Source organism: Thamnophis elegans, chromosome 12 (genome assembly GCF_009769535.1).
Source record: "Thamnophis elegans isolate rThaEle1 chromosome 12, rThaEle1.pri, whole genome shotgun sequence".
NCBI lineage: Eukaryota > Metazoa > Chordata > Lepidosauria > Squamata > Colubridae > Thamnophis > Thamnophis elegans.
This window is the reverse complement of record NC_045552.1, coordinates 19,088,735-19,160,617: the sequence shown is the minus strand read 5'-3', so window position 1 is coordinate 19,160,617 and position 71,883 is coordinate 19,088,735. Positions and strand designations below refer to the sequence as shown.

The window sequence follows — 71,883 nt, the reverse complement described above, 5'->3', positions numbered from 1 at the left end:
CTAGTGAAGCCGCACTTGGAATATTGCCTCCAGTTCTAGTCACCACAATACAAAAAAGATGCTGAGAACCTAGAAAGTGTGCAGAGAAGAGCAACAAAGGTGACCCAAAGTCTGGATGCTCAATCGTATGGCAAACAGTTGAGGTATGTCTAATCTACTGAAGAGAAGGATAACTATCTTGCAGTACTTGAGGGGCTGCAACAGAGAGGAGGGGGGATTGACGTTTTCTCCAAAGCCCCAGAAGGCAGAACAAGACGTAACAGATGGTCCCATCACTGAAGGTTTTCAAAAGTAGACTGGACAACCATTTGACCAGGATGGTTCTCCCGCCTTGATCAGGGGGTTGGACTAGAAGAGGGGTCTCCAACCTTGGCAACTTTAAGACTGGTGGACCTCAACTCCCAGAATTCTGGGAGTTGAAGTCCACCAGCCTTAAAGTTGCCAAGGTTGGAGACCCCTGGACTAGAAGACTTCCAAGGTCCCTTCCAGCTCTAGCAAACTATGTTTTATGAATAGGTGAGAGCACTTAAGCCATTTGCCAATTTCTCTTTGTTAGACTTCTCTTCCAAGCAAGGTGTTTTAAGCAAAGGATTTATTTCTGACAATGAGCGAGGCAGGGAGGTTCATGATCAAAGACAACATCCTTCCCTCCTGTTTGTCAGCTCTACTGGCCCATGGGGCTGAAATGTTAACTCCCTGAAAAGTTTTGGGAAGGTTGGGGGGTCCATTAGCAAAAGGGAACATACCAATTGCAACGTATTTTAACCAAGGTGTCAAAATGCATTGTACACTAGCCTGGCTCTCTATCTTTGGCAGCTGAACCGAATAATTTCTGGGTCAACTATGGTGCAAGAAAAAAAAAAAGCTGTGTATGCAGTTTTGTAGCAGAAACACAAAGCTGTGAAGGGGACACTTTCTCACTGGAGGAATTTCGACAGCTTGAAGTGCTCTAATGCCATGCTAGTCAATGGTGGGATTCAATTTTTTTTACTACCGGTTCTGTCGGTGTGGCTTGATGGGCGTGATGCGGCTTGATGGGTGTGGCTTGGTGGGCATGGCAGGGAAAGGATACTGCAAAATCTCCATTCCCTCCCCACTCTAGGGGAAGGATACTGCAAAATCTTCATTTCCTCCTGATCAGCTGGGACTCAGGAGGCAGGGAATAGATAGGGGTAGGGGCAGACAGAGGTGGTATTTACTGGTTCTCCGAACTACTCAGAATTTCCGCTACCGGTTCTCTAGAACTGGTCAGAACCTGCTGAATGCCACCTCTGATGCTATTCTTACAATGTTTTCTCCAACAAAGCAGAGAGGTGGCATCGCCATCTTCCTCTGCAGTGATACTGTTTTTAAAAAGGGATGAATTAAACAGTAGTGGGGGGGAGAGTAGGTTGCTGGCCAGCTATCGCTTTTGGCATTCCTATTGTTGCTCGGTGCAAAGACTTTCCAGAACTCTTTAGTTGATTCTCTGCTTGATGAGGATTATGCAGATTTTCGGAAATGATTCTGAATGACTGGGGAATCAATAGAAGAGAATATTTGTAGCTCAAGGTTGAACTATTGAATCCTTGGTGCAGGGGTGAAATGCTACCAGTTCGGACCAGTTCACCTGAACCAGTGGTAAAAATGCTACTGGTTTGCCCGAACCAGCAGTAAAAAAAATGCTGCGGGTTCAGATGAACCGATTTTTCCTATGATCACCTCTGACACATCCTGCTTTCTAGCGAATCTAAACCGCATGGTACAGTGGATTCCCCCCCCCCAATCGCTGTTCGCTTATCTTTGCAGGCGCTCAGTAACAGGCTCCACCCACACGCCCGAACCTCATCGCGTCCGTTTTTGATGCTCTGCGCATGCGCGGGAGGTCCTGCGCATATATAGAGGTGCCGTGTGCGAGCACTTACATTGCTACCGAACCGGTAATAAAGCCAAGTGGATTTCACCCCTGTCTTGGTGCTCTCTGAGCTTTGGCGGTTTTCTTGCAGACTTTTCATTACCCAGCTAGGGAATATCATCAGTGCCCTGAAGATATTACTTAGTTGGGTAAAGCAATATCTGTAAATAAACAGCCAAGCTCAGAAAGCACCCAAAATTCCATGGTTTGAGGAATGAAAACGGGCTGCGTGGAAGTGCCAGGAGTTACTGATTTGGTCGAGGTTTTCCCAACATGGAAAGAAAAAAATAGATGAGAAAGGAGGATAGAGAATACATTACTATAATATCTGCTGAAAGATTAGTGTGGCTAATGTTTGTATTTTTGCTGTGTGGAAGGATTTGGTTACTATTCTCTTGGCAAAAATATATGGGAATGATTCCAAATGGAGACATAATTCCTTGATTTCCTTTCCTGATGGGGCTGACACAGTTGCTCTAAAACATTCCCCTCATCTGAATGGCTGATTAACAGATGTCAATAATGCCACAATTAGGTGTCAAGCCAAGGAAGACTTGGGAACCGATAAAGAGAATATCAGTCTACATTGAAAGTAACTGCAGTCAAACAAACCACCCTTCCCATCTGGAAAGTACCATGTTGGGGGGGTGAAGATCTAATAGCTTTCATATCATAATCTACAATCAGCTTTTTCCAATATGGTATCTTCCAGGGTTTTAACTACAGCTCCTGAATTCCAAGAAGCTTGGAGAAAGCCTAGAAAATGGAACTTGAAAGAAAACATTGTTTTATCGCTGGTGTCAGGGTTCCAAATAGCATTCCATATAAAATCAGAGTCTGAAGCAAGAGATTCCTCAAAGATCCAATTTATCAAAAGAGCCATGTTGGCACATCTGGGAAAACCCGAATCTGAAAGCTTCCAGGTTTTCCCACCCAGTTGAAAGTTCAAGATCCTGTCCCAATACCCACAAGTTCATCACATGGTCCAATCTTTCACTGCCACGAAGACAGATTCCACCCATCCAGTTCTGGCCAGGTGCAGAGACAAAGATGACCTTGATTTTCTAAGAAGAATGTTATTATGGCTACGTTTCACCCAACTTCATATAATCCCTCCTCACCTTTCCCCACAGTAGAAAGTGTGGCAGGCCTGAAATCCAAAAAGAAAAGATGGCTTGCAGGCCTCTGCTGGTCTCTAGCAAACGAATGTTTAGCTCCAGAAATCCAGATATATAACTAATGAGACTGGTAACCAGCAATCTACAAATCACACACAGATGAATAGATCTTCCTTCTTATGCTAGATAAATCCCAGAGTCTGATAACCAAGTACGTGATTCAGCTGGGAAAACAGTATTTCTTTCCATCTATTGCCAAAGCAGGACCTTAACTAAACCTCCCTTCACGTGAAAAGGCCTTTCCTGGCTGTGGCACAAATCCTCTCTCTCCAAGCCAGGGAATTGGTCTTCCATTAAACTCTCTCTTTCCAAATACACTTTTAGGGAAGTGCTGGCCAAAGGAACAATTGCTATTTGTAAGCATCCTATTGCAGGCCTTAAGGTAAAATTCTATCAATCCACTGATCCCTTCTGCAAGGAAACCTACAGCCTGTTAACCACAAAGCAGCTTTTCTTTCTTCTTTTTGAAATATATATTTTATATACAGTATATTTGATTTTTGAAAACTGCAGAATATATTTCAAGATCCCTGCTTTGTATGTCAGGGGCAATAAATCTGGAAGCAAGGCAGTTCAAATGCCTATGGGTTTATTGCATGCGAACACTCTACAACAGGGGTGTCAAACTCGCGTCATCACGGCGTCGTCACGTGATTTATCGTGACTCCCCTCTCCCCTCGCTAAACCGGGCATGGGCGTGACCAGCACGTGACGCAACCACCCTGCGGGCCACAAGTTTGACACAGCTGCTCTACAAGAATCTAAACTACTAACAGTCAAAACAAATTGGCGGTAAATAAGAGTCAACAGAATTCAAGGTGGGCTGGACTTAATCTCTTGTGAGTGCAAAGAGACTCTAAGTTGATGACCTGCTTGACCTCTCCTACGGTACATAATGTGCCTTTCAATTGCTTGCTGAGTGGATTTATTTTTGAGGATCTGTTGGTGCCTTTGCAATCTTTGAAGTATGCTACCAAGTGGCAACAGAAGAGATGTAACCCATCGTAAAAGAGCCACTTGCCATAAATATATAAATGAATGAGTGAAGCTGGTGAGGTTACTCCTGGCCACCTACTTTTTGTTTTGTTGTTCCCTGTACATGTGGGAACATTTCCAGGAAGCTCTGTGCTGCATCCACCCAAGTGTTTATTTTCTTAGAATGCTTATGGGATCTATGTGGGTCCCATAGGTACACTTAGAAAGAAAAACCAATGCTAGCGGCTGATATTTAGCTTTGTGGCACATCAGCTTCCCCTTTATTATTATGTTTCAATAAATACTATTTGGGGGGGGGGGGGAATGCAACATAGAATCTGGTGGATCAGGAAACAAGAGAGGCCAAAAAAGATATTTGCAGGCACATTCCTGCCTCTAAACATCACATTGTCAACTTCATAATTTATTTTGGCAAGATATAAGCCAATATCTATTATCTCGGAATTGAACTGCTCTGTTCCAGGACCTTACAGGCTAGACAGATGGGAAATTACCAGTTCAAATTGCACACAATAATTTGAGCAAAGTGAATGACAATCTATATTTCCCCCTTTTAAAAATAATGGTTTTCTATGCATCATTTTTAAAGGGGTTGCAGTACATAAGGCTTTTAATGTAACGGCACTATCTCCACAATAGCATGCAATTTAACCTTTAACAGTTTATCAGAAATGTAACAGTTTCAATTCCCTAAGATCGGCATCTAACTGGATAGTCAATAATTTAATCACTGGCTTCTCTGCTTTTTGAAGCCTTTCAATATTTTTGTGGGTGTCTTCAAATGGTCACCAATTTACCACTTCTGCTTACTCATGTGATTTTCTTAATAGTGGACTCTTATTTGGGGTTTTGCTTACTTTTCCAGATGTCAAAATTGTCCTTGGCTGCTGGACATTTTACAACTTTCATCATAAATCATATGATTCTTAAATAGTAAAATAAAACTGGATAATCAAACCAAGTTTAAAAGGTTTTCTTTCATTAGTAACTTGCCCCTCCCCCCCAAGGAGCTTGGGGAGAATGAGAATTATCTCAATTTATACTTAAAGGTAAAGGTTCACTTTGCAGATATGTGCTAGCTGTTCCTGACTCTAGGGGGCAGTGCTCATCTCAGTTTCAAAGCCAAAGATCCAGCGCTATCCAAAGATGTCTCCATGGTCATGTGACCGGCATGACTAAACTCCAAAGGCGCACGGAACACTGTTACCTTCCCACCAAAGGTGGTTCCTATTTTTCTACTTGCATTTTTTACATGCTTTCGAATTGCTAGGTTGGCAGAAGCTGGGACAAGTAACGGGAGCTCACTTCATTACGCGGCTTTAGAGATTCAAACTGCCAAACTGCCGACCTTTCTGATTGACAAGCTCAGCGTCTTAACCCCGTTAAATTAGATTGGAATGAAAAGAGTCAAGGTTCATCTCTTCAATTAGCCATGAAAATGGACTAGATCATTTTTGTATTGTTACTATTCGTAACTATTCAGTTACTACTGATATGGGCAGTGAATGGATCCAATCTTAACCAGATGAAAACAAGAAGGCAATTTCCTACCTTAACAGCCATCCTTACCTGAAACATTATCCCACTTGCCTGTGAATCCATCCTGCCCTGAAATAATACTGATCCATACACTATGGTACAGTGTTTGTCAACTTCAATAACTTGAAGATTTACTCGCTTCAACCTCTCAAGAGTTCTGGGAGTTGAAGTTCAGACATCTTGAAGTGACCAAGGCTGACAAATAATGCTACAAGATTTGCCTTTGCTAACATGATGTCTCTGGAATACTAGATGCTACCCTGGCTTATTCAACAAGTAAAGCATCAAGTGATTGGTTTGAATGTGTTTATTTCAATTTAGGTGCCACCTAGCTCCACCCAACCCTGGGATTTGGTTTTGCATGAACCCATTCCTTGTGGTTTGTCAATTATATTTAGAAGCTGGGCTTTGCAGGGAGACCATTTACTTATTTGATAAATCATGGTTTATCAATGTTGCATGGAATTGACCAGCAGTTCAGTTGGTGGGCTCCTATATTGTCCAAAGACAGAAACCATGTTACAGCCCTCATTGAATGGTTTGCACATTTGAAAAGAAGCCCAAACAAATCACATTATCATGGCTTAGCATGACACTCAAAGCTAGTCACTTTGACTATATAGATGGTGGTGACCGGAGATAACAGCTCTTATAGTTTTGCCCTCTGGAGATGACCAGAATGGGAGAAGGTCAACATAGGAGATTAAGAACTTGATTTTGGAAATTATTGCCAATAATATCAGCACTGGGAGTACTGGGCAAAACTCTGTATTTATTCCCAAACACATACTTTATATAATTATTAAATCCCTAAGTAAGCACACTAAGGAAATGGGGTAGCAAATACATAAAACCACTTAAATAAAGCACTTGATGGAACACATCCACATAATTACACCGATAAAAACAGTATTGAACATAATCTAATTCTAGTAGTCCTCAACTTCCAACCACGATTGAGTGCAAAAGTTACGTTACTAAGTGAGTCAGTTAAGTGAGTTTTGCCCAATTTTACAACCTTTCTTGTTACAGTTGTTATGTGAATCACTGCAGTTGTTAAGTTAGTAACACGGTTGTTAAGTGAATCTGGCTTCCCTGTTGACTTTGCTTGTCAAAAAGTCACAAAAAGGGGATCTCATGACCCCCAGGACACTGCAACGGTCATAAATATGGATCAGTTGCCAAGCATCCCAATTTTGATCATGTGACCATGGGGATGTTGCAATAGTTGCAAGTGTGAAAAAGTCATAAGTCACTTTTTTCAGTGCTGTTGTAGTTTTGAACGGTCACTAAATGAACTGTTGTAAGTTGAGGACTACCTGTAGGGATTATCATCCTGCCTAAGCCATTTTTAATATGGCAGCCCTTCCAGCCTTCCATGCAGATTGTTATTCTAAGGAATTCTTGAGATAAAGTAGGCAAAAGGCTTTTAATATTACTAGGTTCAAAACACAACAGCAGTAATTAAAGCAACCTATTTTTGTTCATGTCTTACGATCATGAAACAGAAGTGAAAAATGGAAATGCCAAAAGAAGAATAAAACAGTGGGAAGGTTTATTCAATGCTACTGGTTAGCAGATGGAGGCATAAAGGAGATCCTGACCCCAATTTAATTCACTTTCCCTATGACTTACCTGCAAGAGGAAATCAAGCATGTCCATAATCCAACTTATATAAATCTCTAATGCCCTCCAGTGGTTGGCTGAAGGATTCGAATCAGGGTTTCAACTTTTATCAATAAGAGGGAGCATTGTTTCAAAAGACAATTTTGATTCTTGCAGTCTACAGGCTTGCACAATCCATGCAGAATCTGATTTCAGTCGTTAAGTCCAAAATGAATCCAACTCAACTATTTCCAATTGAACATAAAAATCATTTGGAGGGATTGTTCAAATTAGTTGCCCAAATCCACTTATTATCTGGATTTCTGAATCAGTTGGAAAAAAGAACCTTTAGCACGCATATACAAAAACAACTGAAATTGTCTGTATCAATTCAGGGAGACCTAATTGCCTGAATCAACTTTCCAGTTTCATTCAAAAGCAATTTAGAGTTTTAATCAAATGGTCCAAACTGAATATTCACACAGATGTAGTGATCGGCTTACCAACTGCTGTGAGAAGCCATAACTGTGATGTGTTAACAGCTATCATTTCAGTTTTTCTAGTAATATTACAGCAGTGAAACAGGATGTGAAGCCATCCAACCTCCATTATGCTGAACTAACAATGATGAGGACAGGTTTTATTTTATACTGAAAACCCGGCATCACCTGGGTATTTATTTATAGGGGGGAAATGTCCAGACCAAACATAATTTCTAATGTTGGATTTTCCCCCTTACCAGAGGAAGCCCCCTTGTGAAGTACTGTGAAGCTGTTACCATGGCAACTCCGCTGTGCTGTACAGTAAAAGCCATTTCACAGCAGTACAGTAGAAGCCATTTTAAGGCACAACAGGCTGTATCGTAGCAGAACACACACCCCTAGGGGTATTAGGGGTATCTTACCCTACAGTATTTTTTTCCAGCGAGTAAGTCATCTATATACCAAGTTTGGTTGAAATTGCTCAAGGCATTCCAGTGTTATACTGGAACACACACACACAGCCATATATATATATGTAGATTGTGCCAAAAATGGTTGGGTGATGCCAGAAGATAATTCCCCCTAGTGGTTATAGCATCTTCATAGCTTCACTCATCTGTAGTTGAAATGATAAAAAACCTGTGCTTCTTACTGCTATTTTAGCAAAATGGTAGTTGGAAAAATCTAAGAAGCAAGTACAATTTGGGGACAGAGCAAGTCGGGGTGCTATGAAGGGCCCTGGGATCAAAGTCTGCCTACAAAAGCCAGAGAACGATGCACAAAGCTTAGCAAACAGGTCGTAAAAAGGCGCAAAACTCACTTAAGTAATGTCTCACTTAGCAACAGAACTTCTGGGCTCAATTGTGATCGTAAGTTTTGTACACAATTCAAGCATTACCTTTTTTCCAGAATGATGTCACAACCAACATTTTGACTTTTTTCACCCCTTCCCATGTGGTTGCCCCTGCTAGAAAGTTTGAGTTTCCTTTCTCTCCCTCCACTACTCCTTTTCAACAGGAAATGGGTCATATTATACTGCAATAGCTCCTTTCTGTTTTATCTACTAGTCCTAAAAGAAGAAATCCTGGCTTCAATTAAATTTTTAAAATCCTCTGTACCAAAGAATGTGTCTGAGACCAAACTTTTTTTTAAGCTTTCGTCCACCAAGCATGACAAAATTACCTTCATGTTCAGGTTGCCAACATACGTTTGAAGTGCCTTCTAGATAAGTTATTTGAAGTGCATTCTAGATAATTTATTTGGCATCCTATACCAAGGTGCAGCGTTTTATAAAAATTTTCTTTGAGATCATAACACAATGTAAATTTCAACCTTTCAACCACACCTTTTCCCATCTGTATATTATAACCAAAATTCTCTGTCTACCTTATCGTACATTTTTTAACCTTCCTGTTTCAAATTTCAGTAAGTTTATACAAGTACGTTTTAGTAATTATATGTTCATCATCACTGCACAATTCTATTTGAAATTCTATCTTACTTGGCCCCATATCAAAAATTGTTTTATCCATTTTGAATTTTTCTGATAATTGTAAATGTCAGGCGTAAACAACCAGGCCCACAACTGTAAAGTCCAAACTAGCTACTTTATTGTTTTCTGCCCATAATATTGGACAATAAAGTAGCTAGTTTGAATTCTATAAGGGTGTGACTGGGTCTGCCTAACAAACCCATTGAATACTATATCCTTCTGCTACTGTTTTGTTTCTAGGATATGCTTCTTGAGCTGAGACCTTTAAGACACAACCTCACTTTATATCTGTACCGTATTTTCAGTATGACACATCTAATACAATGATTTTTGAAATCCACATTAACCTTTAACTTTATCATACTATAAATATCTGTGGCATCCAGTGGTAAAATTCAAAATTTCTTACAACTGGCTCTGCAGGCGTGGCTTAGTGGGCATGGCAGTGGAAGGATACTGCAAAATCTCCATTCCCTCCCCACTCCAGGGGAAGGATACTGCAAAGTCTCCATTCCCACCCTACTTCAGGGGAAGGATACTGCAAAATCTCCATTCCCACCCTATTCCAGGGGATGGATACTGCAAAATCTGCATTCCCACCCTACTCCAGGGGAAGGATACTGCAAAATCTGCATTCCCACCCTACTCCGGGGGAAGGATACTGCAAAATCTCCATTCCCTCTCCACTCCAAGGGAAGGATACTGCAAAATCTCCATTCCCACCCTACTTCAGGGGAAGGATACTGCAAAATCTCCATTCCCACCCTATTCCAGGGGAAAGATACTGCAAAATCTGCATTCCCACCCTACTCCGGGGGAAGGATACTGCAAAATCCCCATTCCCTCCCCACTTCAGGGAAAGGATACTGCAAAATCTCCATTTCCTTCCCACTCCTGGGGGAAGGTTATTGCAAAATCTCCATTCCTACCCCACTCTGGGGCCAGCCAGAGGTGGTATTTGCCAGTTCTCTGAACTACTCAAAATTTCCGCTACCGGTTCTCCAGAACTTGTCAGAATCTGCTGAATTTCCCCCCTGGTGGCATCCAAATCTTAAGACATGACCTTCTAATTCTAAAAGTCTCTTACTTTTCGGCCACATTCATTCTTTCATCCAGAACAAACAACAAACAGCAAAATACAATATCAAATCTGATAAACCCAACCTTCTACTTTCATTTGCATTTTGTAACACTTTAACTCGTGTTTTCCCCCCATTGAAGTATACATTTAGATATATCTTTTTGTCATAGTTTAAATGGCACATCAGTTGTCAAAACAGATATTGTCTGAATCAAAAACATCATTCATGGCAAAACATTCATTTTTAACAAGGGATTTGCCCCAACAGTGTGAAATTTATTTTTTCCCATCTTAACCTATCTTTAATTGCATTGTGTGTCCTAGTTATTTTGAAATAACATACCATTCATATTTGTCACAGTAATACCCAAGTATTTTACTTTTTTCTCAATCTTAAAACCATTTTTCTTCATTAGTTCTACTCGATTTTCTAATTTCAATATTTTTGTTAACATCTTTGCCTTCTGATTATTACTCTTAAAACCTGCTAAAAATGTACCGTATATACTCGAGTATAGGCCGACCCGAATATAAGCCGAGGCACCTAATTTTACCACAAAAAAAACTGGAAAAGTTATTGACTCGAGTATAAGCCTAGGGTGGGAAATGCAGCAGCTACCGGTAAATTTCAAAAATAAAAATAGATACCAATAATGTTTTTGAATATTTATTTCAAAGAAAAACAGTAAACTAGCGGTGTATTCAATGAAATACTTCACTCACCTCATGATGCTGATGTCCCGCTGTGATGATGATGTCCCGTGCAGCCGCGGGAGCGATGTCCCGCCTCCTATGACACACGGCACAGTGATTCCTATCATTGGATCACTGTACCAGAGGAGGTGGGACATCGCTATGTGGCTGCTTGCCATAACAAGGAGGAGGTGGGACATCATTGCAGAGCGGCAGGAGGGGGAGGAAGGGGAATCATAAGACAGCCCTGCATTACATTAGAACGTGAGGAGGGGGGATGGTGCGGTGCGCGCTGCGCGGCAAACTGACACAGAGGGAGGGGAAACTCACAGGGGCGCCGGGCCATTCACGAGCCTCACCCAGCGGCATGGCCCCGCCCCTTTTTCTCCTCCATTTCGGGCAAATTTTTCACTGACTCGAGTATAAGCCGAGTCGGCTTTTTTCAGCCCAAAAAGTGGGCTGAAAAACTAGGCTTATACTTGAGTATATACAGTACCAGTCCTTTATTTTTCCCATTAATTTCTACTCCCTCTAGTGGATCTTTTAAAATTACTGGTAACACCAAATCACCTGCAAATGTCCAGAGCTTTTACGTTTCTTTTTAAATCTTAACTCCCATAATTCTCTCGGCCTGTCTTACGTCTCTATTCAGTACTTCAAGAGCTGAATTATTTCAATATATAATTATTGAGTTGAGGCTATAATGTGCAGAGTGATACAAATATTAAACATTATTGACCATGGAGGAATGTTAGGTGAAATTTGACAGAACTGCTAAGATGGACAAATTAATTTGTTTTATTAGAGAAAAGATACTATTTACATTTACTGGTAATTGGAAACCACTTACGGATTTTTTGCATAAAAATAAAAGAACTGAACATATGATTTATGGCTTTGATGATTATACAGGAGAGATTATAGAAAGAAGAGCATTTAGAAAGTATCTTTAGAGAGAGAGATTGAAATATAATTATAATAACTGCTTTGAAGAGGATTGGAAACCACTTTTTGTGTCTTTTTTTTCTTAACTTTGTTTTCTTGCAATTTTTTGCTTTCTCTTTGCTTTCTTTGCTTTCCTTTTTTCTTCTTTCCTTTACATTAGTTTTTTTTTCTTTTTCAAAAATTTCAATAAAAATCATATTAAAAATTAACTGCAATAGTTCCTGTGTGATCATCAAATGGGCTTCTGATGAACTTTTAGTTGGAGGCAAAAAGAAGCATTCAGATGAGGTACGATTCATCATTCATCTACAACTCCTTAAACCAAATGCATTTATCCTAAAATCACAAAGAGATGGACAAAGCTAAGATATTACAGACGTGCTGTATTTGTGGGCATCTAAATTTTAAAATGGTCTTAGCCTAGCAAGTTCTGGTTCTAGAATGGCAATGAGAGCTCTAAAAATAGTGAATATAAGGTTGTGCTTATTGGTCAAAATTAAAACTTGAGAGGTGTTTTAAGAAGTCTTGCCTAGTAAACAGATATGGAATGATGCATAAAGCAGATCCCATAACTACATAAATAAATAGACAGGAAATTCCTGCCATTTTGTTATTATAAAAAAGGAAGGAAGAAAGAAAGAAAGAAAGAAAGAAAGAAAGAAAGAAAGAAAGAAAGAAAGAAAGGAAGGAAGGAAGGAAGGAAGGAAGGAAGGAAGGAAGAAGGTATTTTGGCTTCATTTCAAGCAAACTAAGAATTGCACTTTCCATTGAATGATTCCAAAAGAAGGATTTAGCCACAAGGAGTCAGTAAATCGGGTTACACAGGATACTTTTGAGGTAGCAGCTTTAACATGGCTGAACATCCATCTCCAGCTTACTTGGCAACAGTGGATCAGTCTGTGGGACTCTGGCATTTTTGGCAATCCTTCATGTCCTCCGAATAGTTTTCTATCTGGATTGTTGTTGTGTGGAAATCAAAAGCTTTTTGCAGTCGGCAGCTGGCTTCCTTCAAGACCGTCTGGGCATCAGCATCTTTATCTGGGACAGAAATGGCAAAGCTAAGGGACAAGTTTTGGAGATGGTGCAGGGGTGAAATTGAGCAGGTTCTAGAGAACCGGTAGCGGAAATTTTGAGTAGTTCAGAGAACTGGCAAATACCACCTCTGGCTGGACCAAGAGTGGGGTGGGAATGGAGATTTTGCAATATCCTTCCCCTGCCACACCCACCAAGCTATGCCCGCCCACAGAACTGGTAATAAAAAAAAATTGAATTTCACCACTGAGATGGTGGGAAAATTGAAGGCTCCACCCCTTTTAAAAGCCAGTTTTTAAGAATGGATAACGATGGTTCTAATTTAATCTGGGCAGGCTTCAAAACTTATTTGGAAAAACTGATTTAGATCTTAGCACTTCTCTGTTCTTAGACAGGGGTATCAAACTCATGGCTCAGGGGGCCGGATCCGCCCCGTAGGGTGCTTAGATCTGGCTCACAGGGTGGCCCTGGAAACAGTGAAAGACCGGCCCATAATGCCTCTGCCAACAAAAACAGAGCTTGGAAGGGCTGCACGCGTCCTTCACAAACTCAGTTTTTGCTGGCAGAGGGTTGCAGGAGGCCATCACAACCTAAACCTAAAGCTTGTTTTCGTTGGCAGAGCACTTGGGCCACCACAAGCACCAACACAAATGACGTCGAACTGGCCACACCCACCCTGGCCACCTCCATCCCGGCACTCCAATGTCAAACACAATGCAGCCCTCAATGAAATCGAATTTGACACCCCTGTTCTAGAGAAGAGTTACGGTGGCGCAGTGGTTAGAATGCAGTACTGCAGGCTACTTCTGCTGATTGCCAGCTGACTGCAATTTGGCAGTTTGAATCTCACCAGGCTCAAGGTTGACTCAGCCTTCCATCCTTGGAAAATGTCAAATATTTTTTTTTAAAAAAAGACAGTTGTTTTTAAGTAAAGCTTAATTTTGCTAACTTTAGAGAAACATTTATGGAGTCTTCTCGGCAAACTCTCACCATCATAAAGGTAGCCCTCAACTTACAAACATCCACTTAGCATCTGTTCAAAGTTATAACGGCACCAAAAAGGAGACTTACAGATAGTTCTAATAATTACAAACATTGCAGCATCCCCATAGTAACATGATCAAAATTTGGAAACTTCCAGTGGTGGGATTCAAATAATTTAACAACTGGTTCTCTGCCCTAATGAGCAGCTAGGTGGGCATGGCCATGGTGGGGGTAGCCAGGGAGTGTGACAGGCAGCACTCAGGTTCCTGCACACCCCTGGGAACAAAAACATGCTGCAGGGGCGGTACCCCCCATTTGGGGCCTAGTAGGCCTCCCTGAAGCCTCCTGGGAGCAAAAATGGGCTGCAGGGGGATGTGCTGCAACCCTGTGCCCCATTTTGGGCTTAGTAGGCCTCCCTGCACTTACCTGGGAGCCCAGGGGGCACTTCTGGAAGGGGCAGGGCAGGAAGGGGCAGGGCCAGCCAGTAATTTAACAACTGGTTCGCCCAAACAGGCCCAAACTGGCTGAATCCCACCACTGGAAGCTTGTATTTATGACAGTTGCAGCATCCTGGGGTCATGTGGCTGCCATTTGAAATCTTTCCAGGGGGCTTCCAAAAGCAAAGTCAATGAGGGAAGCTGAATCTGCTTAATGACCATGTGATTCACTTAACAATTGCAGTAATTTGCTTTAAAAACCATGACAAGAAAGGTCACAAAAGTGGGCATGACTCAATAACTCAACAACTTGAAGAAATGTGGACTTCAGCATGCTGGCTGGGGGAATTTTGGGAGTTGAAGACCGCACATTTTCAAGTTGCTACAGCTGAGAAACACTGAACTATAGTTATTTTGGGTGCCTGGGTGTATTTTCCTTGTTCCAGAATGGTCCAAATTCTAAACTTCTAAACTTGCCCCATTATTGTGTAACTTACTGATTGCGATATGGACCGACAGCACCGGCTGTGATACTGTTAGAGCCCAGATATGGAGGCTATGAATGGCTTTCACTCCATTTATAGAAAGCAGGATGGTCTTCACATCATTGAAATCTACGCTTTTTGGAGTACCTATAAGACAATAAGAAAGAAATGGGAGAAATGAGTCAAAACAACAGGATGTGAAGGATCTTGCAAGTTCTACATCTCTCTCACACTCTGAACTTCCTATCTTGGATGAAGCTTTCAGCATCTGTTTCAGTTATGGATTTATCTGAGCTTCTTTTCTTGGAGACTCCCAAAGTTGAATCTTGCCATCTGAGCAGAAGCTGGGCAAGACCTTCAGCTGAGTTTGTAATTTATATAAGGTATTCTTTTTACACTGGAAGGTTTTAAGAAGAGGTTGGATATCCATTTGTCTGAAGTGGTGGTGGGTTTCCTGCCTAAGCAAGGGGTTGGATTAGAAGATCTCCAAGGTCCTTCCGACTCTGTTATTCTATTCTATTCTATTCTATTCTATTCTACTCTTAGTCTTATTCTTAGTCTATTCCACTCTTTTTTCTATTCTATTCTTCTTATTCTTATTCTATGCCATGCCATTCCATTCTTTATTCCATTCCATTCTTTATTCCATTCCATTCCATTCTTTATTCTATTTCTATTCTATATTCTCTTCTCTTTTCTTCTATTCTTCAAACTGACTTTTCACTACCCCAGCAATAGAGAGGCTAAGGTAAAGTATAACTTTACGTGCCATTTCATATGTCGGTTATACAGGTAATCCTTGACTAACAACAGTTCGTTTAGTGACTGTTCAAAGTTACCACGGCAGTGCAAACTGACTTATGAGACAGTTTTTCACACTTACAAACATTGCAGCACGGTCACGTGATCAGAATTCAGCTGCCTGGCAACTGATTCATATATATGACGGTTGCAGTGCCCTGGGGCCATGTGCAACCTTGTGGCAAGCAAAGTCAATAGGGAAGCCAGGTTCGTTTAACAACCGGGTTCCTAACTTAACAACTGCAGTGATTCACTTAACTACGGCAAGAAAAGTCGTAACATGAGGCAAAATTCATGTAACAAATGTGAACCATATTAAATAGCGTAGCTTTGTCTAGCATGAATTACTGGGATGTGCTTAAAAAGCCGTATCAAATTAAATTAACATCACTGCAATTTAAATGGATGGCATGTCTTTTCAACCTATAATCATTTCCCTTTCTAGAAGTTAGCTCTTTTGTTGGATTAGCAAGCTATTCCCAATGGGTGGGTAGGGGAAGATTCAGTCTGGAAGGTCCTTGGTGCTCTCAGAGCTTGATGGTTTTCTTGCAAATGTTTCATTACCCAAACTAGATAACATGCATCAGTGCTGATGCTGTAACCCAGTTTGGAAATAAATGCACTAGCGTTGGGCTTCAAAAACTTTAGCAAGGGGTTCTCTGCCTGGTTGCTGGATGGGCGTGGCCTATTTGGCCTCCTGAACCATGGGGGGGGGGTTTGCCCTCCCTGGGCTACGGAGGCTTTCCTGGAGCCTCCAGGAGGGTGAAAACAACCTCCCCATGCTCTGGAGGCCAGAAACAGACCTTCCCGAACTTCCATTAGGCCCGTTTTTCACCCTCCCCGAACCTCCGCATGGGCCCTGCACTTACCTGCATCCAAAATGGACCGCATGGGGACTCTTCGGAAGGACAGGGTAGGTGAGGCCAGCCAGGAGTGGGATTTGGGAGTTCTCCGAACTGCACAGAATCTTAGCTAGCAGTTCTCCCAAACCCCAGTAGCCCAACCCTGGTCTGCAAGAAAACAACCAAGCTCAGAGAGCACAAGGACCCTCAGTTCAACCCTGAGCTACAAATATTCTCCTTTTAAGATCCAGTCTGATTTCCTCCTGGAATAATCTTTCTAAGAACGGTTTTTAAATGGCTTTCTGGAGCTCAGTGGGGGATGGCAGGAGGGATGAGAAGGCTTCTGTCCCTCCAGTTGGAAGTCAAAGGTTGGGAGCAAAGGACAATGCAGATGTGTGGGTAACATCCAGCTGTGGGGAGGGACCTGGGGTCATCACAATCTATGATGCATTTCTGACGTTTGTCAACTACTGCCTTGAAAGCACTAAAGGAGCTTGTCATGGCAAACACAAATGGTTTCTCCTCTGGGTGTTTCAAAGGTGCTTTTCCCAAAAGGACTTTGTTCTATTTCCTTGAAAACGTTTTGCTTCTCATCCAAGAAGCTTCGTCGGTTCTAACTGAATGGTGGGGAATGGAAGGCTCTCTGTTCTTTGCAGTTAGAACTGGAGAAAGATCTTGAATGAGAAGCAAAATGTTTCCAAGGAAAATAAACAAGAAATTCCAGTTGCCTTTTGGAAAAGCACTTTGGGGACCACCTGGATGGTGGAGAATCTCCATAGACATTTTCTCCTCTGGGTGGTGTTTAAGTCATGCTTTTATTATTCCTACTCTATCATCCAAGTCAACATGGGGCTGTTGTCTTCAAGAACTCAACGCAATGCTCTCAATCCCATCTCCCAGCCCTAGGAAATGACCTTCCATCAGCACACGGATGACATCTCGGAGAATGTTCAGTGTTGTTCCAAGAACCAGGATGGAAAACACAAAGGTACAGATAGGATCCACGTATTTATATTTTGGCTAGAAAGAGAAGAAAATAATCAGTGAGTCCTCTCTTCAATCAAGGCCTGAATCTCCTTCTAGGCTCTGCTTGGCCTTTACTTCACCAGTGAGTCACAGCTGACATGGTTAAGTGAATTTGGCTTCCCCATTGATTTACCTTGTCAGAAGGTCACAAAAGGTGAACAGATGACTCTGGGACATTCAGTTGCCAAATGTCCGAACTTTGATCAGTTAACCATGGGGATGCTGCAACGATTGTTAAGTGTGGGGAAAAACTGTCGTAAGTCTTTTTTTTTTCAGTGCCGTTGTAACTTTGAACGGTCACTAAACAAATGGTTATAAGTTGAGGACTACCTGTAATGTCCTACAGAGTACTGGTCTCGTTCCCTACTCCCTCAAATTAAAGGTGTGGGAAGGAGCTTCAACACTCTTCAATAATCCAACAAGATGAATGAGTTTGATTTAACTACCATGTTTTCCCGAAAATAAGACAGGGTCTTATTTTCTTTTGACATTTGAAATAAGCGCTTGGCCTTATTTTCAAGGAGGTCTTATTATTTTTGAGGTGCAGGAGGTGGCGAGTGTTGTCACCTCATGCCTGCTGCTGTGTTGCAATATTTTCAGGGAGGGCTTATTTTTGGGTGGGGGCATATTTTAGTGCACGCACTCAAAAGCCCAATTGGGCTTATTATCCGGGAGGTCTTATTTTCAGGGAAATAGGGTAGCTAGATACGTATTTCCACTTCTTGCTTTAAGCTTGTGATCCACTAATTAAGATTACAATGAAAAATAGAACCTGGTGGTTCCATAAAGTTGTTGGGAGACTATTCTATGATGGATGTGGTGGCTCAGTGGATAAGATGCTGAGCTTGTCGATCAGAAAGGTCAGAAGTTTGGTGGTTCACATCCCTAGCACCACTTAATGGAGTGAGCTCCTGTTACTTCTCCCAGCTTCTGCCAAACCTAGCCGTTCGAAAACACATAAAAGATTCAAGTAGAAAAATAGGGACCAATTTGGTGGGAAGGTAACAGTGTTCCGTGCACCTTTAGCGTTTAATCATGCCAGCTACATGACCACGGAGACGTCTTCGGACAGTGCTGGCTCTTTGGCTTTGAAATGGAGATGAGCACCGCCCCCTAGTCAGGAACAATTAGAACATATGTGCCTTGCTTACCTTGTTCTATGATTGAGAGAGAAAAAAATATCTCTGTTGGACCTCTTACCTTGAAGTAAATTATGATGGCGGCGACCAAGACTCCAATGCTTTGCACAAGATCTCCAACGACATGGATAAAAGCAGCTCGCACGCTAGTATTATGTGTCCCCTCCTTATGACTGTGATGGCTATGACCATGTCCTGATTGGTGTAAGATAATGCCCATCCTACAGAAACATATTAATAAAGAGCCAGTTGTAAGCAGAACATTAATTAAGAGGCTGGAACTGAACCAAGAAAATAAGATTTCCTTTTTTAAGATTGACCAGACAAGGAGACCAATGGCATGTAGGTCATTGCTACTTTTGGTACAGGTAGTCCTCGAGTTACGACCAGACTTGAGCCAAAAATTTCTGTTGCTAAGCAAGACATTTGTTATGTGAATTTGGCTCCATTTTACGACCTTTCTTGCCATCGTTGTTAAGCGAATCCCTGCCGTTGTTAAATTAATAACACGGTTGTTAAGTGAAAAATGGCTTCCTCGTTCATTTTGTCAGAAGGCCAGAAAAGGGGATCACATGATCCTAGCACACTGCAACCGTCATAAATATGCGTCAATTGCCAAGCGTCTGAATTTTGATCATGTGACCATGTGGATGTTGCAACGGTTATAGGTGTGAAAAACAATCGTAAGTCTTTTTTCCCCCAGTGCTGTTGTAAGTTTGAATGGTCACTAAACAAACAGTTATAAGTGGAGGACTACCTGTATAAAGCTACAATTACAGAATTTTACAAGCCCAATTGCGGTTACCCCCTGCTTCCCTTTATCTTCAAATATTAGGCATGCTTGAGATGTTTGCTCACATTACATTCTTGGCTAGGCTCAGGGCCCTTTTATCAGATTGTTGCCTTGGTAGCTGTTTCCTCCTCCTATCTTCAAAGCCCTTCCCTCTGCCCTCATTCAATCTTGGAACTTATTGCATCACTCTCTCTCTGTCCAACATACCTCACTGAGATAAAATGAAGGGACATGCCCCAGATATTTTATCTTGACCTTTCAGAGCAAGCAATGCAATGAATGAATGGATATTTTTTTAAAATAAGACATGATAAAGGTCCCATCTCTCTGGATGGCATCTCGACAGCCTACCAAAACGATGAATTTTAGATGGCACAGAGCAGGTAATTGGGACCATAAAAAAAGCACGAACCAGCACATCCACTTAAGGGTGAAATATTAAGGGTGAAATATATCACTGAGCTTGTCGATTAGAAAGGTCGGCAGTTCGGCGGTTCAAGTCCCTAATGCCGCGTAATGGAGTGAGTTCCTGTTACTTGTCCCAGCTTCTGCCAACCTAGCAGTTCGAAAGCAAGTAAACAATGCAGTAGAAAAATAGGGACCATCTTTGGTGAGCAGGTAACAGTGTTCCGTGTGCCTTCAGCTTTTAGACATATCGGCCACGTGACCACGGAGACGTCTTCGGACAGCGCTGGCTCTTCAGCTTTGGGAGATGAGCACCTCCCCCTAGAGTCGGGAACGACTAGCATGCATGTGCGAGGGGAATCTTTACCTTTACCTAAAGGTCCCACAGATTCCAGATTCCTCTTGCCAGTAATATAGAGCCGAGGTGGCGCAGTGGTTAAATGCAGCACTGCAGGCTACTTCAGCTGACTGCAGTTCTGCAATTCGGCTGTTCAAATCTCACCGGCTCAGGGCTGACTCAGCCTTCCATCCTTCCGAGGTGGGTAAAATGAGGACCCGGATTGTTGTTGGAGGCAATATGCAGACTCTGTAAACCGCTTAGAGAGGGCTGAAAACCCTATGAAGTGGTATATAAGTCTAACTGCTATTGCTATTGCTATTGCTATTGCTAGTAAGGCATTCCTCATCTCTTTCAATCCAAGACTTAAGGGGGACATTTCATCCTGAATCTGTTTCTGTCCACACTATATTCACTCTCCACAGACAGCAGCCATTACAATAAGAATCGCAGGTCTGGAGAAGATGACACTGGCTGCTCACACACAGCCCACTTTGCCACAAAGGCACAAAGCCAAATGAAAAGTAGAGAAACCTTCCTTAAGGATAAGTTGCTCCAGATCAGGGCTTATTAACCATGGCAACTTAAGATGTCTCGACTTCAACTGGGGAATTCTGGGAGTTGAAGTCCACGCATCAAAAAGTGCCAAAGTGACCCCAGGAGTTTGAAAGCTGTCCATGATTGGGTTGGGATACAAGTCGTCCTCGACTTACGACCACAATTGAGCCCAAAATGTCCGCTGCTAAGCAACACAGTTGTTGAGTTTTGCCCCATTTTACAGCCTTTCATGCCACGGTTCTTAAGTGAATCACTGCCATTAACATGGTTGTTAACTGAATCTGACTTCCCCATTCGCTTTGCTGGTCAGAAGGTCACCAAAACAGATCACATGACCCAGGGGCAGTGAAACCGTCATAAATATGAACCACTTATCAAGCATCCAAATTTTGATCAGGTGACCATGGGGACGTTGCAATGGTGATAAGTGTGAAAAATGATGGTAAGTCACTTTTTTTCAGTGTTGTTGTAACTTTGAAAAGTCACTAAAAAAATGGTTTTAAGTCAAGGATTGATTGATTGATTGATTTGGCTTGTATGTCGCCCTATTCCCTGAAGACTCAGGCAGCTAACAATAAAAAGGGGAGGGGATACAGCCCTCTCTAAGGAGACTATTTGTATTTGTTATTCTTGGCATAAACAGAAGGGAAGTACAATCTCACTAGGAATCAAATAGACACCTACGCACCAGATAATGTTGCTCTCCAAGATGCTAATTGAGGGCTATCTGACATGAAGAAACAAAACCAGAAGGAGAATATAAGAGCGTATGCTTTGATCAAGCCTGTCCCTTTATTTAGAAGAAGAACCACCAGATTGTTTGGCTTTTGGACTTTAAAAGAGTAGGAGGAGTTGCTATTTTTAGGTTTGGCATTCTGTTTTTGTGCCAGGCAGCAAGCAAGCAAGCAAGAAACGACCAGACAACCGTTTGTTTGAAATGGTATAGCCACACTGAGCCATAGTGGTGCAGTGGTTAAACTGCAGTACTGCAGGTTACTTCTGCTGACTGCCGGCTACCTGCAATTTGGCAGTTCAAATCTCACTGGTCTCAATGTTGACTCAGCCTTCCATCCTTCCGAGCTGGGTAAAATGAGGAGCCAGATTGTTGGGGGGGGGGCAACAGGCTGACTCTGTAAACCGCTTAGAGAGTGCTGTAGAGCACTGTGAAGCGGTATGTAAGCCTAAGTGCTATTGTTAGTATAGGGCAGGGATATCAAACTCAATTTCATTGAAGGCCGCATCAGGGTTCTGTTTGAGCTTGGTGGGGAGAGGCAGGGGATGTGGTCAGATTGGCTGTGGCTTGGATGTCACTCATGTCAGGAACGCCTGTGGTGGCTTGAGTGCTCTCCAGCAAAAATGGAGCTTAAGAGGACTGTGCATGGCCTTCCCAGGGTTTGAAAGGCCTGCAGAGTGCAAAAACTTTTTTTTAAATTTACCTCTTCAAAATCATGGTGCATCTTATACTCCGGTGCATCTTATTGTCTGAAAAATACGGCAACTTGTAACAGTTAAGTGTTACTAACTTAACTGAATGTCTATGGAGATTCTCAGTCATCCAGGTCATGGTTGTCCCAAAGGTGTTTTTTTGAGAAGCAACTGGACTTTCTGGTTTTTCTGCGAAGGCATTTCATTTCTCATCCAAGAAGCTTCTTCCACTCTAACTGGATGACCCTGATGATACAGATAAACTTCCAGGTGGCCTTAACAACTTGCTAAAACAGGGGTCGGCAACCTTAAACACTCAAAGAGTCCCAAAGGTCCTAACAGGAAGCCCCCCATTCAATTCTGGAGCTGATCAGAAGTCCGGTTCCGCCACCATAGAGTCTCCTCCTAGCGCGACATCCTTTTTCCTCTACCTGTCCTCACTGAAAGCCCTACCAATTGTGGAACTGACGGGTGACAGGGAGCTGCAGCAGAGGGATGAAAGAGCCACATGTGGCTCCAGAGCTGCGGGTTGCCGAACCTTGTGCTAAAATAATGCAAATGACCAGCTGTCTGCAAAGATTATAAATCCTTCCATTCCCCAACATTTAGTCAGAGCTGAAGAAGCTTCTTGGATGAGAAGCGAAACGGCTTCAAAGAAAAACCAGAAAGTCCAATTGCCTCTTGAAAAAGCCCTTTGGAATAACTTACCATAATTGTCGGAGTATAAGACACACCTTTTTCCCTCAAAAAAGAGGGTGAAATTCTGGGTACGTCTTATACACTGAATACAGCATTTTTGGCCTCCCGAAACCCCATTTGCAAAAATGGCTGTGCATAGCTTTTAGGAGGTTTCCAGATTGCTCCTGTGGGCTGAGGGCAAAAATGAGCAAAAAACAGGCCCTTTTTTGCTCATTTTGCCCCCCCCCCAGCGGCCAGGAGCACTCTATAACCCTCCTAAAGGCTATGCATGCCCTTTTTTGACAAACACCGATCGTTTTTGGGAGGTCTGCAGAGTGCAAATTTTTTCAAACAAATTTGCCTCTTCACAATCTTGGTACGTCTTGTAGTCCGGTGCGTCATACTCCGAAAAATATGGTAACTTGATTCATTTAACAACTATGGCATAGTAAAATGGGGCAAAAACTCATTGAACAAATGTCTCTCTTAGCAACAGAAATGCTGGGCTCAATTGTAGTTGTAAGTCGAGGACTCCATGTATGGCCAGGATCAGGGTCCATCAGCTGCTAAGCTCCGAGTTTTTCTTAAGGGTTTTAGGATGTTGTTCAAAAATTACCCTGAACTTTCATACTTACATGATGTTTACAGCCACAGCACAGCCGGAAGTGATAAGCATGGCATCTCCTTCTATCTCATAGTCACCAGAAATCAGTCTCTGCACTGCTAGATAAACTAGCACACCAGTCACCACCCAGATTGAGAGAACGGACAGCAGGGCTCCCAAAATCTCTGCAGCAAAAGTCAGAAAACTTTGTTTAGACATGAAAGGTTGGACAACTCCCAGGTTTGCACTGGCTGACTCACTCACCCAAGGTATAATGAATAAAGAGCACCTCTGCCAAATACTCACAAACTAAATGTTCTTTCAACAAATCAGTTCATTTTGCCATTCAATGAAAGAGCAATTGATTTATTTCAGCCCAGCTATATTGGAGCAGATGGCTTCCATTGTGATCTTGATTGGGTTAAGCTTTTATGCAGTCAACTGTGGTATAATGACCAAACCACAATTGATTCAGTTTTCACATGAAGCCGAAGCTAAACAAATGATATTAATTATCTCTCTCTATATATATAAATGGCTGTGTGTGTGTGTGTGTGTTCCAGCATAACTCTGAAATGCCTCGAGTAATTTCAACTAAACTTGGTACTCAGATGACTTACCCTCTGGAAAAAAAAATACTGTGGGGGTAAGACACCCTTAACACCTCTCGGGGTGTGTGTTCTGTTAAGATACATCCTGTTGTGCCTTAAATGCCTTCTACTGTACTGCTGTAAAATGGCTTCTATTGTACAGTGCAGTGGAGTTGCCATGGTAACAGCTTCACAGTACTTCACAAGGGGGCCTCTGGAGTACTCTACAGTACTCCTCTGGTAATGGGGAAAATCCAACATTAGAAATTACGTTTGTCCGGATATTTTCCTCCTATAAATAAAACCCCAGGCAATGCCGGGTTATCAGCTAGTAAAAGTTATAGGATAGCTTTGAGTAGCTTTGAGCTACTATGTTTTTACGAAGGAAGGAAGGAAGGAAGGAAGGAAGGAAGGAAGGAAGGATCTGGACAATATATCTATTTTTCTAGTTTCCCCCATAAGCTCTGTAATAGGAACTTGGGAGCCATTCTCTCAACCGGATGTCAACTGAAAGTTGTGCTAAAGGAACAAATTAAAGTATTAGATGACAAATTTTGCACATGTCCTTGCATACAAATTCTGAGATTTGAAGGCATCCTGATTTCAGCCAATGCCTCCAATGTGAACACTGGTCTCTTAAGGAAGGTTAAGAGACCAAGGGACAGGTGGTACTAAGGACCAGTGACCAATTGTGCTGCAGTTAAGTCACTAAAGCATGGCTGCCTGGGAAATTTTAGGAGTCAAAGTACACACGTCATATAGTTGCCAAGATTCCTGCATAGTATGTTTATGTATTTGTGATTAAACTACACATGATCAAACTCAGGGAGCGGACTGGATCCCTGGGGCCAGATCAACTAAAGGAAGTTCCTGAGCTAGAGTAAGACAAGAACTAAACTAAAATCACTAAGGACCAATGACCCATTTTTTGTTGCAGTTCAGCCACTAAGTAACTGCAAATTGTGTGTGTGTGTGTGAGATTAAAATATAGGCAAAAATGTAAGGAACTGCCTGGATCCCTGGGGACAGATCAGTTAGAGAAAGCTCCAGGAAATAGGAAGACAAGGAACTGAAGACAAGGAACTAAAGGCAATGGTAAGAGGAAGTCAAATAACTTCAACGAAGTTACTGTCTGTACCGAAAAGTCAACCGAAAACATCATTGAAGGCTGGCAATATGCCACCCCAGCAAGCTGAGCAGGTGCCATGAGAAAAAGTACCTAGTTCTCTTCCCACAACACATTAACCCCTGGCTATTTCTGCACAGAACCCTCAACCAGCCAACCTTCCTAAGTTCATCAACCCCACTCAATCTTCAAGGTAGCTAAGTGAGCTTCAAGGTTAGCCTGCAGGACAAAGGCAGATGCTGCAACCTGCAGCTAATCCAATTAAGTATGCCTCATGAATGAACAGAGAGGAACAACGCAGGTTGGAAGCCACAATTGGGAAACAGAGAAAACATCTTCACAAACCAGCGCTGCTTTCCATTAAGAAAGAAACCAACTTTGTCCAGTTCTGGGCTCTGGAGGTAGAAGTTGGTGGGAAATTTCCTCAAAGTGGAGAAAGGAGGGCTTGGATTATAAATCAGGTAATGCTCAATTTACAACCATTCATTTAATGACCGTTCCAAGTTACAACAGCAAAAAAGAGATGTATGACTGTTTTTCACACTAACAAAAGGTTGCGATATTCCCACCGTCACTGACCAAAATTCGGAGCCATCGCAACTGGTTTGTATTTATGACCGTTGCACTGTCCCAGGGTCATGTCATCACATTTGTAACTTTCCCAACCAACTTCTGACAAGCAAAGTCAAAGGGGGAAAGCTAGATTCATTTAATGACCGCATAATTCATTTAATAACTGCAGAGATTCATTTAACAACTGTTTCAAGAAAGGTCGCATAATGGGGCAAAGCTCATTTAACTGTCTTAACAGTGGACATTTGAGTCTCATTGTTCATATGGCAGCAACTCTACAAAATTATAAAGGTAAAGGTTCCCCTCGCACATATATGCAAGTCATTCCCGATTTGTCATCTCTGTTTCAAAGCTGAAGAGCCAGCGCTGTCTGAAGACGTCTCTGTGGTCATGTGGCTGGCATGACTAAACACTGAAGGCACGTGGAACGCTGTTACCTTCTCACCAAAGGTGGTCCCTATTTTTCTACTTGCATTTTTATGTGCTTTCGAACTGGTAGGTTGACAGAAGCTGGGACAAGTTTCAAGTTCATTAGAATTTGTATGCCGCCCACTCCCATAGGGACTCTGGGCGGTTCACAACAGACAAGAAACATTTAAAATTTAAAAATAGAAATAAAAAATAAAAAATACAATATTAAAATTCACATCACCCATTCCATCTAAGCGGGGCTGGATATCAATCAACAGCCGCAGGCCTGCCGGAACATCCAGGTCTTGATGGCTCTATGGAAGGCCGGGAGAGTGGTAAGGGTCCGGATCTCTGCAGATAGATCGTTCCACAGGGCTGGCGCAGCAACAGATAAGGCCCTCCCCCGGGGAGTCGCCAGCCGACATTGTCCAGTTGATGGCACCCGGAAGAGGCCCAACCTGTGCGATCTTGTTGGTCGTTGGGAGGTAAGTGGCAGGAGGCGGTCTCTCAGGTAGCCAGGTCCTAAACCATGAAGGGCTTTAAAAGTAACAACTAGCACCTTGAAGCCGTCCGGAGACCAATAGGAAGCCAGTGCAGCTCACGGAGGATAGGTGTAATATGGGTGTATCTAGATACACCCCATATCGCTCGCACGGCTGCGTTCTGGACCAGCTGTAGTCTTTGAACACTCTTCAAGAGCAGCCCCATGTAGAGCAGGAGCTCACTACGGTGCTAGGGATTCGAACCTCCAAACTGCCGACCTTTCTGATTTGTCAAACTCAGCGTCTTAGCAGCTGAGCCACTGCTCAGTGATATATTTCACCCTTAAGTGGATTTGCTGCTTGACAGAGTGTGGCATTCATGATTATTTAATGGTCCCGATTACCTGCTCTGTGCCATCCAAAATTCATCGTTTTAGTAGGTTGTCGAGATGCCATCCAGAGAGAGAAAAGGCTGATCATCATGCTAGCAAAATCAGTCAATAGGTGGGCTGCATCAGTCATAATGGCCAGGCTGTGTGCAAAATATCCTCCTGAAGAGAATAAAAGAGAGTTCTGGGCTGTGCCCTAATTCTTCTTCCTGGTTAAGAGTCTCTGCCTAGCTTTCTCCCTGAGATGCTAGATTCCCGCATGCCTGGAACATTTCAAGACAGCAGCATGCCTGATCAATGCATTTGTTGCAGACTCTAAGTCAGAGGTAGGGAATGATGGCCCCTTCATGACTTGTGTACTTCAACTCCCAGAATTCCTGAGCCAGCCATTCTGGGAGTTTAAGTCCATGAGTCATAAAAGGGCCATCATTCCCCACCCCTGCAGTAAATGAACCAGCCCAGAAATTCAACCCAACAGGAAGGCTAAAACTACTTTTACTGAGATTGGATGTAATAGCAATAGCCATAGCATTTAGTCTTATATACTGCCCCGTAGTGCTTTACAGCACTCTCTTGCCAGTTGACAATGTGGAATCTTTATTTGCATATTGCCCCCAACAATCGGAGTCCTCATTTTACCGACCTTGTAAGGGTAGAAGGCTGAGTCAACCTTGAGCCAGTCAGGATCAAACTTCAGGCGGTGGGCAGAGTTTACCTGCAATACTTCACTTAACCACTGTGCTGCCAGGGCTAATATCAGAATCTCGCAAATGTGATTGTGCTGTTAAATCCTCCCCTTCTGATTCTCCAGTGAATTAAAGAGGTGTCCATCAATTCAGAGCATCGTCTTGTTTCCAAGGATTGACAAACACTTCAGCCCCTTTTCTCTAGGTCAGGCAGGGGTGGGTTCCTGCCAGTTCTAACCTCTTCTATAGAAGAGGTTCCACAAATCTACCGTGCTGTTTAGAACTGGTTCCAGCTCTCTCCCACCGCCCGTTCGCACATCATCAAGATGAAGAGTGAGAGGAGGAATTCTGGGAGTTGAAGTCTACAAGTCTTAAAGCTGTCCAGTTTGAACACCCCTGGGGTTTTTTTCTAAAGGGTTAGGGGTGCGAGGGTCTTGTAACTTGACAGCTTTAAGACGTGTGCTTCAATGCCAGAGTACCTGAGCCAACATGATTGGAGGAGGAATTCTGGGAGTTGAAGTCCACAAGTCTTAAAGCTGTCAAGTTTGAACACCCCTGGGATTTTTTTTCTAAAGGGTTAGGAGTACGAGGGTCTTGTAACTTGACAGCTTTAAGACTTGCGCGCTTCAATGCCAGAGTTCCTGAGCCAACATTCTGGTTGCTAAGCAAGAGTGTCGTTAAGTGAGTTTCACCACATTTTACAAGTTGGCCATGCCCACCCGGTCACATGGCTGGCAAGCCACTCCCACAAAGCAGGCCACACCTACCAAAGAGGTTCTAAAAAAAATTGAAACCCACTACTGAGGTCAGGGGTGTCAAATGTGCGTTGTCATGGCATTGTCAGGTGACATATCAAGACTCCCCCCCCCCTTTGCTAAAGTGAGCATGGCCAGCACATGATGCAACTGGGTTGCAAGCTTGACAGCCCTGCTCTAGGTAATTACAAATCTTCACCAAGATCATCTCCACCAACAATTTGTATCCTTTTGCCTTAAATGCCACTGGATCACTCCAACCATCAGCTCACCTCTAAGGGCGGCTTCCAAGGACCTCACAGAGCCTCCAAAATCTTAGCTGCCTACCTGCAATTTCCCCAGTCATGAAGACCAAGCAGATGGCGGAAGCAAGATAAAGCTTCCGACGAGCTCTCTTTTGCTCAGTGTTGTTGCCATTGCTGGATGCCCAGCTGGAGTGACAGTGAAGGTTCCCTTTGAGGTCCAGCTCGAGAGAAGTGAGGTCAGGTACGAACCCAACCATTGAATCATGGAGGTCCTTTTCTGAGACTCCTAAATAGGACCTGCATTGGAAAGAACACAGTTTTAGGAAGAGAGTCTCTCCACTCCCAAAGCATTAATGTACTATATGCCCGCTGGGCTTATCAACCAGAAGGTCGGCCGTTTGAGACCCAAATGTCGCATGATGTATTGAGCTCCTGTTCTTGCTCCAGCTCCTACCCACCTAGCAACTCAAAAGCAAATGCAAGTAGATAAATAGGTACCAATCAGGAAGGTAACAGAATTCCGTGCACCCGTGGCACGACAAAACCGCGCTATGCAAAATAGCGGAGATTAAATCGTGTCGCTAAAGTCGCGACGTCATCACCGCGCGTCATCACCGCGGGGACAACAGCGCGGCGACAGAAGGGCGTTCTACATACTTCGTTCTTTGCCTCCAAAGGTAGCCCTCCTCCTCCAGCTGACAGCGGCAGCGGGCACGGGGCAAAGCGGGCTGCCCAGCAGCAGCAGCCTGTGAGAAGGGTCCAGCACAGCCACGGGGGGCAGCAGGAAGCCCGCGCGGGGCCCGAGCAGGGCCGCCGACGCTGGCGGCGGAGGAGGACGCAGCAGCAGCGGCGGCTGAGGCTCTCCCGGGGCCGGCGAAGCGGGCTTGCCTGGCAGAGGCAGGCCGCCCTCTTCTTCCTCAACAACATCTCCTTGGATGGGCGGCCGCCGCCACCGGGCAAGCCCGCTTCGCCGGCCCCGGGAGAGCCTCAGTCGCTGCCGCCGCCCGCCCTACCTCTTCCTCCGGGGGAGGCGCCGGTGGCGGAGGCCGCCCGTCCAAGGAGATGTTGTTGAGGAAGAAGAGGGCAGCCTGCCTCCGCCGGGCAAGCCTGCTTCGCCGGCCCGGGAGAGCCTCAGCCGCCGCCGCTGCCGCATCCTCCTCCGCTTCCTGCTGCCCCCCGCGGCTGAGCTGGACCCTTCCCACGGGCTGCTGCTGCTGGGCAGCCCGCTTTGCCCCGTGCCCGCTGCTGCTGTCAGCTGGAGGAGGAGGGCTACCTTTGGAGGCAAAGAACGAAGCATGTAGAACGCCCTTCTGTCACCGCGCTGTTGTCGCGGCGGTAGGGTCGTTTTTTTCTTAGCGCTTCGGACGCCGTGGATTTGCCTCCACACTTATGTCGGTGCGGATAAGGGCATCGCGGTTTTGTGGTGGAACCCCGTGCACCACAGCATAAAATCATGCTGCCCCATGACCACAGAAGCACCTTCAGATGCATCTTTTTTCTTTACTGATTGTTTTGGCTTGGCACTGTAAGGTCATACTGCTGGGTTATAGAGAGTGATAAGAAGGGAAGCACACAGATGCCCCTTTGAAGAATATCTCTAACCAGAAAAAAGGGAAAACAAACGTTTTTGTGAATCTATGTTTAATTTTTTTAACCTTCCAAGCTAGAGCAGCTGTGTTTGTTAGCTGGAAAGAATGGCATAATTCCAAAAGCAAACAGAAACCTTGAGCTTGTAAAATATATTTTCAGAAATATAGAAATTATCAAATACATATGAGAAGATAGACAAGAAGTTGGAAGACTTAGAGGACATAGCAGCAAAATATGATAAAGAAGTTGAAGATGTTTATCAAATGCAAAATGTGGTGATTAAAACTCAAAAAATCAAAGTGAAAATGAATATAAAGAGATTAAATTTGCTGATATTTATGGTGATTGGCTGGTCTCTGAAAATGGAAAGAGTGGAATACTGAAAGAGGAATCAAAGGGAGGGGAAATTTATCCCATAGGGGAACGATGGCGAACCTCTTTTTTGGCTCGTGTGCCATAAGTGGGGAGAGCACGGGGGGGGGGGCGTGTGCAGGCGTGCTGCACCCATAATGCAATGCACTACCCCCAATGCGCATGAGCGCACTACAGGCTCCCCCCCATTTTTTGCATGCTTTTTTCGCCCTCCCCAGGCTCCAGAGGCTTTATAGGAGCCTGGGGATGGCGAAAACAGCCTCCCCCGCCTCCCGGAAGCCCTCCAGAGGCTTCAGGGACCTTCAGGAGGCTTCCCTGAAGCCTCCAGAGCAGTCAAAATGACCATCCGAGCAAACCGGAAGTCCATTCCTGAATTTCCAGTTTGCCTGTAGGGCCGGTTTTTTGCCCTCCGGAGGCTTCAGGGAAGCTCATGAAGCCTCCGGAGGGCCTCCGGGGGGGGGGAGGCTATTTTTGCCCTCCCCAGGCTCCTATAAAGCATTTGGAGCCTGGGTAGGGCAAAAAATGGCTTTAAAAAAGGGTGAACTCAGCTGGCCAGCGCGTGCATGTGCGCTGGCCAGCTGACAGGGCAGCGCCTCGCGTGCCGTGACAAATGGCTCCGCGTGCCACCTGTGGCACGCGTGCCATAGGTTCACCATCTCTGCCATAGGGCAAGACACAGAAGAAGAAGAAAACAAAGAATCTATGGATTTAAAGAGATAAATCTCATTAGCAATAGCATGGATAACATTACTGACAATCAAAGATAAGCTGATTAAGGAAACAGAAGAAGGGTATCAAGATTACATGAGAGATCTTATAAGCAAGGAGTTGCTAAGAGGAGTCCATACAAAGATGATCAAGGAGATGATTAGAGGACTGGCACCAAAAATGGCAAAAGATACGAGACTGTTTTGCTATTGGAAAGATACAGGTGATAGATGGAAGAATATAATTTAAAACTAGTTAAACTTAGTGAAATTTATTGACAATAGATAGTTTAAATAAATAATTGATAATGTTATTAATGTATACAATGTGTAGAGTTATGATAAAAATAATTGGATATGAATATGGAATGGTACCCATGTAAAGAAGATTAGAAATCCCTTTGGATTATACATAAAGTTTAATTAAAAAGGGGGGGGAACCAATTTAGATGCAGCTAAAGTTTCGATTATTGGGGGAAAATGTTATGATACAGGATATAGTCAAAAAAAGGAGGGATAAGAATAACATATATATAGAAATGGGTATAATATAGAAACTGGATGTAAATTTTAAACAGTGATTTGGAAAAGAGGATTAGAAAACTTTCTTATTAAATATTATGGATGTTTAGCTAGAATAGGACATAAGGATTTAGTCTTAATGGAGGATCTTAGAAATAGTAATTGAAAGGCCAGTATGTGGTTATGTATTAAACTTTGTTATATTTTATGATAAACAATTATAGTCAAATGAAAATGGAGATATGATGATGGTGACATGTTTAAATATTTGAGTTAAAATTCTTGAGTTAATATGAAGTATGTTTGTTGACTGTGGAAGAGATGCACAAAAGTCTTTTTGTAACCAACTGATACACTTTCTACAGCATGTAAAGAAAGATTGTGTTTGTTTTAAATTAAATTAAAAAAACAAAAAAACAAAGAAGCATCTTCAGACAATGCTGGCTCTTTCGGCTAAGAAACAGAGATGAGCACCAGCCACTAAACGTGGACACAACTGGACAGTGGAAATCTTTACCTTTACATACTTACACATTTTGCCTATTAGCCTCAGGGATGAAGTCTACTTACCTTTGCTACCAGTTTGCAAATGTGAGTAAGCGTACACACACGTTTGTTCCGCTTCCACGTGCCACCTCTGTGCATGTGGCAGGACCTTCCACACATGTACAGAGCATCACCTTCCACATGATGACATCCGGGCAGGCGGGCGGAGCCTGTTACCAAGTGGGCCTGCAAAGGTATGTAGAACAGCGACGGGAGGGGGGGGGAGGAATCCGCTTTGCCATGCGATTTAGATTAGCTAGAAAGCAGGAAATCTTGCTTTCTAGCTAATATAAATCACACATCACAGCTGATCGACAGAAATACCGATTCACTCGAACCGGTAGTATTTTTTTACTAGTGGTTTGGGCGAAGAGGTCCGAACTGGTAGCCTTTCATCCCTTACTCAAATGTACTTGTATTAAGTGTCCTATAGTGACGCCCCAGCCACGAGATGAGACAGTGAGATCCAACTGAATCCAATCCTTTATTTGATTACCGCCCAATAGTGTAAACAGAATCTTGTCAAACAAAAGCTATCACATCCTAAATTAAATACACCCTGAAAGATTCAAGAATTTGGTTATTCTGAACCCATTTCTCCTTTCAACCTTGCAAATACACCATTGCCTGATCCAGGTCTCTATCTGGCAAAGTTCTGGGCTGGCACAATCTTTCCCCTTTGCTGGTGGTCCCTCGATCACATCTACTGAACATCTCTGGTTGGGGATTTTGGAATGAAAGTGTAGCACACCTGGAGAGCTAAAAGTTCAGAAGCCTACTGCCCTGGTTAATACTGCAAGCAGCAATTTGATGATGGTTTAGGGTTCACACCAATGTCATAATAACTTAAAGCGTTGTATGAACCCAATGGATATGTTCATCAAACATCAAATCATATTATGATTTTCAGGGAGGGGGAGACCCATGATCAATCAATTTATTACAGTCTTAGATCAGAGACCAGAACAAATAAAAACGCTCAGTAAATATATAAGAACGGTTGCAGGAACTGGGTATGTCTAGTTTAATGAAAAGAAGGACTAGGGGAGAGATGATAGCAGTGCGCCAATATCTCAGGGGTTGCCACAAAGAAGAGGGAGTCAAGCTATTCTCCAAAGCACCTGAAGGCAGGACAAGAAGCAATGGATGAAAGCTGATCAAGGAGAGAAGCAACTTAGAACCGAGGAGGAATTTCCTGACAGTTAGAACAATTAACCAGTGGGACAACTTGCCTCCAGAAGTTGTGAATGTCCCAACACTGGAAGTCTTTAAGAAGATTTCGGATAGCCATTTGTCTGAAACGGTATAGGGTTTCCTGCCTAGGCAGGGGGTTGGATTAGAAGACTTCCAAGGTCCCTTCCAACTCTGCTATTGTATTGTATTGCATTGTATTGTATACAAAAATTCTAGTATAAAATAATAAATGACAACTAAAATCTATAATAAAATCCAGCCTGTCAATTATATGTGATCTGACTATACTACTGAGAGGGAAGCGATGGCTCAGTAGCTAAGATGTTGAGCTTGTTGATCAGAAAGGTCGGCAGTTCGGCGGTTAGAATCCCTAGTGCCACGTAACTGTGGGAGCTCCCGTTATTTGTCCCAGCTTCTGCCAATCTAGCAGTTTGAAAGCACATAGAAATGCAAGTGAAGGCTTCTTAAGAATAGGGACCATCTTTGGTGGGAAGGGAACAGCATTCTGTGCGCCTTCGGCATTTAGTCATGTCGGCCGCATGACCACAGAGACATCGTTGGACAGCGCTGGCTCTTCAGCTTTGAAATGGAGATGAGCACCCCACCACCTAGAGTCGGGAACGACTAGCACATATGTGCAAGAGAAACCTTTACCTTTTAACTATACTACAATTACAATCAATAAACTGTATGGCCCGTTGTAGGTTCAACACTAAAAGGGAAAAGACTAAGCAGTGCAAAAGGTTTCCCACATTTGTTATATAACGTAACTATGGTGGAGAATTTATTTATTTTATTTATTTATTTATTAAATTGATTTATAGACCGCCCAATCCCGGAGGACTCCGGGCGGCTTACATCAAAAGAAAAAAGAATAATAAAAATGACAATAAAAACATGTTAAAAACAACACACATACATTCGTTACGATCGGGGCTGGACCTCAACAATGAGGTCAACAGCCCCAGGCCTGCCGGAATAGCCAGGTTTTAAAAGCTTTTCTGAAGACCATGAGAGTGGGCAAGATCCAGATTTCTGGGGGTAGCTCATTCCAAAGGGTCGGAGCAGCCATAGAGAAGGCTGACGGCATCTGAAGGAGGCCCACCCTGTGGGATCTCACCGGCCGCTGGGAGGAATGTGGCAGTAGGCGGTCTTGCAGGTATGCTGGCCCCAAGCCATGTAGGGCTTTAAAGGTAATAACCAACACCTTGAATTGCATCCGGACACCAATAGGTAGCCAGTGCAGTTCGCGGAGGATCGGTGTGACATGGGTGTACCTAGGTACACCCAATATCGCTCGCGCGGCTACATTCTGGACTAGTTGCAGTCTCTGAACACTTTTCAAGGGTAGCCCCATGTAGAGCGCGTAGTGCAGTAATCCAGCCTTGAGGTGATTAGTGCGTGAGTGACTGTTTGGAGTGACTCCCGATCCAAGTAGGGCCACAATTGATGTACCAGGCGAACCTGGGCAAAGGCCCCCCTGGTCACAGCCGACAAATGGTGTTCCAGTGTCAGCCGTGAATCCAGGAGGACTCCCAAATTGCGGGCCCTCTCTGAGGGGTGTAACTTTTCACCCCCCAGGATCAAGGATGGACTGTCTGAACTGTCCTTCGGGGGCAACATCCACAGCCACTCAGTCTTGTTAGGATTGAGTACAAGTTTGTTTACCCCCATCCAGATCCTGACAGCTTCCAGGCATCGGCACATCACATCCACCGCTACACTGAGCTGGCACAGGGTAGAGAGGTACAATTGTGTATCATCAGCATACTGATGATACTTAACCCCGTGCTGCCAAATGATCTCGCCCAGCGGCTTCATGTAGATGTTAAATAGGAGGGGGGACAAGACCGAGCCCTGCGGCACACCACATTTAAGGGGCCTAGGGGTTGACCTATGTCCCCTGACCAACACCGACTGCAACCTGTCAGAGAGGTAAGAGGAGAACCACTGTAAAACTGTGCCTCTCACTGCCACCTCCTCCAACCGTCATAGAAAGATACCATGGTCGATGGTATCGAAGGCCACTGAGAGGTCAAGAAACACTAGGATAGAGGAATGTCCTCTATCCCTGGCCCGCCAGAGATCATCAGTCAGCGCGACCAAAGCGGTTTCTGTGCTGTATCCAGGCCTGAAACCAGACTGAAAGGAGTCTAGATAATCTGCTTCATTCAAGGTCCGTCGGAGTTGAAGCACCACCACCTTCTCAACAACCTTTCCCAAAAAAGGAAGGTTAGAGACAGGACGATAGTTTTTAAGAATGGCTGGGCCCAGAGAAGGCTTCTTAAGAAGGGGCCTTACCTTTAACGGCTGCGGGAAAGACCCTTCCTGTAAAGATGCGTTCATAATCCCCTGGAGCCAGCCTCGTGTCACCTCCCTGCTGGTCGAGACCAGCCAGGAGGGGCACGGGTCCAGTAAACAGGTGGAGGCACTCATCGCTCCCATGGCCTTGTCCACTTCCTCAGGGGTAACAAACTCGAACTCATCCCAGCAAATCTGACTAAGACTCTCCCTCGGCATCTCAGCTGGTGCTGCCCAAGTAGAGTCCAGGTCTGCCCGAATCTGAGTGATTCTATCCGACAGAAACTGAACAAACTTCTCAGCTCTTCCCTGCAGGGGCTCCCCCGCTTCCTCACCTTTCAGGAGAGAGCGGGTCACCCTAAACAGGGCGGCTGGGCGAGATTCCGCGGATGCAATAAGAGCGGAAAAATGTGCACATTTTGCCACCCGTATCGCCACTAAATAAGTCCTAATAAAGGCTCTTAATAGTGTTCGGTCAGATTTGGAGTTACTAATCCTCCAGCGTCGCTCTAGGCGTCTCTTTTGGCACTCCAACTCCCAGAGTTCCTCGGTAAACCAAGATGCCCTCCTGGATCCACTGCCGCGGAGAGGCTGCAAAGGCGCAATCCGATCTAGTGCCTCAGCCGCCGCAGCATTCCAGGCCGTGACCAAGGACTCTGTCGGATTGTGGGCAAGGGAGTCAGGTATCCCTCCAAGCTCCCTCTGAAATCCTTTCGGGTCCATCAGGCGCCTGGGGCAGAACCACTTAATCAGCTCCACCTCCCTGCAATGGGGGAGTGGTATCCCAAAGTCGAGCCTCAGCAGGAAGTGATCTGACCATGACAAGGGTGAGATCTCTATTCCCCTTAATTCAAGATCCTGTCTCCACTGCCCCGAGAGAAATACAAGGTTGAGTGTGTGTCCTGCTCTATGAGTTGGATCCTAAACTACTTGGGTCAAGTCCATGGTTGTCATGGAAGCCATGAACTCCTGTGCCCCATCAGAGTGTTCACCTAGGGATGGCAAGTTAAAGTCTGAGGTCCGAAATGTTGGTGACCCCTGATGTAGAGGGATACAAAGTCCCAAGGGAGGAGCAAGGAAGACTGACCAAAAAGTCAATGAGTTGAAATACTAAAAATGGCAAGAGAGGATAGATGTAGAGTAAATTTTTGATATGGGAGCGGTTTTATTAAAGATCAGGAAATAGAGCTGACTAAAAACTGGGAAAAGGTTATTGTATATATTGTCATATGATGGAAGTTAGTACAGTTATTATGCATAAGTAAATATTAGAAATTAAGATTATTATTATGTATGTTTAAAAAGTAAAAAATCAGAGATGATGGACAGGTGGCTTACTAAGATAGATAAGCAAATACTACTATTATTATGTGATCACCAACAATGTTAGGAGTGTTATTATTATTACTACTATTTCTTAAAATGAACTGTACCCAAACAATACACCGTTTAGGTAGATACTGATGTTAAATAAAACAATAAAAAACTTGGGGGGAAATAATACTGAAGAGGGCAAAAATGAGAAGCAGATTTACATTTTTTCTGATGAAAAAATTATTTTTAATGGATTTATTAAATGTATATGCCACCCATCTCCCTGTCAAGTGACTCTTTTAGGAGTTAGGATCTAATAAATTTATGTTATAAATCTAATAAATATCATAGCCCAAAACATATCTGCCCTTTGAAACCCTATTACTGCCACTTTCCAATTCAAGGGGTTTTATACTAGGTTGCTTCAACAAATAGACAGGGAATACAGTTGTCCGAATGTTACAGCAACTAGCAACATGTTGTTAGTTGCGAAGTCATGTCCAACCCATCACAACCACCTGAACAACGTTCCTCCAGGCCTTCCTGTCCTCAACCATCTTCTGGAGTCCATTTAAGCTCACGCCTAATGCTTCAGTGACTCCATCCAGGCACCTCCTTCTCTGCTGTCCCCTTCTTCTTTTGCCCTCTATCTTTCCCAGCATTAGGTTCTTCTCCAGTGAGTCCTTCCTTCTCATTAGATGGTCAAAGTATTTGAGTTTCCTCTTCAGGATCTGGGAGCGGAGCAGTCAGGGTTAATCTCATCTGGGACTGACCGGTTGGATTGCCTTGCAATCCAAGGGACTCGCAGGAGTCTTCTCCAGCACCAGAGTTCAAAGGCCTCCATTCTTTGGCGCTCAGCCTTCCTTATGGTCCAAATGCAACTAGCAATTCTAACTAGCTTCCCCCTTCAAGCTATGATCTCACTTTAAGTAGCCCTGAAAAACTGGTAGCTTTGGTCTGATCCCACTCTCGGGGATGGGCATATTTCAAATGAGAATCCATCCCTTTGCATTAATTCTTTGAGGAACACCAGAGATCCCTCCCCCATGTAAAAATCTTTCCGAACAAATTTAAAAGACCTCAAAGTTGTTTGCAAGAGATAACGACTTTCTCACGGCATACCTTGGGAGGCCTGCAGAAATTTGGTGCCATCTGTTTTTGTTTTGTTTTTGGGAATAGGGCTTGCAGCTGCCTTGCTCTTAGCAGATACAAAGCAAGCAGAAATTCAACAGGTGAAGCCCTCGCAAACAGTTGCTTTATCCTAAGGAACACACCCGTCCTGAACAACGGGGTGGCAATATAAGAGAAAGTAACCCTTTTTATTTTTTGTCAACACTGATTATTATTTTTTTTTTTAAAGTAGTGGACGGGTGAGAGATTTGAACACCTATAGAACAGAACAGAATGGAACGGAGCAGAGCGGAATGGAATAGAATAGAGTTCTTTATTGGCCAAGTGTGATTGGACACACAAGGAATTTGTCTTTGGTTCCGATGCTCTCAGTGTACATAAAAAGACAAAATACATTTGTCAAGAATCATAAGGTACACTTAATGATAGTCATAGGGTACAAATAAGCAATCAAATCATACCAGGAAACAATCAATATACACCGTAATGATACAAGCAACAAAGTTACAGTCATAAGTGGGAGGAGAGAATTTCAACTTTATGAGAATATAAAGTTGAAATAGAACAACTCCAAAGGAGTGGGGGGTGGCTGTTTATTCCAATCCCTGCAACTTTTCTTTTTAAATTAGCATTGGCAAAAAATAATAATAATAAAGTGGGGGCTTTCTTGGATTGAGAATCCTTTGATTCATTTGATTGGGGGCATGGGGAAGCGGGGAATAGGACCTTTCCGAAGCGAATAAGATGTCAGATCATGATCTCTTGGGGCATTTTCCCATCCACCTGAGCAGCCAAGCCTTCCTTCGGATTAACTGGAAATTTACTTCCAGGAAGTCTGGGCTTAGGAGGCCGCTTTACGGCTGGGGGTGCCCTGCGCGGGAGTCTTGGCCACGAGATCGAGCCACGGTAGCGGAGGGTGGCAGAGCAGAAAGCTGGGCAGAGGCGATTGGCATCATCATTGGGGCCAAGAAGTTGGAAAAGAAGAAAAGAAAGATGGAAAAGAAATGAGAGGGAAGAAGAGAACGGAGAGAATTCCCATTCCTATGGGATGATAAAACTAAAATGCACAAATACTTTCAAAAACATTTAATTAGAAGAGTGTTATTGCAAAACTGGTTCAAAATAAAAAAAAATCCACTATGTGAAAATCCTGAATTGGCTATCACTGACAGAAAGGACAATCCATCCAAATTTTATAGATATGAATAAAATGCTAAGCTACAGAGACATAATTGATGGACAGGGAAATTTAAAAACAATTGAAGAATTGGCAGAACAAAACATGAAAGTTGACTGGCTAACCTACTTGCAAATCAAAACTAAACACAATAATGATACTAAAATATATGACATCGAAACAGAACCACACGAATTGGATAAAATAATTCACAGCTCAGATAGAAAGATGATAGGAAGAATATATAAATTTCTCCTGAAGTATAAAATGGAAGAGGAAATCGTGGAAGAACAAATGATAAAATGGGCACAGAACTTTAGCTATAATATTGAATTGGATAAATGGGAAAAATTTGGGGGAACAAACTTAAAAATGACACTATCGGTTGCATACAAGGAAAATCAGTACAAAATGTTTTACAGAGGGCACCTGGCACCAACAAGGTTAGCTAAAATCTCAACAAATACTTCCCCAAAATGCTTGAAATGTGAATCAATACATGGAACATACTACCACTTATTATGGTAGACCTGTGAGGAGGCTAAATTTTTTTGGAAAAGGATCAAAAAGTGGCTAGAGGTAATAACAGGTGTTAAAATAGAATGGAAACCTGAAGTGTTTTTTTTTTTTTTAGGAATAATGACTGCAAAATATAAAAAAGAAATTCAATAATTGCGTGGGAGTCTCGGCCACGAGATCGAGCCATGGTAGTGGAGGGTGGCAGAGCAGAAAGCTGGGCAGAGGCGATTGGCATCATCATTGGAGTGGAGAAGTTGGAAAAGAAGGAAAGAAAGATGGAAAGGGAAGGGAAGAAGGGAAGGGAGAGGAGAGAGAAAGAAAGGAAAGAAGGGAAGAAAAGAAGGGAAGAAGGGAAGGGAAAGGGGAGGGGGAGGAAAGGAAAGATGGAAAGGAAAGAAAAGAAGGGAAGAGAGAAGAGGAGAGGAGAGAGGAGTGGAGAGAGAAAGAAAAGAAAGAAGGAAAGAAAGATGGAAAGGAAAGAAGAAAAAGAATGAAAAGGGGGAAAGAGAAGAGAGAGAGAGAAAGGAAAGGAAAGGAAAGAAGGGAAAAAAGAAGGGGAGTGGAGGGAGTGGAGAGGGGAGGAGAGAGAAAGAAAGGAAAGGAAAGAAAAGAAGGGAAGGGAGAGGGAAGGGGAGAGAGAAAGAAAGGAAAGAAAGATGGAAAGAGAAAGAAGGGGAGGGGAGGGAATGGAGAGGGGACGAGAGAGAAAGAAAGGAAAGGGAAGAAAAGAAGGGAAGAAAAGAAAAGGGCAGGGCAGGAAGAAACCCTTCCCCGGACTCACCTGCTTTCCGCCCCGTCGAGCAGGTGGCTCTTTTCCACCCCGCCGCTTTTGCGATCCATCCCTCGCCAGCAACAGGTGCGCCTTTCCCCCGCCCGCGGCTCTTCGCCCGCTTGGCCGGGCTCTTCTTCCTTCCTCCCGAAAGGCGCGCGTGGCCCACAACTCCGCCGCCTCTTTATCTCGGCTGGGCGAGCCGCAGCCCGGGTGGAAAACGTCGCGGATTCGTGCGCAAAAGGGCCCGAGGGGAGGTGAGAGGGGGAGAGAGAGAGAGAAGCGGGCGCCGCGCTGCGCTCCGCCCGCAAAGTTGACCGAAGTTGGGCGGGCCCGCCTCCGCTGCCCCGACCCTCTCGGCCCCCGCGCCCCGCAAGGGGCAGCTGGAAAGAGACACCCCCTCCCCAGACCGCCAAAGACGGAGAGGAAAGCCTTGGTTCTTTTGGATGGAGCTTTGAAGGAGCCCCTCCAAATCAGCCGCTCCGTCTCGGGTGCGGGGAGAATATCAGGGGTCCCCAAACTTGGCCACTTTCAGACTTGTGGACTTCAACTCCCAGAATTCTCCAGCCAGCTGGGAGTTGAAGTCCAACAAGTCTGAAAGTAGCCAAGTTTGAAGCCCTCTGGGGGAGATAGACGGAGAGGCTAGGCTGTGCCGGCGTGGGATGGGGTGGCAGACCAGGGAGCTGGGCGATGCCAGCCCAGGTGGCATTGAAGATCTGGGGTTTTAGGGGAAGACAGTAAACCGTGGTTTATGTAAACCGTGTTCGGGGTAAAGTAGACAGACAGATAAATAGACAGATTAATAGAGATGGAAGGGACTTTATAGGTCATCTAGTCCACCCCCCACCCCCCACCCCCGCTCAAGCAGGAGACCCTACACCTTTGAAGCTCCCACAACTTCTAAAGGCAAGAATATAGAATAACAGAGTTGGGAGGAACCTTATAGATCATCTAGTCCATCCCCCCTCAAGCAGGAGACCCTACATCATTTCTGACAAATAGCAGTCCAGTCTCTTTTTCAAAGCCTCCAGAGATGAAACGCCCACAAATTCTGAAGGCAAGAATATAGAATAACAGAGTTGGGAGGTACCTTAAAGGTCATCTAGTCCAACCCCAACCCCCACCCCCATTCAAGCAGGAGACCCTGCCTACACCATTTCGGGTGGCTTCGGTTGCTTACGGGGAACCTTCCAGCCCCGAAGGGAGTCGATCCTGGCAACAGCGCGATGTTTTTGTTCGTTTTGGAGCTGCCTAAAAATAACCCTGGAGTCTCAAATGGTGTTGGTGAGTTTTTTTTGTTTTTTTTAAATGGAGTTCGAATCCCTTCCGCAACCCCGCCGCGGCCACCAAGGCGATGGGCTCCGATTTATCCTTTGCACACGCGCCTGCTTAAAAAAAAAAACATTGCGCAAATACAACAACTCCTTCGCCTCCCCTCCCTTAACTGATCCCCCCCCCCCATCCTGCTAAGTCACCGTGTGATCTGTTTGCTCGACGTCTTTTGCAACCCGAGCGTTGTGGGTTTGGGTGACGTGGTGGTTCGCTGCCCGATCTAATGCAGGAATCCGATCCAGACAGTGCCCGGTTGGTTCAAGAAATGGTAGTGCGTCAAACCCTGCATTAGTTAAGGTCTGTGCACCCCAATCAGAAAGCAAGGAAATTTTGCAGCTGACAATCTACAGCTCCTCCTTGTTGTAAGGGCACTCTACCTCAAAGGGGAGAATGGGACAGCTTGCTGTGGCAAATTCCCCTCAGCTCAATTCCCCTCAGCCAACTCCCCACCACCAATTCGCCCGGACCAACTTGCCTCAGCTAACTCACCACAATTCAGTTTAATTATTTAAAATAATTTTAAAAATTTTGTCATTCGCATTTCCTTTTTATCCCTCCTTTTGCATTCTTTCTTTCATTATTCCACCATTTCATTGACATTAATGTAACTCTTGCCCCATGGGAAGTTGTCAGTCCTCTGATGAATTGGTCATAGCGAATTGTATACCCCCCCCCCCCCCAGAAAGTGCTTGCTGGTGTAGCTGATGGAAGCTGTAGTCCAAAACATCTGGAATCAGGGGTGGGTTCCTGCCAATTCTAACCTCTTCTATAGAAGATGTTCCACAAATCTACAGTGCCGTTTAGAACCGGTTCCAGCTCCCTCCCCCCACCTGTCCACACATCATCAAGATGAAGCGCGAGAGGAGGAATTCTGGGAGTTGAAGTCCACAAGTCTTAAAGCTGTCAAGTTTGAACACCCCTGGGTTTTTTTTTCTAAAGGGTTAGGGGTGTGAGGGTCTTGTAACTTGACAGCTTTAAAACTTGCACACTTCAATGCCAGAGTTCCTGAGCCAACATGATTGGAGGAGAAATTCTGGGAGTTGAAGTCCACAAGTTTTAAAGCTGTCAAGTTTGAACACCCTTGGGTTTTTTTTTCCTAAAGAGTTAGGGGTGCAAGGGTCTGGTAACTTGACAGCTTTAAGAGTTGCATGCTTCAAATGCCAGAGTTTCTGAGCCAATATTTTGGTTGCTAAGCAAGAGCGTTGTTAAGTGAGTTTCACCACATTTTACAAGTTGGCCACACCCACCCAGTCACATGGTTGGCAAGCCACTCCCACCAGTCACATGGCTGGCAAGCCACTCCCACAAAGCAGGCCACACCTACAGAAGTGGTTCTAAAAAAATTTGAAACCCACCACTGATCTGGAAGGTGTATATTTGAATAGTTTGCCTGATGACGTGAATAGGACTCTTAGGACCCTGAGCTCGGCCACATGACCCTCCTCGCTGGTTGAGGAGGGGTGTCTGTGTGTGTAGTGTGAATGGGCTCTAGTTGTGGTAAACTGAGTGAAAAATTGCCTCTGAAGCAGGGATCCCCAACCTTTTGGACCTCAGGGACCACTTAATTCATAATTTTAAATCCCGCGGACCACTAATATGAATTTTTTAAAAAGATTTTTAAATATTTAAGTATTAAATATTAAGTATTTAGTGCAATATAAAAAATGCAAATTTTTTTCTGCGGACCACCAAAATTTTCTCATGGTCCACAGACCACCAGTTAGTGACCGCTGCTCTGAAGGATACTTTGATTAGCTCTCTCTTCAAAAAGCTATTTGAAGCGATTGCTGGACCCCTCTGTGCTGGTCAATTTTCATCCGGTATCAAACCTCTTTGGGGGTGATTGAAAAGGTGGTTACACAGCAGCTTTGGAGGATCCTGAATGAAGTGGATTATCTGGATCCTTTTCAGTTGGGATTCAGGCCCTTGTGTCAACAGAATTGGTCCCTCTGTGGATAACCTCTGGGAAGGGTGGTGCATCTCTCCTCACCCTACTTAACTTCTCAGCAGCTTCCAGTGCCATCAACCATGGTCTCCTTCTGGTGGTGACTGGGGAGAGATCCTGTCCAGCTCTTATTGTATGACCTGCTGCAGAGGTGGAGGCTTCCCTTCTCCTGTTTACTGTGTACGTGTGATTGTGGGTGAGCTGATCCATCACCGTGGTTGAGTTGTCAGCATGCTGAGGATGGTCGTTTGTATATCTCAGTTCCTGGCAAATTAACGGATGCTGTGCTCTATGCCAGTCATTAGAGGCTGTGGGAGGCTGGAGGGGGGACAAGAGCTACAACTGAATCCTGGCAAGACTGAAGAAGTGGATTGGGGTTTTGTGCCCCACTGATTCTAGGCTTATGCCATCTTTGGTGCTGGATGGGATTGAACTGTCTAAACCAGCGGTCACCAACTGGTAGTCCGCGAGAAATTTTGGTGGTCCGCAGAAAAATTATTTGCATTTTTTATATTGCACTAAATCAGGGGTCCTCCAACTACGCCCCCTGGGACGAATGTGTGCAATGAACATTTGTGTTGCTGCAGAGAGTCTCACCATTCAAGGTCTTTTTGTAGGGGTCGGAGGGGGGCAGAAATTCCAACTTGGGGTCTGCTTCAGCCTCCTGGTGTGGGGCTTTGGGCGAAGGCTGGAGGGAAGTGCCTCTGGTGGAGAACAGCCAGAGGACCTTGTTCCAGTGGGACTGCATCATGTTCTGGAACTGGCTGACCATCTCAGGCTGCTGAGCTTCCAAATACCTGGCCTTGCACTTCCGCAGGTCTTCCCACTGCTTGGAAAGCCTCTGCTTGTAATCCTCAGTGAGGTGCTTCTGCTGAGCCTCCTCCTCGGTCAGATCCAATTTGAACTGATCTTTTTTGTCAACTCCTTCTGATGCTGGCTGCTTAGCTCCAGCAACTGCTTCCTGTTGGGGCCCTAAGAAGTCCATAGGGGAGGTGAGGAGTGGCTGGGTAGGGGTTGGTGAATAGAGGCTGGTGAGGCGTTCCTTGACATGAGTGATATCGAGTTGGCCACACCCATCCAGTCACATGACCACCTAGCCACACCCTCCCAGCCAGTCATTAGGCAGATCATATTAGTGGTCCGTGGGATTTAAAATTATGAATTTAGTGGTCCCTGAGGTCCGAAAGGTTGGTGACCCCTGCTCTAAACAATCTAGGAATCCACAATTCCTTTTCCAAAAGCAGGTGGCAGGAGGGCCTTTGCATAACTGCACCGTGCATCAATTGCACCTGTTATTTTGTGGGAAGTTATTATCCAGCCCTCTCCCAGAAAAATGAAATATCCTAGGAAATATTGAAAAGGCAGAATATTTCTCTGGATGTGAAAAGAAACATGTTTCAAAAGACAGAATAGTTGCCTATAGCTTTCTGCCCATCACCAGCTAATGGGCCATTAAGATGGCCAGGCTAGACCACTTTACATAATAAAGACTTCTCCTCACTGCAGCTGTAGGGGGAAGGGATATTACTCAACTGACCACAAGGCATCTGAGAACTCATCACAGCCTAGAGAGTAGCCCCCTGCATGGCACCATGGGAGTCTGATAACCAGTCAGAATACATTTCTTACACAGGAACAGGAAACAGAGAGGTGGGACTGAACAGGGTATAAAAAGCCTAACAAGCCCCTTCCTCAGCCCTTTCTCTTCTTCTTCACCTACATTGAAACATGTGATCACCTTTTCTGTACAGGGCTCAAGCCATGTGGCCCTGTCCACCAATAAACCATCTTTCCAAGCAGCCTCCATGTCTCCAGTGTCTTCTTCCCCACTTGGAGCTGAACCCAAAAGGACATTTCTTTCAACAATTCAATCAAAGGTCTCTGCTCTTGGTCACTCCTGCCCTAGTCACCTCCCAGTTGGACCACTGCAATGCTCTACGTGGGGCTGCCCTTGAAGAGTATCTGGAAATTTCAGCTGAATGCAGTGGCACAAGCAGTTCTATGCGTTACTAGCACAACATACGCCATGCCTCTGCATCGCAAGCTGCATTACCAGTTTGTTTCTGGGTCCAATTCAAGGATTTTGACCTTTGAAGTCCAAGGGGGACTGGGGCTGGGTTATTGGAGGGATCTGATTTCACCTGACCATCCCAACTTATCCAGCAGAAAAGATGGGCTACAGATGCCATCTGCTAGAATCCTGCACTTGGTGGGTGCTAAGCAGAAGGCCTTTTCTACCGTGGCACTCTCTTTACTAGTAAGACAAAGGAGATGGTACTGGATTTCCGGAAGTACAGAGAGGAATCTGCCCCACTATATATCAAGGGGAGCTGTGTGGAGAGGTTTCCTCTTTTAAATTCTTGGGACTGCTTATTAGTCAAGATCTCACCTGGAAAAACAACACATCTCTGCTGATTGGAAAGGCCCAACAGAGACTTCATTTCCTTAGAGTCCTGTGAAAAAAGCAGGTGGAACAACGGCTGATGACCTCTTTCTATCGGTCCACCATAGAAAGTGTCCTCACATATTGTATTACAGTATGGTATGCCGGTTTAACAGCTGCGGACAGGAAGGCACTACAGAGAGTGATCAATTCGGCACAAGAAACCATTGGTTGCCCTCTGACACCACTGGGTGACATCGCCAGGCCTCGCTGCTTTAGCAGAGTAAGGAAGATACTCAGAGATGATTCATACCCTGGTCAGTGTCTCTTTGCTCTTCTACCATCAGGCAGAAGACATCAAAGTATAGCCAGCCGAACAAACAGGTTTAAAGATAGTTTCTATCCTTGGGCTGTGAGACTTTTAAACGCAACCACAATCACTCCATGCACACACTAGTTTTTTTTCTTTTTCTTTTCTTTTTCGTTTCTGTTATAATTTTGCACCAGTGAGGTTAAAACCAATTTCGTTGTATTTAAGTACAATGACAATAAAGATTATACTTATACTTTATGGAATACCCACCTCTGCCTCTTTCCCCCCAAACAACGCAGGCTATCAATCCCGGTTGATTTTGTGGAAGCCTCTCAAAATGCCATCAGGCCTGCGAGCTGAGATGGTGAGTTGGCTCCATTGTTACCAACATCTGCTCTTACCCAGGGGTGGGATTGACTGGTTTAGACCGGTTCGGGCGAACCGGTAGCTCTAGAGATCGGCTGGGAGCGAACCGGTTCGCTCCCATGAGCAAGTGGGCTCGCCCGCCTGTCCCAGTGCTTTACCTACCTTCTCAGCTGAGTCACGCGGCACTCTGCTATGCCTCAGATGTTTTCCTTCCCAAGCAGCCATCCGGAAGGTAAGTATTCTTTGAACTGTGCATGCATGCACAGTACGCACCCTGGTGCATGCACTCAGGCAAACGGGTTGTTAAACTGGTAGGATCCCACCCCTGCTCTTACCCTAATATATGTTCTCTCTCAGCCTTCGGTTTTCTAAAATAATAATAATAATAATACAGGTAGTCCTTGACTTACAACAGTTTGCTTAGTGACCGTTCAAAGTTACAACAGCCTTGAAAAAAGTGACTTATGGCCGTTTTTCACACTTACAACCATCGCAGCATCCCCATGGTCATTTGCTTTACTTTCGGGTGCTTGACAACTGACTCACATTTATGACCGTTGCCCTGTCCCCGGGGTCGTTTGAACTCCTTTTGCAACCATCTGATGAGCCAAATCAACGGGGAAGATAGATTCACTTAACATCCGCATTACTAATTTAACAACTGCAATGATTCACTTAACAAACGTGGCAAGAAAAGTCTTAAAATGGGGCGAAACTCACTTAACAAATTTCTCACTTAGCAACATCAATTGTGGCCATAAGTTGAGGACTACCTGTAATTGTTTTTTTTTAATATATATTGATCGCTTTTATCCATGTTGTACATCACCCCTGAGTCACTTGTTTGTGAGATGGGCAGTTATATAAATCTGGCAAATAGTTTGGGGAAATGAAGCGCATAGTACAGCACATACCCTTAATATGTTTAGGCTCAGGATGTTATATACGACTCTTGGTAGATGAGCAGTAAGTACAAATGCAAACCATAGGGATTTGAGCGGATTTAGAAGCCTCCTGTCCAAGGGCTAATTGTATTTATTATCCGTGAAACATGCAGAGGCCACCTGCACACTGAACTATAAAATAGCCAGTCCTATTACAGTTTGGCAGTTTATGACTTCATCTGCTATGCAAACTCAGGAAAGGGATTTAACTATGTCAATCAAGAAGTTGGAAAAAATGTTGGGCAACTACCTTTTGACCCCGCATCCAAAGTATCTCACATTCTACTACAGGGATCAGAGGTATGCTGCACTGAAACGTGGAGGGTCTATTTTAGCCACCAATCGGGGTGGGTGGGTGGGGGGAGAATAGCTATTAATTATATTCCCTCCCCCTGTTTACAATTAATCCTTTGAGAGACCGGCTTAAAATAAAGCTGTCACCAATTTTTGTGGCAACAAGTTTTGCAGATTGTTTGCCTACAGTTACAAAACATTTGGCCTCCAGAGAAAATGGGAATTTATTTTATTATGTAACTATATACAACAAAGAAGAAAAATCAACAAACGTCAATACATTCGCTTCTAGGCGCAGAAAGAATTTTTCATAGATTAAAAAGCACAACAAAATTGACTTTTGCTTGACCAACTCCTGTCTGCTCCCAGAAACATTTTAACTAATTCCCAGAATCCACTTGTCTTCAGTTGGTGGGAGGGTGTGCTCTGATGTGAAACTAACAGCAAAATCTTATATTTTCTTTTAACAAACCCCCCCCCAATCAAGTGTCCTGAACAATTATGTACAAAAGAAATCACCATATATAACATGTATGAAAAGTTCCATGTTGCACCCGTGTATAAAGTGTCTCTGTGCATTTTTGCCTTCCTGCATGGCCACAAATTCTACATCCCAAACGATCCTTCATCAGCCGGGTTTTGCCCTGTTAACTTGATGGGCATCCAGTTTGGGTTCCCCCCACCCCATCCCTCCTCTTCCTTTCTCCAAATCCTACGGAGCCAGTTATTCTGCTTGCTTTCTCCTTGGAATCTCAAGTTCTTTCTTGGTTACTGTGTACCTGCAACAAAACAGGAGGGAAATGCATGAATCCATTTGAAGACAAACCATTCAAGATTTGAGTCGCAGCCAAACTTTCGCACAGTTAGGAAGAAGCAAGCAAGGGCCAAAACCCTTTTCTGGGAACGAAAAAAACCCAAGTTGCCAAGAAAAGGGACACAATTGAGTGGAAGAGAAAAAAATACAGGCAATCCTCGATTTATGACCACAGTGGGGAAGCAGAATTTCCATTGCTGAGAAGAGCAGCTGTTTAGATTACAGATGAACAGAGTTGGAAGGGACCTTGTAGGTCATCTAGTCCAGGGATCTCCAACCTTGGTAACTTTAAGCTGGCTGGGAAATTCTGGGAGTTGAAGTCAGGCAGGCTTAAAGTTGTCAGAGTTGGAGACCCCCTGATCTAGTCCAACCTTCTGCCCAAGGAGGAGACCCTACACCATTTTGACAGGTGGCAGTTCAGTCTCTTCTTGAAAGCTTCCAGTGATGAAGCTCCCACAACTTCTGAAGGCAAGCTACAGTATTCCATTGGTTGATTGTTCTCACTGTCAGAAAATTTCTCCTTATTTCCAGCTTGAATCACTCCTTGATCAGTTTCCATCCATTATTCCTTGCCTGGCCTTTGGGTGCTTTGGAAAATAGGATGATCCCCTCCTCTCTGTGGCAGCCCCCCAAATAATGGAACATTGCTATCATGTTGATAAGATCACTGTTATGTTCCAGCCCAGTTTTATTACCTTTCTTGCCATGGTTGTTAAGTGAAGCACTGCAGTTGTTAAGTGAATCAGACTGGCGTTAAGCAAATACCACATTGACTTTACCTATCAGAAGCTGGCTAGGAAGGTTGCAAATGCGTCAACCCCCCCCCCCCCCCCAGGGATGCTGCAATCATTGTAAGCACAACCTCTTGTAAATACATGACCAAAATATTTCAGCCCCATGGGAATGCCGCAACAGTCCTACTAAGTGCAAAGATAGTTCATGAATCATTTTTTTCAGCACCGTTGTAAACTTCAAAGGGTCATTAAATGAATGGTTTGTAAGTCGAGGACTACATGCAATGCTGCACTGAGTGCTCATCTCAAAAAGAAAACCCGGAAAAATATGACAAAAAGGCTATATATCTGGTTTTACATATATTAACTGCAGCCAGAATTGTATTTGCACAACAATGAAAAAAAGGACAAGATTTCGTCAGATGACAATGTAATTAAGAAAATACTAGAATGTGCAGCAATGGATAGACTGACCCTAACTACTAAGGATAAAGAAGAAACTGGATATTTCTTGTCATGGGATGTATTTTATCAACGGTTGGACAATAGAAACAGAAGTTAGCAAGGAGGAGCTATAAACAGAGGAAATGTTAACGTGGAGAGAATTTGATGATGAAGATGTTATGTATAATTGCAATTATATTACTATATAGTTATATTATTAATATTATTGTGATGACTATAACAGCAAATATGTGGATTATGACTGTTCAAATAACTGTACCCAGATCACACAGTTTGATGGAAATGGAAAACAATATAAACAAAATGAATAAAACATGAAAAAAAATATTAAGATTGTATTTCTCTGTGGAAGACTTAATATTTTCCGCTTGTTTCTTACCATCTGTTTGTCCAACTGGCTGTTCCTCTTCTGTTTCGTCTTCCTCATTCAGTTCATCATCATCTTCATCTTGGGCGGGGGAAAGGGGGAATAATTTAGATCCACATTCCAGAACACCTCATGTAGTCTAATAACAGAGCTATAGAGCTGTTTCTTTAAGTATTTCAGGTGCTTAATGAAGTCCTTGGCAATCTTTACTTCTAACTCAACTGGTGTCTGTTAACTTTGTACCCTTTGTCACACCAAAGGTGTGTTAAGTTTGCTTATGCACTAGGATGTTAGAAAGCGACACTTTCATCATGAAAATCAGCAGGCATTAGCCCCAAGACGAATACGGAAGGAAGTTAAACTGAAGACCAGCAAGGAATCTACTTTCCAAAATACCCCACTATGAATGTGCTCATAGAATTTACTATTTGCTGAAGATTTATCTGGATTTGGCACTCCTCCCCACAATTATCTAATGTCAGTATTTGATGAAATATATTTGGCAACCGGGACGCTAGGTATTATTAAGGTATTGATATGCAACAATAATAGCCTGGTGCACAATGCTGCTTGCTGCAGTTCCATATTATTACTTTTTCCCTTTTTATGACCCTGTAATCCCTTGCTTCAGGATGGGATTGGGGCAACTAAGTGGATCTGAGGATTTACTGACCAGATGCCCTTCCTGACACCTATACAAAGTTTGCAGCAGATACTTTCTCTCTGCGCCCTGGTAGAGAAACATCTGTCACTAGGATTGAAAACTCAACCTTCCAAGTGGGAGGTGAGCATTTTCACCTCTAGGCCACCACGCTGCTCATTTTCCATATTAATTATTACACCTTACATTTTCCTTGGTTTGAACGACCTAATGCTTAAGAGCTGCCTTTGCCACCTGGGCTGTCTTCAGTTGATTGATGCCATACTAGTTTCTCCATCAAGAGAAATGTAGTTGATAAATCAGAAGACTTAGAAGAGCCATGTTCCATGCAGAGATATTAGCAATATAAACTTCAGGTTATACTTCTTACATCCTGACTGGGCACCTCTGGGTGATCATACCCAGTGGTGGGATTCAGCCAGTTCGTGCCAGTTCAGGAGAACCGGTTGTTAACATTCTGAGCACTTTGGTGAACTGGTTGCTGGAAGAAACCACTAGGGCAGAGAACCGGTTGTTAAATTATTTGAATCCCGCCACTGATCATACCTGCTTCGAAGTCAATGCTTCTCAAGGCTTCTGTGATACTTTCCAAATCTACAGTGAAGTAGTCCATGTTTTCAAAGCCTGTCTCGATCTTCTCCAACTGGCCACCTTTTGATGCATCCACAATTCTGGAACACAGATGAGAAAGGATGTTGTTTAAACAGGTTTAAATACAAAAGGCTTTCTGACAACACTGGTAGTAGACATAAATATGAAATTAGAATAGCATTTCCTGACCTGGGAAGATTAATATATTCTGAATTCCATCCTAACATTGGTGGGAGAGATGTGACGGTGGTTTCAGCTTTAGTCCATCCCACAATATTGACGTTGCCTTGTATCCTGCTGTTAGGCAATCTGCTCTAGGTTTTGGGCTGCCGTTCAAACCAATGGTGTGGTACTCTTTTAAGTAGAGATTGGGTAACCATTTGTTTGAAATGGTATAGGGCAGTGATGGCGAACCTTTTAGACACCGAGTGCCCAAACTGCGCATGCGCATACATGCCCAAACTGAAAGATGCCTTTGAGCGTACAAATGCATGCATGCGTAGACCTGCACATGTGCACACATGGACATGCTTGAATGTGCACATATGTGGACATGTGTGGATGCATGTGTGCGTAGACATGCATGAATGTGCAGCAGTGCTTCTGTGCTTCTATTTCGCTGTGTGCAGGGGAGACAGAAGCTCATGAAAGAAATGTCACGGAGATCTCACTGGGCGTGCCAGCAGAGAGGGCTCTGGGTTCCACCTCTGGAACATGTACCATAGGTTCGCCATCACGGGTATAAGGTACAATACAATAGCAGAGTTGGAAGGGACCTTGGAGGTCTTGTAGTCCTGCCTAGGCAGGAAACCCTATACCGTTTCAGACAAATGGCTCTCAAACATCTTCTTAAAGACTTCCAGTGTTGGAGCATTCATAACTTCTGGAGGCAACTTCTGTTCCACTGATTAATTGTTCTAACTGTAAGTTGCTTCTCTCCTTGATTAGTTTCCACCCATTGCTTCTTTTCCTGCCCTCAGGCGCTTTGGAAAATAGTTTGACTCCCTCCTGCTTGGTAGGTCTCCTGCTTAAGGAGGGGGCTGGACTAGAAGACCCCCAAGATCCCTTCCAATTCTGTTATTTTATTCTAGGTCTTTCTACCGTTATGTGACTCAAACCTGAGATTTTTGAAGGATGGCTGTCAATATTTTAGATAAATAAAATAAGCAAAAGAAATGGAACGAAAGGAAGGGAGCGAGGCTGACCGAATACACTTTCCACTTTTTAAATCTATGTTGCTAAGTGATACATAGGTTAAGTGAGTTTTGCCCCATTTTAGGACCTCTCTACCGAGTCACTAAGTGAATCTTGGCAGTTGTTAAGTTAGTAACACCATTGTTAAGTGAATCTGGCTTCCCCATTAACTTTATGAGAAGGTCGCAAAAGCTGTTTGCATGACCCTGAGACACTGCAGCCATCATAACTATGATTCAGTTGCCAGGCATCTGAATTTTGATCCTGTGACCATGGGGATTCTGCAATAGTTATGTCAAAAATGATCATGTCACCTTTTTTTCAGTGCCGTTATAACTCTGAACGTCACTAAATCAATTGCTATAAGTTGAGGATTATCTGTAACTCTCTGTTAAACTTTCTGACATGAGTGGCATTAAGCTGGCCACACCCACCTCGGCCCCCAGAGGTCAAACGTAACTCTGATGCGGCCCTCAGTGAAATCGAGTTTGACACCCCTGAACTAGACATTTAAGCTAACAAACTAGTCCGTCGACTAGTCGGCTTTAACGTAACTTAAATATCACTGTGTTTACCCAAACACACAGTGTCCTTCCTGCTTGGATCCTCTCGGAACTTATTTGCTTAGGATTTACCGCTTGTTTACAAAAATGGCAGTTTAGAAATATATTTCCAGGACTTACGTTTTAATAAGTTGCTTGGCAGTCTGGAAGGAGAAAGAGAAAATAAGGTCAACAAGGGAATGAAAAACGTTCAGCTTAAAATGGCTAAAATCAGTAGAATCATCTTGAGACTCCCAGAATTGATTGATTGGCTGATTGCCCTTATAAAATTTTGAAGTATCAAGACTGACTTAAAGACACACACAGAAAATATTGAAGTGTAATTGTACAGTTGCATGGTGTTGTAATTGGAAACCTTTTATTTTGTATTCCATTTTGGGGTTATTCTAATTACAATGAAAAGCAAAGATCACAATTCACAAATTAAGCCAATAATACCCAATCCTTTATTTTAGGGCAGGCTGGGGAATTCTGGGAGTTGAAGTCCACAAGTCTTAAATGTGCCAAACATGGACACGTCTGTCTCAGGGTTCAAAGTAATTTTACATTCAGATCCTTTCTTATCTTATCTGCATGCCAACTCATCATGAAGATTCAGATGAATGATAGTAAATAGCAACAGTGTTGAGTTGCCAATATTTTTACTATTACAAATTGGGTGCGCTCCTGCTCAGACGCATGATGCTTCTGTGCATGTGCAGAAGTGTCTGGGCGGAGCCTCCCACCGCTACTACCGGTTTGCCCGATGCAGGCCGAACCGGGAGCCACCCACCTCTGAGTAGCACCACTAAGGTCAACCAGCTGTGAGGCCTGGAAGCCATCTTTTGCATTGGGCCCTTCAGGCCTGCCACATTTTCTACTATGGCAAATTGGGAGAGGGATTATACGGAGAATGGGAGATATATAGTCTAAATAAAATTCCTTTCTCAGAGAGTCAAGGACTTATTGCCATGCACCTGGAGTGGTGTGACTGGGAGACATCCCCAGTTGGGACAGTGCCTGATTGGACCATGTGAGGGACATGTGGGTACTGGGCAGGGGCTTGGACTTTCATTTGGGTGGGGAAAACCTGGAAACTTTCAGATTCGGGTTGTGCCAATATGACATCTCTAATAAAATGGAACTTTGTGGAACCTTAAGCCTTAGAGTCTTCTTTTGTTGGGGGTGTTACTTGGAACCCTGATACCGGCCAAGTTTCCTGGCTGATCCATGATATCAATCTCCTATGTAGATCTCCAGTTCTGTTTATCTTGGTCTGGGAATTTGGGATTTCAAAACCTACACAGCTGTGGATGAACGGATCTCAAATGTACAACATTTTCCCTCACCATGAGAAAAGCGGCTCCTCCTTCTTCCTCCATAGACTGAATGGCACTCTCAATCAGCTTGCTGGATGTCTCCAGTTGCTCTTTATACTGTTGGATGAGGTTCTGCATGAACCCAGCCTTCTCCTCCTGCTCCTTGGTGATGCGCTGCAGAAGGTTCGTCCTCTTCTCCTCAAGGACAGCAATGAGAGCTTCAAACTTCTCGCACAAAGACTGCTTAGCCAACCGACTGTTCTCCTGTCACAGAAAGAGAAGAATGAAAGGAGAAGTTGAGTTGGTTCCTTCTGAACAAATCTCACTCAAGAAGCAACCATCTGGAACCCAGGCAAGAGCACAATGTTTTATTTGCGCATGTGTGAAACCATCCGCTCTCCACTCCGGCCCCCGGGTCTGCCTGTCCATAGAGCCAGAAAAGTTGGGGTACCACCAGGTTAAAGGACAAATGGATACATCTGCAATGTTTTAAGCTTCGTCCATTTTAACTCTAGTGGTTTCCACCATTTACTGTGCTGTGCAATTTAGCCTAATTTCTAATTACCGTGTTTCCGTGAAAATAAGACAGGGCCTTATTTTCTTTTGCCCCGCCGAAATAAGCGCTTGGCCTTATTTTGGGGGAGGTCTTATTACTTTTGAGGTGCAGGAGGCGGCGAGCGTGGTCACTTTATGGTTGCTGCTGTATTGCGATATTTTCGGGGAGGGCTTATTTTAGCGCATGCACTCAAAAGCCCGATTGGGCTTATTATCTGGGGAGGTCTTATTTTCAGGGAAACAGGGTAGATTTAGAATTCTAATTAGAATGAGAGATTCCCACTAGATTAATTTTCTGATTTCTGATTTCTAACTAGAATTTAGAAATCAGAAAATTAGAAATCCGAACATTAATTCAATCATCCGGTGAAGCAAATTATGCAAGCAGTATCTTTGAGTTTGCATTGGGATTTTAGGTTACTAGGCAGACTATCGGCTCTTTCATCTAAATAAACCCCTGTCCAGATTTGGAAGCGGGGAGAGGAAAGCCACTAGGCTCCCTTCCCCTCTCTCCTCAGGCAGCACCTGTCTTAACCCACCATCGCTCTGGGTTGGATTTCTCTTCCGCTACTCAGATTTCTAAAGGGTCAGCCGTTTGTCATATTCCTCACCTCTGTCGTTTTGCACAAGTCCTCCAGCTGGCTGATGATCGTCTGCACCCTGTCATTCCCTGCTACCAACATGGAGATGCAGTTGGTTAACTCAGTCTGTAAGAGAAAATAATAAAAAATAAATAAAACGACTCTCTAAGCCTCCTTTTCTAAATTAATGGGTGTGCTGAAATTCTTCTTGGTCAATTGTGGGAAAGAAGATTGGAAAAGAAACATCAGTGAGAAGTGCTACGACTCAAGACTGCAATATAATTATTCTCAAGACTGATTGTTTCCCTCTTTGCTCTCTTCTTTAATTATATTAGACTAGCCAATAATCTGGTGTTGCCCTGGTATTTATTTATAGGAGGGAATGTCCCGACCAAACGTAATTTCTAATGTTGGATTTTCCCGCTTACCAGAGGGAGCCCCCTTGTGGACCACTGTGAAGCCATTACCATGGCAACTCCACTGCGCTGTACAGTAGCATCCATTTTACAGCAGTACAGTAGAATCCATTTTAAGGCAGAACAGTCTGTATCTTAACAGAACACCCCCCCCCCCAAAAAAAAGTGTTAGGGATGTCTTACCCCCACAGTATTTTTTTCCACAGAGTAAGTCATCTGTGTACCAAGTTTGGTTGAAATTGCTCAAAGCGTTCCAGAGTTATAATGGAACATATACACCCACCCATCCACCCCATTCATCCATCCATCTGTCTGTCTGTCTGTCGATAGATAGATAGATAGATAGATAGATAGATAGATAGATAGATAGATAGACAGACAGACAGACAGACAGACAGACAGATGATATAGATATAGATGATATAGATATAGATATAGATATAGATAACAGGGACTTTTTTTTTCTTTTAATCTTTAATCATTTTGGGGTGGCTTTGAAAGATTGAGGAAAGTTTAATGGTGACCTGAACTCAGTTAACTGATTAAGCCCAGGGTTATATTATAAACTTTTCTCCTGCAAATATTAGCACAATATTTTTAACCCATGGCAGAAATGTGTTTTTACGATGCTGACATCCATACTTATTTGGATGCCAAAGCCAACAAGCTTTTGCACCAACTGGCTGAACGCGGCATCTGCCAGGGACTCTAAAATATTGTTTGAACCGGTTGTCTCGCTGCTAACCTACGGTGCGTAGTCTGATCTGGATTGGTTTTACAAAGGGCTGCACTGAGGTGCTAAATCTGTTTTTCCTTTGGCTCTTTTGGCGTGAGAGGCATGAGCTTTCATCACAAACGCTGAGTGACAACTTGAAAGTTCCATGAATGGACCCACATTCAAATGTTCTCCCAAATCTTTAGGACAAGAGGAATGGGAGATAGAATTTTTCTTTCCCTATTAAATTGCAGGATGACAAAGACTCCATAACTGCTTTTTTTGTTTTTCTAAACCTCTGCTGTGCCCCTGTGTGAAGGCACCGAGAATTCCAGATGGCTTTGACCACAGTTGAGTCTGCAGAAAGCGGAGTAGTGATGGGTCTGTTTAATCCCTGGGGAAAGTGATGGGTTAACTACTGTCTGGAGCCCATCAGAAATTCAGAGAAAGACCACAGCTTCTCATGCACAATCTCTGGTTGGAGCTGCTTTCTGGGAGGGAAATGAATGTTCTGCCATGTCTCAACTCTTGTAGCTCCAAATATATCCTGCTGATGATTGCTTGTCAACTGCAGTCATCTATGTATCCATATCCACTGCATTAGGGTCAGACACTATTCCTGAAAGACAGAATGTGACGTGTCCAGAGGTTTCTAATTCACCTCTTAGCCCAAATGGGAGGTGAACCTACTGGCCCAAGACTTCCTCTGCATACCACTGGACCTGAACCCCTCTAAGGTGAAGGAATGCAATCCTTTTTTTGTCTCTGGGCATGTGGTCAAGTTGCAGGCATGAAATAGGAGGATATTCACTCCCATAGAGGCTGCTAAGTCTGTTCAGAATTATGTCAGGAAGGTCTTTTTTTAAAAAAAAATGTGCCTATCCAAAAAGGCGACACCATGAAAAGGCTTTGCATGCATTAAGTAATATAGGTGCCCACTTAAAAATAGCAATAGCAATAGCAGTTAGACTTATATACCGCTTCATAGGGCTTTCAGCCCTCTCTAAGCGGTTTACAGAGTCAGCATATTGCCCCCAACAACAATCCGGGTCCTCATTTTACCCACCTCGGAAGGATGGAAGGCTGAGTCAACCTTGAGCCGGTGAGATTTGAACCGCCGAACTGCAGAACTGCAGTCAGCTGAAGTAGCCTGCAGTGCTGCATTTAACCACTGCGCCACCTTTGACAGCAAAAACAATTGCTGTCATTTAAATGCCCCAAAGGTGCTTTTTTTAAGAGGCAACTAGACTTTCTGGATTTTCTTTGAAGACATTTTGCTTCTCATCTAAGAAGCTTCTTTGGCTCTGACTGGATGGTGGGGAAACTGGATTGGTGGGGAATGGGATTCCAGGCTGACAAACTTGGCATTCCAAGAGGAAGGGGAACTGCATTCTTGGAAGCCTCATTCATGAAAATAAAATTTCTCCACCAGCCAGTCAGAGCTGAAGAAGCTTCTTGGATGAGAAGCGAAATGTCTTCAGAGAAAAAACAGAAAGTCCAGTTTCCTCTTGAAAAAGCACATTATTGGGACAACCTTCAGTTGGATGACTGGGAATCTCCATAGATATCATTTAAATAGAAACCGGAGAGCCAATTTGGCACCGGGGTTAAGGCACCAGGTAGAAACCAGACTGTGAGTTCTAATCCTGAAATGTGGGTGTCCTCAAAATCCTCAAAGTAGGCAGATAAAATGTCACAATAAAACACCATGTGTCTTTTGACACAATAAAACACCATGTGTCTTTTGAACATGCACGTAACACCAGCAAAAGGATGGCGTTTACATTATGATGGTCTGCCTGCCATCTTGCAATATTCAAAACTCTCTACCCCAACTCTGGGAGATGACCATGAATATCGGGTTGAACGTTGGAGAGTTAAGTTGTATTATTACTATGCCTGCAGTGAAACTTGGCTCATACCTTCTGTCCCTGAAAGACACTTTGCAGAGGCGCCACTTCACAATCTTTGTGTGCTCCGAAGACTTTGCACATAGAGCAGGTAGGAACCTCACAGGTCAAGCAATAGATGTTGATCTTTTCATCTTCGTGTTCCTTGCACATTGGGTGGTTTCCCTTCTTGAGGGGACGGCTGTTGAAGACAGGAAGAAAACTGAAGAGTCCAGATAAGAACATCTCCATAGTTAATATCACCTTGGATAATTCTGTAACAAGGTGGGGAGCATATGAATTTAACAAATAAATAAATGTTTGAGTAGAAATGGGAAAACAGAACGACATTCACACTTGTCTCCAAACCTCTCTGGGACTAGTTACTATTGAGACAGTCACTGCATCTTTTTCATTTGACATTTCATGATGATTGTGTCCCACTATTTACAGCCACTGATCTGCTGGTTTGAAAATATTTTAAGCTTGCTTTAGATATTTTGTTTTCTCTTGTGTAAAAAACTTGGTGGTGCGGGGACTGCATGGCCTGTGGTTAATGTAAATATGGCAGAATATAGTAAAATAAGAGTTTACATCAGTGGTGGGATTCAAAATTTGTTACTACTGGTTCTGTGGGCATAGCTTGGTGGGCATGACATCATGGGCATGGCTTAATGGGCATGGGAGGGGAAGGTTACTTCAAAATCCCCATTCCTTCCCAATCAGCTGGGACTCAGGAGGAAGAGAATAGATGGGGCGTGGGGCAAGCCAGAGGTGGTATTTACCAGTTATCCAAACTACTCAAAATTTCCGCTATTGGTTCTCCAGAAATGGTCAGAACCTGCTGAATACCACCTCTGGTTTACATAAATAATCTACTTCACATGGGTGTGTAAAACGTGGATGAAGAGACAGTGGATCAGGTTGGCTCTACAGTTATTCAAATGCCAGATTATGAGGCCCTTGAAACAATAGAGACAATCTGATGAAATGCACATCATTGAAATTATTTTCAATGGAAGATAATATTGGATTGAAGATATAGCCTTAGGTGATCTCTGAACCTGGTTGTTTGCTTGCAGAAGTTCCTTGCTTGGGGAATTCTGGGAGTTAAAGTCCATCCATCTTAAGTTGCCAAGGTTGAGAAGCATTGCTATAGATTCAAAGCATATTGGCTGGCAAATTCTGGGAGCTCCACGCAATTTAAAGTAAAGTAAAGGTCCACGCAATTTAAAGTAAAGATCAGCCTGATGATGATGTTACCTAGCTGGGTAATGAAATGTCTCCAGGCAAGCGACCAGAGCGTAGAGAGCAGCAAGGACCCCAGAGAAGTGATTTTCCTAGTGAATTGGACCCCTTGTCTATTAAAGAGGCAGGGACTGATGTATCATTAGGCTTGGCTACTTCACGTTCCATCAATATCTAGGGATTATTGGCCCCAGAAATATTCCTCACTAAGTATTTCCTAGCTCTTTCTTCTTATTTAATTTTTCCACTCATACAGGAGACGTTTAACAGTAGATTTAGTAAACCAAGCCGACAGTGTGGGCTAGTTGCTGATCCTTCCTTCACACAGCAGGGTGTAGATAGTTTTCTGTCTAATATTAACCTCCCTGGGAAGTTATGTTTAGATCTTACTTCCACTTCTGTCCAAGTGGAGCCATTTATTCTGAGAGCAGGTTTCCTTTCTTTGGAGGAGGATTTATGATAGCAAAGTATCAGCACCACAGCACTTCTGCAGTTCTGCTCCTATATTCAGATCCCTTTGCTAATCCACCCAAATTTCTTGACCTCTTATGGACATGGACTACTAGTGAATCAGTGGGAGTTTCCTCTGTAGGGCTTTAAAAAATAACACCATGATAATTGTGTTTCTTATCACGACTTAAAGCAGCACTAATTCCTAGTTCTACACACGGTGGGTGTGAGTCTGAATATATATGAATGAAGGAAAAAAATAAATGAATGAATGAATGAAAGTAACCTAGATCAGACCCAAGGTCCATGTAGATGCTGTTCTGAAAAGAGTCAGCCTGGATTTTTCAATTGGATTAAGCTGCTGTGGTAAGATGGGTTTTATTTTATGTAAGGTAAAGGCTCCCCTTGCACATATGTGCTAGTCGTTCTCGACTCTAGGGGGAGGTGCTCATCTCCGTTTCAAAGCCAAAGAGCTAGCGCTGTCCGAAAACATCTCCATAGTCATGTGGCTGGCATGACTAAACGTTGAAGGCGCACGGAACGCTATTCCCTTCCCACCAAAGGTGGTTCCTATTTTTCTACTTGCATTTTTACATGGTTTCAAACTGCTAGGTTGGCAGAAGCTGGGACAAGTAGCGGGAGCTCACTCCGTTACTAGTTGCTAGGAATTCGAACCTCCAAACTTTCTGATCAACAAGTTCAGCATCTTAGCCACTGATTGCCTTTTGTCCTTCCCAGTCTATTGTAAATTTCTTGTTAATCCAATTAGATTCTCAAGACAATTAGATGACAGATTTTGTCTTGGCATGAGTGAGGCAAGCCCCGAGGATGAATCAGCCTTTTGGTTCCCTAAAGTCCCTCCTTCCTTCAGCTATGAAATCTGAACCGCAGAAATTCAGAGGACCACTATATGACAAATAGGAGTTGGGAGTTTTTCACATTCCTTTGCTGCCATTTGTTGGTTGTCTGGATTGTTGTGGCGCAGATATGGTAGCTCATACCTTCCTTTAATGCAGGGAAGGATGGAAAGAAAGAAAGAAAGAAAGGAGGGAAGGAAGCAAGGAGGGAGGGAAGGAAGGAAGGAAGGAAGAAAGAGGGCCAGCAGCAGCAAGATGTCAGTTGAGAAAGTCCACAAGTGAAGGTTCAATTATGCTAATAGGTTCCTATATTCTGTGCACAAGAATCTTCTCAACAGCATCCGCTTAGCGTTAGATAAGGGTCACTGGAACTCAAGGACGGTTGGACTTAGTTCGCTTGTGACTACATAAGGATTCTAGGCTGATCCCTCTTTTCATCCTGCCCCCAGGTTCTGCCATTCCTCCTCCCATTCAAGGTGGATGGACTCAATTACAGGAAGGTCTTGACTTAGGATCACAACTGGCACCAGAATTGCTATTGTTAAGAGAGTCAAAGCCAATTTTATAACTTTGTTTTGCCATGGTTGTTAAGCAAACCACTGCAATTGTTAAGTGAATCACATGGTCATTAAGTGAATCCAGCTTCTCCCCCCTCCGCCTGCTCTTGATTTTGCTTGTCAGAAGCCAGTTGGGAAGATTGCAAATGGTGATCACCTGACCTAAGGATGCTGCAACTATCCTAAATATATGCCAGTTACAAGACGCCTGCATTTTGATCACATGACTGTGGGGATGGATGACGGTCTTTAGCGTGTAAGTCATTTTTTTTCCAGTGTTGTTGAATGATTGTAAGTCAAGGGCCACTATATAGAGCTGAAGAAAATTTATGTGGTTGGTAAAAGTCACAATAACTTGACGGTGCTTTGTCATTCACCCACCTTTCTCCAGCTCTGTGATGGGAAACCTATGGCACGCATGCCCATGAGAGCCCTCTCTGTGGGCATGCAAGCCATAGCCTCAGCTCAACCCCACCACGCATGCGCATGTGCCTCCTGCTGGCCAGCTGATTTTTGGGTGCCGCACATGTGGGAGATGCACATGCATGCATGGGGGGGTCATGCTTCTATATGCGGGGAGAGCTCTGGGGGTATGGCATCCCCCCATGCCCCAATTTTGGTTCCAGGAGGCTTCAGGGAGGCCTGCGATGCCCAAAATAGGCCCCCGGGGTGGCTCTGTACTCCATTTTTGGTCCCAGGAGGCTTCAGGGAGGCCGACTAGGCCCAAAACAGAGCGGGGAGTTGTCACATGTGGATGCCTGGAGGAAGCACAGTACGGTGTTGCATGCGCAGGGGACAGGATACATGGGGATTGTCGCAGTCGCATTGCATTGCAAGAAGAAAAAAGTTAGCCATCCCTGCTCTACTCTAGCTGATGTTTTGCCTGGAAATGGTTGTTAACAAATTATTGGAAGGTACTAAGACCTGATTGCTTTCAAGGGAGAATTCCTTTTCCAAGCTGTAATAAAGCGGAATTCATACCAACCTTGAATATTCTTGTTTATAGATATCGATGATATTCTCTACCAGCAGATTCCTCTGGAGGCCGTAGACTCCATGGCGGTCCAAGATGACTTCGTGTCGGCAAGAGGGACACTTAAACCGCCCTCCAGATATGGTGGTTCCTCGGCTTGTTTGCCAGTATGGATTTGAAGCCTAGAAATGCCATCAATCATGTTAATCCAAATGTTAGGGATTTCCCCCCAAAATTAAACAAACTACACATTCATTTTCCAAATCTTGCACCCTCCAGAAATAGTTTCAATCCTATTCATTTCAAACTCAGCACACCAGGAAGGACCCAGATGGGGAAAGCCTAAAAAATTCAAAATAATCTGATTTCTTCCCTTCCTCCTCCCCACCTTTAAAAATATTCCTTTTTGATAAAATGGAACATCTCCGTTCATGCTTTGCTCATAAAATAGACAGTGTCACTGGCTACCGCCAATAAATGAGATCACTGCTTCAACTGGAATCTATTTTGGGCACAGATTGCAGTGATACTATTTCTCAAAGCTGGACATTGGCCGGGAGAACTCAATTTCAATTTGCCAAATCGTTTAATCTAATCTAGTTTCATTACTTTATGTGCCAATTTTTATGTGAAACATTAGGCACCTGACTCCTTTGAAAACTATTAGCATTTATAGCTAGATATATAGACTTTATTTCTTATAACTAAAACATAAGAATAAGGTTTGCTGGCCCATCTCAGTTTTTGAAGGACTCAAGTTCATCAGTGCTTGAATGAATGCTCATGAAGTCACCCGAGAAAATGTGGTTATCCTGAATTATTTATTTCCTTGCACATCTTTCCTAGAACTTTAATTAGATGATAGACTTGGAAGAATCACGCCATTGTCTTTGTGGATTGCATGAAAAATAATATGAATTGCCAAAATAAGGCAAATTGTTCATAAGAAAATAAGCAATGGCTCATCTAGTCCAGCGGTCTCTTCTGCAACGACAACCAACTACACAAGGAAGTCTCCCAGTTGTTGGCCCTTAGAAGCAATCACACTTCTACCATACCAAGACTAATAACTGCTGAGCCTCACGATTTTCATCAACCGGTCCAACCCTTTTTTGAAGCCAAACGAAATTCATATACTAATATATTCTTATAGAAGCAAATATGAAAAAACCCACTATATTTTGAAGAGGACCTATCCCAAAACAATGCTTAGTAGGTATGCTTGGTGAGCATGGGATATTGACTGGTTTATTGGAAAACAGGATATAAACCCAGAAAAATGGGAACTGGAATAGATGAAGGGATGTAAGATTGTCTAGGCTCTAGAATATATCCTTCCTCGTTGCAGGACCCATTAGTCCTGGATATACTAATTATAGGATCAATCCATTCCCGCCTTTATTTGTGTAGTCCTAGATGCTTTCACAATGTTCTATGGCAATGGTTTCTTATGCTACATGAAGAAATAATTGGAGGGACATTGGCACCAGCGGAAACCAACTGGCAGAAAGAAGATGTTTCACCTGGTCCATTGTCCACCTAATTTTATGCAGCTTTAGTGATTCAGTTAGGCAATCTTTGGTAACAATGGGTTGCTTGTTGTATGCAATTGAATATAGAATTCATATTTGAATGATAGTAACTTTTAGCTTCCATGTTGCTAATGTTGATATTGTCAAGGATTTGGTCATGGTTTTGAGGGGAATATAATTATAATACAGAGAAATATTGCATCGGTTTCTAAAACTTTTATATCAGTAAGAATTTTTTCAGATTAACCAAGGCTTGATCCATTGGTTGTGACAGGAATTGACCAATCCACTTGTCATCTGAGCCTTACAACATAGATTGAGAGAGAGTGATTGGCCCAAGGTGACCTAGCTGGCTTTCATGCCTAAGGAGGAACTAGAACTCATTGACACCTAGTTTCTAATCTGGTACTTTAACCACTAGACCAGGGGTGAGCAACCCGTGGCTCTGGAGCAGCATGTGGCTCTTTCATCCTTCTGCTGCGGCTCCCTGTTGCTCAAAATATGCGTCACGACCCGCCAATGTGCGACACCTGCTGGCACATGATTTATTGAGCTTTTCAACCGCTGGTAGGCCAACCATGGTTAAATCCAAGAAAAGAAAAGTTTTAGAAGAAAACAAAATGTTTAATTCAACTACATATACTAGTCTTGTGGATGCTCAGGAAATAGTCAGGCTTGGAAAGGGTTTTGTGGCTCCCAGTGTTTTATTTTCTGTGGGAAATGGGTCCAAATGGCTCTTTGAGTGTTTAAGGTTGACGACCCCTGCACTAGACCAAACTTGACTCTCAAAAGGGAACTATATGATCGGGTCCATTTTTATGTTGGGATTGGCAGTTATCAGAATCCTTTGAACCCAGGCTATGAATCAACCTCATTGGCACTAACATAGCCCTTCTTAAAAATAATGGGATATATAGTTTCCAAGAATTTCCAGTCGGCATGCCACATGATGATTTAAGATTCTAGGATTGAAATCCCAACACATCTAGAGAGCTTTAACTTGTAAATACTGGCAAAAAGGCATTCAGTAAACCATCATTAGGATCGCCAACATGATCGCCAATGTCCAATGATGGATATGGTGCAAGAAGAAGAAGAAGAATCATTAAATTAAAAAATAATTCTTCATCCCCTTAAGGATATTAATTCCACAATTTAAAAATAAATAAATAAAACAAAGCCACACATGCATTTATCCTTGATACACCCTTTTTTTTTTTACAAAATGGAAATGATACATATGTAAGAAGCCATTGAGTGAGAAGGAAATAAAGCTACTTTCTCCAGCCAAGTGCCCTAGAGATGTGTTGTGACTACAGCTCCTGTTGACCATACCGACACATCTGAGGATCTCCAGGATGAGAGTACACTTAAAAACAACCCATTGTTTCACCAGGCAGGTATCTCTCTCCTCTCCCTCTTTGCCTGCAAGCCAATGAGATATTTGGGAAACTATATTCAGATTCTCCTCAGCTTCTTGGCTTTGTCTCTTGCCCTTCCATTTTGTGTTGCCTTGGAGCTTTGACAACAACAATCAACAAGTCAGGAAGGCAATGTCAGAAGTAGAACAGGCCCCCAGAGGACCAGAGCTGAGCTCTTATCAGCTACTACTTAGCCAAAGCTTTTTGAAGATGTGAACATTATCTGAGGAATTATTCCAAGATGGCCTCCAAGACTTAAAAGTGGAGATAGAAATGGATTTTAGTGGATAATGCATGCAGCCTCTAAGGCACCAGAGAGCCTTTAAAAAGCAGTGAGAAAACATTTCACAGCTAGGACAAGTTCATTACATTTAACATAACCATAAATACAACCTCGTTATATTTATATCCTTGCTATTTTCTTATTCAACGTTGCCCAGCGATGGATAATGAATCTTTCAAATGTAGCGGAGATTGTTACACATTCATTGTCTGCCATTTTATCTTTTTTCCAGATGACGGAAATGCATTTCCCTAGATTCTCTATTTTAAAACTTAATCCATGTGCAATTTAAGACAAATGATTCCTAAGTAAGGAGGATTTGTCTAACTTTGAAGCTGCCCTGGATGACTGAGCTAAGCAAGCACATAGTCTACTACTTCTTATATTTGTATTTCAATCGCAAGACTCATATGGATTCTATTCTATTCTGTTCTGTTCTGTTCCATTTCTGTTTCTATTTCTGTTTCTATTCTATTCTATTCTATTCCATTCCATTCCATTTCATTCCATCCACAGAAATCAGCTGAATCTCAAAGTCTTTCTATGTAGCTACTGAGTAAACATATACAAAATTGGCTGAATGTGGATGCATACTGACCTGAAAAATGTCATTAGCACATTTCCTGCAGAGGTTATGCTGGCAAGGTAGGATGACCACAGGCTTGGAGAACATCTCTAGGCAAATAGGGCAGATCAGCTGTTTTTCCAGATTCTCCATGGGGTTATTGTCCTGGAAGATGCTCGATTGATAATCCATTGTTCAGTTCAGCACTTTAATATCCTTCGATTCTGGAATCGCTCAAGTTAAGGTTCTCTTCGGAGAGACAAGCTCAAAGTTTTAGAACTGAGCCTTGCTGGGTTGACTTTCAAACTAAGTCACTGGGTTTTTCTGCCGTTTGTCTGCCTCTTTTCTATTTATAATTTATCTGAGAGTCACATGTGTTTAGCCGGCAGGGTAATTTGAGAGGAGGGTCTTGTTTCCAAAAGACTGACACAGTGTCACATGGAAGGGGGGGATGTGCAGTTGTCCCTCTGGTTGGACTCCTGTAAACAAGGCTGAGGGACGATATGTTCGGAAGCAGGGAAGCAGATTTCCAGGGATGTTGTATTATTTATCTCTTTTGCCTCCCCTGTGTGTTTTCCCACAAAGAAATTAGAGCTGTGTTTGTGTAAACTGGTCACCCTTTTCAGGGAACTAAACAAACAACATGAGCCTGACCACTCTTTAAACTAGAGGGTTAAACTCAAACCATTCGACAATTTTTATTGCCTATTGCCAGGCCTAGTTCCAAGGAATGACTTTACCTAGCCATGTTGCTCAACATCTCCAGTTGCACTCATCTAATTCTCTTTTTTGCAAGGTAGAATAGACAGGGAAACATGACCAGACACAGCTAATTCTATTGTATTTATTTTATTGTAAGGCTATGCTACACTAACAGAATTTTGCAAGCCTATGTACAGGCATGGGGATGTGGTGGCACAGTGGCTGACACTGAGCTTGTCAATCAGAAAGGTTGGCAGTTCGGCGGTTTGAATCCCTAGCGTAGCGTAGTGAGCTCCCATTACTTGTCCCAGCTTCTGCCAACGAAGCAGTTCGAAAGCATGTAAAAATGCAAGTAGAAAAATAGGAACCACCTTTGGTGGGAAGGTAACAATAGTAGGGAGCTTCCTTTGTCCATTAAGCAGCTGCAGGCTATGCCGTCTCTTATCTGATCATTCCTTAGGAGTGTCTCTTCTTATCGCCAAAGGACATTACAACTGGCTATTGCAATTTTTTTGTAATTGCATATTGAGCTGTAAAACATGCTTAGGTTCAAAATATTACTACTGTTGTGAACTTGGAAAACCAAATTGTTAGAAGTTGCAAAATCCTTAAAACAATCATCACTTTCATTAATTTAAAGCCACCATCCTGGCTTCCACCAATAACTATTCCAATATTTATTTATTTATAAAATTTATAGCCAGCCGCTCACAATCATAAATAAAAACTGTGCAAGGATAAAAGCGTAGATAAAATACTACCCACACAGCCAAATACAGCAACCCAATTAAAAGATGGGGAGAGCGGGAGCAAGATTGGGGTGGTGGTGGTAGGTGAAATCTGATGTTAATCAATCAACCAGCTATAAAAAGTTTTACCTTGTTTCTTACACTAATCAGAGAGAGAGGCAACATAGAACTGAGGAGAAATTTCATGACAGTGAGAACAATTAATCAGTGGAACAACTTGCCTCCAGAAGTTGTGGATGCTCCAACACTCTTAAGTTTTTAAGAAGAGATTGGATAACCATTTGTCTGAAGTGGTGTAGGGTTTTCTGCCTGGGCAGAGGGTCAGACTAGAAGACTTCCAAGGTCCTTTCTGAGTCTGTTATTCTATTCCATTCTATTCTATTCTATTCCATTCTATTCTTTCCTGTTCCTGTTCCTGTTCCTGTTCCTGTTCCTGTTCCTGTTCCATTCCTATCCTATCCTATCCTATCCTATCCTATCCTATCCCTATCCCTATCCCTATCCCTATCCCTATCCCTATCCCTATCCCTATCCCTATCCCTATCCCTGGCCTATCTCATCCTATCCCCAAAGAGTTAAATATTCATGAGTCTCATTATTAAAACCCAACCTGTGCCCCACAAGGCACTCAGGATCCTGAATACAATTCAAAGAGGCTCCCTGTGGCATCCCTTCCCTATTTTGTAGTCCAATCCAACTATAAAAACAGAAGCATCCAACTTCTTGACCCAAAGGATCAGAGGTCAGTTGACCTCTGAATTACATCATGCCCCACTGAGATCAAGTTCTGTATCTCAAACTCTTCCCAGAATTAATTTGTTGTGAAGCTTAATTGGGAGCCCTCCAGAACCCTCACTCAAATGAATGAAGAAAGATACAGAAAAACACTTCCCATTCAGTTCCAAGGGAGTTCCTGAAAACACATGGGGGAGAGAGGGCTTGGGATATGTCTGGCCATTCGGGTGACCGACCCGAAGAAATCCAAACAGCTTTAAGTGAGATTTGATATACATATGATTGGCTCAACAACACAACAAGACCAGAGGGATGTAACAAACGGTTCAGATGGAGTTTGCTAGCACAGACAAGTTCTCTATATTGATCACTGATGTCCAGCAGATAGAAATCTCCCACTAAGCAGTGGAATGACTTAAAGCCGCTGTGAGTGTTTAGAACAAGGGTGTCAAACTCGATTTCATTGAGGGCAGCATCAGGCTATGTTTGACTTCGGGGGCCGGGGTAGGCGTGGCCAGGGTGGGCATGGCCAGCTTGACATCACTAGTGTCAGGGGTACTTGTGGTGGCCAAAGTGCTCTACAGTGAACACGGGCTCCCAACCGCCCTCCCAAGCTCCATTTTCACTGGCAGAGGTTTGCAGGAGGACGTCCCAACCAAAAACGGAGATTGGGAGCCTGTTTCCGCTGACAGAGGCACCACGGGCCGGTCCTTCATTTTCCAGGATAGTCCTGTGGGCCAGATCTAAGCACCGTGTGGCTGGATCTGGCCTGCAAGCCTTAAGAATGACACCCTGATTTAGAAGAACAGTCAATTTCTCTGAAAAAATAAAGGATAGGGTGAAGTAGATATCTGAGTATCAGTAAATATTTTATGACAATCAGTAAGCAAATCACTACAATTGTTAAGCGAATCTGCAGTTGTTAAGCGAACATCACAGTCATAAGTATGAATCCATTCTCCCAAATTGGTGGATTGGTTGGACTTCTTTGCCAGAAACAGACAAAGAATCATGATTATGTGACATCAATACTCTATTATCAGTTGTAAATATGAGCCAGTTGCCAAGCACCTGAGTTGCAATCACATGAACATAGGGGTGTTGTGACAGTTAATATGTGCAAATGTTAGATATTTTTCAGCAGTGTTGTAACTTTGAATGGTTGCTAAGTGAATGATCATAAGTCAAGGATTACATGTTGTCCATCAGTTGTGTCCTAACTATATATTTTATGGCATAGTAAGCTGCTCAAAGATGTGATGATTCAGTGGTTAAGATGCTGAGCTTGTCGATCAGAAAATTGGCAGTTTGGGGGTTCGAATCCCTAGTGCCATGTAACCGAGTGAGCTCCCATTACTTGTCCCAGCTTCTGCCAACCTAGCAGTTCAAAAGCACGTAAAAATGCAAGTAGAAAAATAGGAACCACCTTTGGTGGGAAGGAAACAGTGTTCCATGCGCCTTCGCCGTTTAGTCATGCCGGTCACATGACCACGGAGACGTCTTCGGACAGCGCTGGCTCTTCAGTTTTAAAACGGAGATCAGCACCACCCATTAGAGTCGGGAACAACTAACACATATGTGCGAGAGAAACCTTTACTTTTACCTTTACCTTTAAGCTGCCCAGAGTCACTTGGTAGTGAGAAGGGCAACTTATAAATTTAATAAATATATAAATAAACAATTCCCTGTCAACATAGCAATTTCTGGAAGAGTCAGCAAAGCTGCCGACCACACTAACTGGGGATGATGAAAATTAATACAAACCACCAGGAAGGGAAAAACTGCATTAGAAAGTTATTAAAAACAACAAAAAATACAAAAGGATTTCAGGTTCCAGTTGCATCATGCCTAGCAAACCTCAATTTCTCCATCCAGATATGTTGGCTTGCTTGGCACATAGTCAAGACTTAGGATTGCTCAAAGGCACCCTTGCATTTCATTGCAAAATGACTCAACGGACACCCCCCACCCACCCAATCCTTGAACAAGAAGCCAAGGATCTCAGCTGACAAATCAGTTGATGCATATCGAAGGAGAGTGAAGGTGTGATTACAAAAATATCCAGCCAAAACAACAGCTGTGAATGACTTCCCCTCCTCCCTACTGTAGTTTTGGACCACTCTGTTAGGACACCGATGACCCCTAAAAGCTTAGCCACCAGCAGCAATGAAGCAACATGTCCATTACTTGGACAAGCCAGGGAAGATCATCTGGAGATCCACAGATTTGCAGAGGAAGATGAGCTTGGAAACAATAAAGTTAATGAAGAAGCTACACAGACCAGGCAGGAAACCGGAACGAATCATATTTCAAATACTTGTTGGTCAAATGAAGAGATGTGAGAAACTGACTCATACTTATGGCGATTGCAGTGTCCTGGAGTCATGACATCACCTTTGGCAAACTATTAATGCAGTTCCCGGCTGCCTTAACAGCGGGACAGAATCAAGATCACGTGAAGTGTTAATACCCCTTTATAATGCTTTGGTAAGGCCATACTTGGATTACTGTATTCAGTTTTGGTCGCCACGATGTAAAAAA

At 43.5% G+C, this 71,883-nt stretch overlaps 2 protein-coding genes across 2 annotated transcripts; both read right to left on the bottom strand.

Moving 5' to 3' along the window:
* Positions 1 to 12,797: 12,797 nt before the first annotated feature.
* SLC30A2 (solute carrier family 30 member 2) lies at positions 12,798 to 40,921 on the bottom strand. Its single transcript, XM_032227761.1, has 8 exons — positions 40,863 to 40,921; positions 28,791 to 29,005; positions 27,038 to 27,184; positions 23,483 to 23,636; positions 18,713 to 18,872; positions 17,401 to 17,506; positions 14,856 to 14,990; positions 12,798 to 12,943 (listed from the first exon to the last, which is right to left on the bottom strand). The coding sequence occupies exons 1-8, from the start codon at positions 40,919 to 40,921 to the stop codon at positions 12,798 to 12,800; spliced, it is 1,122 nt and encodes a 373-aa protein (XP_032083652.1).
* An 8,230-nt stretch (positions 40,922 to 49,151) lies between these two features.
* On the bottom strand, positions 49,152 to 67,354 carry TRIM63 (tripartite motif containing 63). Its single transcript, XM_032227760.1, has 9 exons — positions 67,190 to 67,354; positions 63,368 to 63,537; positions 59,304 to 59,472; positions 56,281 to 56,376; positions 55,145 to 55,378; positions 53,937 to 53,959; positions 52,015 to 52,139; positions 50,795 to 50,888; positions 49,152 to 49,206 (listed from the first exon to the last, which is right to left on the bottom strand). Exons 1-9 carry the CDS (start codon positions 67,346 to 67,348, stop codon positions 49,152 to 49,154), a joined length of 1,125 nt encoding a protein of 374 aa, XP_032083651.1. The 5' UTR covers positions 67,349 to 67,354.
* Between the last annotated feature and the right edge of the window lie 4,529 nt (positions 67,355 to 71,883).

What these genes read in the sequence shown, in the direction of transcription:
- TRIM63 (XM_032227760.1), bottom strand. Translation starts at nt 67,348, where the DNA reads ATGGATTATCAATCGAGCATCTTCCAGGACAATAACCCCATGGAGAAT. An exon ending in GTGCTAATGACATTTTTCAG is followed by an intron (nt 63,538 to 67,189) that starts GTCAGTATGCAT and finishes TGGCATTTCTAG; the next exon opens with GCTTCAAATCCATACTGGCA. An exon ending in TATAAACAAGAATATTCAAG is followed by an intron (nt 59,473 to 63,367) that starts GTTGGTATGAAT and finishes TGTCTTCAACAG; the next exon opens with CCGTCCCCTCAAGAAGGGAA.
- SLC30A2 (XM_032227761.1), bottom strand. Translation starts at nt 40,921, where the DNA reads ATGGATCGCAAAAGCGGCGGGGTGGAAAAGAGCCACCTGCTCGACGGG. An exon ending in CATGACTGGGGAAATTGCAG is followed by an intron (nt 27,185 to 28,790) that starts GTAGGCAGCTAA and finishes TATTCTCTTCAG; the next exon opens with GAGGATATTTTGCACACAGC. An exon ending in TTTTGGATGGCACAGAGCAG is followed by an intron (nt 23,637 to 27,037) that starts GTAATCGGGACC and finishes CTTTTGCTGCAG; the next exon opens with AGATTTTGGGAGCCCTGCTG.